The sequence below is a fragment of the Nerophis ophidion genome, linkage group LG17 (assembly GCF_033978795.1).
Source record: "Nerophis ophidion isolate RoL-2023_Sa linkage group LG17, RoL_Noph_v1.0, whole genome shotgun sequence".
NCBI classification, from domain to species: domain Eukaryota; kingdom Metazoa; phylum Chordata; class Actinopteri; order Syngnathiformes; family Syngnathidae; genus Nerophis; species Nerophis ophidion.
Genome location: NC_084627.1, coordinates 9290482 through 9344484, shown reverse-complemented (window position 1 = coordinate 9344484; position 54003 = coordinate 9290482). Strand labels below are relative to the sequence as shown.

At 41.0% G+C, this 54003-nt stretch overlaps 4 protein-coding genes across 4 annotated transcripts; 1 reads left to right on the top strand and 3 right to left on the bottom strand.

Annotated features, from left to right (window-relative positions):
* Positions 1-6208: 6208 nt before the first annotated feature.
* On the bottom strand, positions 6209-13161 carry zcchc9 (zinc finger, CCHC domain containing 9). The gene is made up of 6 exons (XM_061876097.1): positions 13036-13161; positions 10814-11183; positions 10600-10750; positions 10429-10521; positions 10287-10355; positions 6209-6415 (listed from the first exon to the last, which is right to left on the bottom strand). The coding sequence occupies exons 2-6, from the start codon at positions 11156-11158 to the stop codon at positions 6303-6305; spliced, it is 771 nt and encodes a 256-aa protein (XP_061732081.1). The 5' UTR covers positions 11159-11183; positions 13036-13161; the 3' UTR covers positions 6209-6302.
* A 1479-nt stretch (positions 13162-14640) lies between these two features.
* Positions 14641-31182, top strand: ddx56 (DEAD (Asp-Glu-Ala-Asp) box helicase 56). The gene is made up of 14 exons (XM_061876096.1): positions 14641-14779; positions 18184-18345; positions 18419-18573; positions 18793-18963; positions 21474-21564; positions 21648-21889; positions 23790-23963; positions 26611-26724; positions 26792-26886; positions 26964-27037; positions 30466-30555; positions 30633-30738; positions 30808-30905; positions 31036-31182. Exons 1-14 carry the CDS (start codon positions 14723-14725, stop codon positions 31087-31089), a joined length of 1683 nt encoding a protein of 560 aa, XP_061732080.1. The 5' UTR covers positions 14641-14722; the 3' UTR covers positions 31090-31182.
* aebp1a (AE binding protein 1a) lies at positions 31135-40478 on the bottom strand. Its single transcript, XM_061876095.1, has 20 exons — positions 39711-40478; positions 36499-36714; positions 36348-36422; positions 36076-36120; positions 35925-35984; positions 35783-35851; positions 35481-35558; positions 35277-35386; positions 35074-35213; positions 34756-34840; positions 34523-34667; positions 34365-34444; positions 34057-34180; positions 33741-33937; positions 33486-33659; positions 33285-33410; positions 32972-33215; positions 32737-32876; positions 32278-32377; positions 31135-32203 (listed from the first exon to the last, which is right to left on the bottom strand). The coding sequence occupies exons 1-20, from the start codon at positions 39925-39927 to the stop codon at positions 31626-31628; spliced, it is 3003 nt and encodes a 1000-aa protein (XP_061732079.1). The 5' UTR covers positions 39928-40478; the 3' UTR covers positions 31135-31625.
* Positions 40479-46447: 5969 nt separating this feature from the next.
* pnx (posterior neuron-specific homeobox) lies at positions 46448-52828 on the bottom strand. The gene is made up of 2 exons (XM_061877268.1): positions 52723-52828; positions 46448-46908 (listed from the first exon to the last, which is right to left on the bottom strand). The coding sequence occupies exons 1-2, from the start codon at positions 52826-52828 to the stop codon at positions 46532-46534; spliced, it is 483 nt and encodes a 160-aa protein (XP_061733252.1). The 3' UTR covers positions 46448-46531.
* Positions 52829-54003: the final 1175 nt, after the last annotated feature.

The following is a 54003-nucleotide window of genomic DNA, read 5'->3' as shown; positions in this document are numbered from 1 at the left end:
GTTAAAATCCAATCTGCACTTTGTTAGAATATATAACAAATTGGACCAAGCTATATTTCTAACAAAGACAAATCATTATTTCTTCTAGATTTTCCAGAACAAAAATGTTAAAAGAAATTAAAAATACTTTCAAATAAGATTTAAATTTGATTCTACAGATTTTTTAGATTTGCCAGAACAAAAAATAAAAAAAATTCAAAAGACTTTGAGATAAGATTTAAATTTGATCCTACAGATTTTGTAGATTTGCCAGAATATTTTTTTGAATTTTAATCATAATAAGTTTGAAGAAATATTTCACAAATATTCTTCGTCGAAAAAAACAGAATCTAAAACGAAGAATTTAATTTAAATTAATTTATTATTCTTTACAATAAAAAAAAAATTACTTGAACATTGATTTAAATTGTCAGGAAAGAAGAGGAAGGAATTTAAAAGCTAAAAAGGTATATGTGTTTAAAAATCCTAAAATCATTTTTAGGGTTGTATTTTTCCTCTAAAATTGTATTTCTGAAAGTTATAAGAAGCAAAATAAAAAAATAAATTAATTTATTCAAACAAGTGAAGACCGAGTCTTTAAAATATTTTCTTGGATTTTCAAATTCTATTTGAGTTTTGTCTCTCTTAGAATTAAAAATGTCGAGCAAAGCGAGACCAGCTTGCTAGTAAATAAATACAATTTAAAAAATAGCGGCAGCTCACTGGTAAGTGCTGCTATTTGAGCTATTTTTAGAACAGGCCAGCGGGCGACTCATCTGGTGACCCCTGCTCTATATTCATCCCTCCATCCGTGTGCGGCTAAATAAGGTGATGTGAATATTTTGGACAGCTCAGCAAAATATTGTGTGCGAAAGTGTCAAGCCTTGTTTGTGTGTATTTTACCAGTTAAAGGTTTTAAATCTGCCTGTTTAGTAATTTTCACAGTCATTTTTTCTAATGTCACAGTATTTTACTGTGGATGAAATGATTGACCATGGATTGATTAACGTGGACCCCGACTTAAACAAGTTGAAAAACGTATTCGGGTGTTTACCATTTAGTGGTCAATTTTACGGAATATGTACTGTACTGTGCAATCTACTAATAAAAGTATCAATCAATCAATCAATCAATCAATCAATCAATCAATCCAGTGTCGTTAATTGCAATTGGCTGAGCAACAATTAACGGTCCGTTCCCTGTACGATCAGTGCCAGAGCTTGGTCCGCATTGCCGGCAGTAAGTCGAACACATTTCCAGTGAGGGTTGGACTCCGCCAAGGCTGTCCTTTGTCACCGATTCTGTTCATAACTTTTATGGACAGAATTTCTAGGCGCAGTCAAGGCGTTGAGGGGTTCCGGTTTGGTAACCGCAGGATTAGGTCTCTGCTTTTTGCAGATGATGTGGTCCTGATGGCTTCATCTGACCGGGATCTTCAGCTCTCGCTGGATCGTTTCGCAGCCGAGTGTGAAGCGACCGGAATGAGAATCAGCACCTCCAAGTCCGAGTCCATGGTTCTCGCCCGGAAAAGGGTGGAGTGCCATCTCCGGGTTGGGGAGGAGACCCTGCCCCAAGTGGAGGAGTTCAAGTACCTAGGAGTCTTGTTCACGAGTGAGGGAAGAGTGGATCGTGAGATCGACAGGCGGATCGGTGCGGCGTCTTCAGTAATGCGGACGTTGTACCGGTCCGTTGTGGTGAAGAAGGAGCTGAGCCGGAAGGTAAAGCTCTCAATTTACCGGTCGATCTACGTTCCCATCCTCACCTATGGTCATGAGCTTTGGGTCATGACCGAAAGGATAAGATCACGGGTACAAGCGGCCCAAATGAGTTTCCTCCGCCGTGTGGCGGGTCTCTCCCTTAGAGATAGGGTGAGAAGCTCTGCCATCCGGGAGGAACTCAAAGTAAAGCCGCTGCTCCTTCACATCGAGAGGAGCCAGATGAGGTGGTTCGGGCATCTGGTCAGGATGCCACCCGAACGCCTCCCTAGGGAGGTGTTTAGGGCACGTCCAACCGGTAGGAGGCCACGGGGAAGACCCAGGACACGTTGGGAAGACTATGTCTCCCGGCTGGCCTGGGAACGCCTCGGGATCCCCCGGGAAGAGCTAGACGAAGTGGCTGGGGAGAGGGAAGTCTGGGTTTCCCTGCTTAGGCTGTTGCCCCCGCGACCCGACCTCGGATAAGCGGAAGATGATGGATGGATGGATGGACAATTAACACATTGGCCAAGGCGGGGAAATACAACTCTGGCACCCCCTGCTGGATGTACACGAGCACTGCCACATGACAGAGCACTTTCGCAGGCTTAATGTAAAAATATTGGATTGTGGATTAGTGCACTGGGATGAGGTGGCGACTTGTCCAGGGTGTACCCCGCCTTCCGTCCGATTGTAGCTGAGATAGGCCCCCCGCAACCCCAAAAAGGGAATAAGCGGTAGAAAATGGATGGATGGATGGATTAGTGCAGTGGTCCCCAACCTTTTTGTATCCGCGGACCGGTCAATGCTTACTGATTTGTCCCGCGGCCCGGGGGTGGGGGGGGTTATGTCCTTTTTTTTAATTTTTCTTTTTTTTTTCTTTGTCATGAAAAAGGGACGTTTTTGTCATGAAAAAGGGAGTTTTTTGTGTTTGGTGCACTATTTGTAAGTGTATATTGTGTGTTTTTATGTTGATTTAATAAAAAACAAAACAAAAAAAATTATTCTGCGGCCTGGTACCAATCCGGTGGTTGGGGGAGCACTGGATTAGTGGCTTTGAGGCATACTTGCCAACCCTCCCGGATTTTCCGGAAAACTAACTCCCGAAATTCAGCGCCGCTCCCGAAAACCTCCCGGGACAAATTTTCTCCCGAAATTCAGGCGGAGCTGGAGGCCACGCCCGCTCCAGCTCCATGCAGACCTGAGTGAGGAGTATTATGTAACTTGGTGTGACAACAATCTATATGTCAGCATGCTAACGTTTAAGTTCATTCTGTACATTTTAAACCAGAAAATAATCATGCATTTAATTTCTTGGTGCCATGTTGGAAGTATGCAACCTGTTCTTATTTGAGAATGCTTCTATTTTTTGCTATTTAGGTATGTTTTAACCTAATCATCATGGGTTTTGTTACCTGGCGACGTCTTAGAAGTATACAAAGAGTTCCCGTGTTAGCGTGATAATCAGAATCAGAAACTGCATGATAAAATAAGAGTTAATTAAAACCTCTAAAGCATGGGTGTCAAACTCTGGCCTGTAATTTATTTTGGCCCTTGAGACAATATTAAATTAACATTAGAGCTGGCGGTGCATTCACTGCTAATTCTAATACTTGCCAACCCTCACGATTTTCCTAAGAGACTCCCGAATTTCAGTGCCCCCCCCCCCCCCGAAAATCTACCGGGGCAACCATTCTCTTGAATTTCTCCGGATTTCCACTCGGACAACAATATCGGCAGCGTGCCTTAAAGGTACTGCTTTTAGCGTCCTCTACAACCTGTCGTCATGTCCGCTTTTCCGCCATACAATCAGCGTGCCGGCCCAGTCACGTGATATATGCGGATTCTACACACACACAAGTGAATGCAAGGCATACTTGGTCAACAGCCATACAGGTCACACTGAGGATGGCCGTATAAACAACTTTAACACTGCTACAAATATGCACCACACTGTGAACCCACACCAACCAAGAATAACAAACACATTTCGGGAGAACATCCGCACTGTAACACAACATCAACACAACAGAACAAATACTCAGAATCCCTTGCAGCACTAACTCTTTCGGGATGCTACAATATACACCCAACAAAACTGGATTTTGCATGTCACTATAAAGTTATATAAGCCTTGCTTGTTCAATATTCAATGCAAAACTTGTTTGGGTCCCTATTAAAAGGTTAAGTGGTTCAACTTTGGCCCGCGGCTTTGTTCAGTTTAGAACTTTGGCCCGCTCTGTATTTGAGTTTGACACCCCTGCTCTAAAGGCTTAGTAACCACCTTTTAGCTGTCTGGCCTGTTAATCTGGGTTTATGTTTGATCATGTTATGTTTTGTTTTTGGACTCGTTTCCCCGTTTTTGCACTTCCTGGTTTTGTTTGTTTCCATTTTTATTCATTTTCCTCCTGGTCTCCAAGTCACGCCCCTTTCCTCAGCCTCACACCTGTTAGCAATCATCATCACAGTCATTATTTATACCATTCTGTTTCTGTCCTCGGCCTGGGAACGTTGTGCTTGCCAACTGGCTACTTACCTCAAGACCACACACCTACCTTTCCTTGCCAAGCTGATGATTGATCGGACCACGCCACGTAAGATCTTATTTATATTTATGCCTATGTGCAAGTTTTTTGGTTTGTTTTGTACCCTTGATAGTATCTCTTGTTTATTTGGGGCGGCATGGCGTAGTGGGTAGAGCGGCCGTGCCAGAAACCTGAGGGTTGCAGGATCGCTTCCCACCTATTGACATCCAAATCGCTGCCGTTGTGTCCTTGGGCAGGACACTTCACCCTTTGCCCCCGGTGCCGTTCACACTGGTGAATAAATGATTGGTGGTGGTCGGAGGGGCCGTAGGCGCAAACTGGCAACCACGCTTCCGTCAGTCTACCCCAGGGCAGCTGTGGCTACAGATGTAGCTTACCACCACTAAGTGTGAATGAATAATGGGTTCCCACTTCTCTGTGAGCGCTTTGAGTATCTAACAATAGAAAAGCGCGATATAAATCTAATCCATTATTATTATTATTTGTATATAGTCATGCCATTGTGCTGTTTTGTTTGGAGTTTAGTATAGGTTATTATCCGCCACTGAGTGCGCCCTTTGTTTTCCCTTTTTGTATTATAGTGCATAAATAAATTAATCATGTACTCACATTCTCGCCTGGCTCATCCCAAATTCCCTCTGCATCGAAGAAGCAAAACAAATCCCAGTCAAAGTCCTGACATTAGCACTTATTTCCAAAATTGTGTACACTACTGAATCGGGGTCTTATGGCCACTTATGTGGACATTTATACTGCCATCTGGTGGTGTCAGAAGAGTACAACATACAATGAAATTTGGAAGAAAAAAGTGTAAATATAAGAATTAGCTTCACGGTGGCAGAGGGGTTAGTGCGTCTGCCTCACAATACGAAGGTCCTGAGTAGTCCTGGGTTCAATCCAGGCTCGGGATCTTTCTGTGTGGAGTTTGCATGTTCTCCCCGTGAATGCGTGGGTTCCCTCCGGGTACTCCGGCTTCCTCCCACTTCCAAAGACATGCACCTGGGGATAGGTTGATTGGCAACACTAAATTGGCCCTAGTGTGTGAATGTGAGTGTGAATGTTATCTGTCTATCTGTGTTGGCCCTGCGATGAGGTGGCGACTTGTCCAGGGTGTACCCTGCCTTCCGCCCGATTGTAGCTGAGATAGGTGCCAGCGCCCCCCGCAACCCCGAAAGGGAATAAGCGGTAGAAAATGGATGGATGGATAAGAATTAGCATGTCACTAAACATGAAGTACACGTTTGTGTACTTATGGACTAAGTACATCACATCAAAAGATGATTCTTAGTTTTTATTCTAATTACGGTTCCAATAAGCCCAAATAGCAAAGATAAATAAAGAAAAGTGTGTAAAAACACATCTTGGGCCTTAAGAGGTTTAAAAGCAATGTTGGCTTAAAAGAGTAAATATACTTCCAAGATGGCAAAATCCTTGATTGTTAGGTTAAAACTCAAAAATTGTGTAAGAGTGTGGCGTGAAGCTGGAGGCTATTTTGTGTAAGGCGGCACCAGTTTGACTTAGACCCGACCAGAACCACATGAAGTTTTTAGGTGGGGTGGACCGGCAGAAGCTTTGCGGTCTTCCAGAACACAAAGTGGTATTGTTCTTGTAATTATTAACGAGAGCCAGCATGAGCGGGGCGCTTGGGAACAGCTGCACTATATTAGGAGTTCTGTTCTCTGGTGTCAACGTGTCAGCGGGCTCCAGGAGGGCTTGTGCAACATCGCTGCTCACACGCCGAGATCTGGGAAACGGAAATTTTGGACCGGGCCGCCGACAAATGACGCTTGTGCGTCACGGGTCAAGCTCCTCCTCTTCCTGCCAGCAAGACTGTGAACGCTCCTCTGCTTCCTCCTCACTGACACGCTGAAGATAATCCAAGAAAAAGATGGCGGTGATGTTGCTTGGGTGTCACGTTACAGCTCCCCGCCACATTTAAACAACTTCATTGTTACACACCTGATAAAAACTGCAAATCAACGTCAGAAATCTTTGTAGTAAATTGCAGGAGCCATGTTTTATTGGAAGATGTAGTCCAAAGGACTGAGGTCAGTGGAAGAGTCAATAGTGCAGGTCTGTGTGGTCAGAAGACGACCACTTTGGTCTGCTTGGGTTTGCTTTTCTTCAGCGGGACATGAACGTCCTCGTGGTCTGCACTCATGTTGTTGGACAACCAACCCAATGTCAGGGAGTGGCCTGGAGAAGAACACATCTCATTTCTGCACACTCATTGCATATCAAACATAGATGGACTGCACTCAACCACTATAAAACATAGATGTACTACACTCAACCACTATAAAACATAGATGTACTACACTCAACCACTATAAAACATAGAAGTACTACACTCAGGCACCATAAAACAGAGAAGTGCTACACTCAACCACTATAAAACACAGATGGACTACACTCAGCCACTTTAAAACATAGGTGTACTACACCCAACCACTATAAAACACAGATGGACTACACTTAACCACTATAAAACATAGAAGTACTACATTCAGCCACTATAAAACATAGATATACTACACTCAACCACTATAAAACATAGATGTACTACACTCAACCACTATAAAACATTGAAGTACTACACTCAGGCACCATAAAACAGAGAAGTGCTACACTCAACCACTATAAAACACAGATGGACTACACTCAGGCACCTTAAAACATAGGTGTACTGCACCCAACCACTATAAAACACAGATGGACTACACTTAACCACTATAAAACCTAGAAGTACTACACTCAGCCACTATAAAATATAGATATACTACACTCAGCCACTATAAAACACAGATGACTACACTCAGCCACAATAAAACATAGGTGTACTACACTCAACCACTATAAAACATAGATGTACTACACTCAACCAGTATAAAACATAGAAGTATTACACTCAGCCACTATAAAACATAGATGTACTACACTCAGCCACAATAAAACAGATATACTTCTCTCAACCGCATTAAAACATAGATGTACTACACTCAACCACTATAAAACATAGAAGTACTACACTCAACCACTATAAAAAATAGAGTACTACACTCAACCACTATAAAACAGAGAAGTATTACACTCAGCCACTATAAAACATAGATGTACTACACTCAGCCACTATAAAACATAGATGTACTACACTCAGCCACTATAAAACATAGATGTACTACACTCAGCCGCTATAAAACATAGACATACTACACTCAACCACAAGGCAAAATATGGAGATATATATGGTGTATCGTGATATGGCCCAAAAATATCGAGATACTAAAAAAAAGCCATATCGCCCAACCCTAGAGTGAATGTTTATAACTAAATACATTTATAAATTATGTTTTCTTTGCATTATTTTTTTTAATGAATTAAGTAATGCTTATGACGACATTTTTGCCAAAACACAATATAGAATGTTAAAGGCCTACTGAAAGCCACTACTATGCAGTCTGATAGTTTATATATCAATGATGAAATATTAACATTGCAACACATGACAATACAGCCGCTTTAGTTTACTAAATTGCAATTTTAAATTTCCCGCGAAGTGTCCTGTTGAAAACGTCGCAGAATGATGACGCATGTTTGTGACGCTATTGGTTGGAGGGGACATAGCACCACTTACGGCTAAAAGTCGTCTCTCTTCATCGCATAATTCCACAGTATTCTGGACATCTGTGTTGCTGAATCTTTTGCAATTTGTTCAAATAATAATGGAGAAGTCACAGTAGAAAGATGGAGGTGGGAAGCTTTTAGCCTTTAGCCACACAAACACACAGTGATTCCTTGTTTAAAATTCCCGGAGGTGAAGCTTTACTATGGATCAGAGCGGTCAAGCGAACATGGATCACGACTACATGTCAACCGGCAGTTTTCGGTGAGAAAATTGTGGAAATAAGTCGCCTCTTACCGGAGATCAGCGAAGCCAGCGTCCTCCTGCAGCTGCATGACTTCTCTCAGAGCCTCTGGCATTAAAACACCCGTGGCCACACCCCTCCGACTTTAAGGTACTCTTTAACTCACTTTTTTTTTCCCTAGGCCTTCACTCTAAATTTCCTCATCCATGAATCTTTCGTCCTCGCTCAAATTATGGGGAAATTGTCGCTTTCTCTGTCCGAATAGCTTTTGCTGCTGGAGGCTCAAATTATAAACAATGTTCAGATGTGAGGAGCCCTACAACCAGTGACATCGCGCGCACATCGTCTGTTACTTCCGGTACAAAATACTAAAACACTAACAACACAATAAGCAGATAAGGGATTTCCCAGAATTATCCCAGTAAATGTGTCTAAAAACATCTGAATCGCATGCCCTCGCCTTTTTTCCCCCCCCCCAGGCCTTCACTCTAAATTTCCTCATCCATGAATCTTTCATCCTCGCTTAAATTATGGGGAAATTGTCGCTTTCTCTGTCCGAATAGCTCCTGCTGCTGGAGGCTCACATTATAAACAATGTGAGGATGTGAGGAGCCCTACAACCAGTGACGTCGCGCGCACATCGTCTGCTACTTCCGGTACAAAATACTAAAACACTAACAACACAATAAGCAGATAAGGGATTTCCCAGAATTATCTTAGTAAATGTGTCTAAAAACATCAGAATCACATGCCCTCGCCTTTTTTTTCCCCCCCTAGGCCTTCACTCTAAATTTCCTCAGCCATGAATATTTCATCCTCGCTAAAATTATGGGGAAATTGTCGCTTTCTCTGTCCGAATAGCTCTTGCTGCTGGAGGCTCGAATTATAAACAATGTTCAGATGTGAGGAGCCCTACAACCAGTGACGTCGCGCGCACATCGTCTGTTACTTCCGGTACAAAATACTAAAACGCTAACAACACAATAAGCAGATAAGGGATTTCCCAGAATTATCCTAGTAAATGTGTCTAAAAAAATCTGAATCGCATGCCCTCGCCTTTTTTTTTTTCCCTAGGCCTTCACTCTAAATTTCCTCATCTATGAATCTTTCATCAAATTATGGGGAAATTGTCGCTTTCTCTGTCCGAATAGCTCTTGCTGCTGGAGGCTCACATTATAAACAATGTGAGGAGCCCTACAACCAGTGAGGTCGCGCGCACAACGTCTGCTACTTCCGGTACAAAATACTAAAACACTAACAACACAATAAGCAGATAAGGGATTTCCCAGAATTATCTTAGTAAATGTGTCTAAAAACATCTGAATCGCATGCCCTCGCCTTCCCCCCCCCCCCCCCCCTAGGCCTTCACTCTAAATTTCCTCATCCATGAATCTTTCATCCTCGCTCAAATTATGGGGAAATTGTCGCTTTCTCTGTCCGAATAGATCTTGCTGCTGGAGGCTCACATTATAAACAATGTGAGGATGTGAAGAGCCCTACAACCAGTGACGTCGCGCGCACATCGTCTGCTACTTCCGGTACAAAATACTAAAACACTAACAACACAATAAGCAGATAAGGGGTTTCCCAGAATTATCTTAGTAAATGTGTCTAAAAACATCTGAATCGCATGCCCTCGCCCCCCCGTAGGCCTTCACTCTAAATTTCCTCATCCGTGAATATTTCATCCTCGCTCAAATTAATGGGGAAATTGTCACTTTCTCTTTCCAAATAGCTCTTGCTGCTGGAGGCTCACATTATAAACAATATTCAAATGTGAGGAGCCCTACAACCCGTGACGTCACGCGCACATCGTCTGCTACTTCCGGTACAGGCAAGGCTTTTTTATTAGCGACCAAAAGTGGCAAACTTTATCGTCGATGTTTTCTACTAAATCCTTTCAGCAAAAATATGGCAATATCGCGAAATGATCAAGTATGACACATAGAATGGACCTGCTATCCCCGTTTAAATAAAAAAATCCCATTTCAGTATTCCTTTAAAAATAAGAGGATAATGCATACATTTATCAATTGTTTTCAAAACGGTTACCCCAAAACTTTACTGTGGGACCCCATTTTTATGACGTGAACCCCATTTTGAAAAGTCCTAGCGCAAACACTGACTATATCGTCGACAATGTCGAGTAATTGTTTCTGTGGTGCTGCTAGAATGACGAAGGTGGAGTGGACTCGACTCACTTGAGGCCTGATGTTCTGGACAGTCCTTCTGGAAATGTTCCACTGAGCCACACACTCGACAACTTCCTCCTGGGAATAAACCAAAGGGTCAAAGCCAAGAAGAGTCCGTGCAGACGAGGGCAGCGTCTTCTAGCTGGACTACCTTGAGGGTAGAGTCCCCTGGGGTTGTCGGGGCAGGAACGTGACAAATGTCCCGTCTGACCGCAGATGAAGCACTTGGCGTACGGGTAGTCGCCTGACAAAAACAACCAACGTTAAAGACGTTTTCTGATATTTACAACAAAAAAAAATGAAATGAACAGCGTCTTCTCACCGACAGCCGGGTCCACTTTAGCTCTGCACCGCTGGATCTCGTGCTCGGTGGAGCCGCAGCGGTAGCAGATTCCTCGACCCATTTCCTGGTCCCGCTCGGCCTCGGGACAGTCAGCCAGGCCGTGACCTGGCTTCCTGCAGTTGAAGCACAGCTGCAAATACACAAAAGCTTAACAAACTTCGCCAATAACACAAATAAATGTTTGATAAGTCACCATTTTGTTCTTCTTGTCGTTCTGCCTCTTCAACCTCCTGTCTTCCCTCCTCCGGTCTTTCTTCAACGCCACCTCCACCTCCTCCCTCAGCTCCTGTCCGTCTCCTTCGGGCAGCTGCTGTCCGCTCTGGTGCAAATAATCCAGGAAACCGTTTACGTCCTCGTTGGTGTAGTCCTTCTTCTTTTTGTTTGGCTTTTTCACTGCGGAGGCGCCGGGCTGAGTTCCTCTGACATGGCTCCTCTGAGGTTCTCCCTTGGAACCTTCTTTTGCCTTCAGCTGACCCCACGGAGTCGCCTCTGCGGGCTTGTTCTTGTGGATGTTGTTGGCTCTTGCCCACCTCGTCATGGCTGATCCTCCTCACAAGGTGTATCTAATGAAGAGGATGAAGCAATAGATAGATAGATGGATAGAATAGAATAGAATAGAAAAGTTCTTTATTGATCCATGGGGGAAATTCAGCACTACAGTTCGCTCACAATAGACAATAAACACTTAGGTATTTTTTACATGTGAATAATATAAATGCCGTCAATTATACAGCATTATTCACATGTGAATAATATAAATACAGTCTATTTTACAGCATTAATTCACATGTGAATAATATAAATACAGCTTATTATACAGCATTATTCACATGTGAATAACGTAAATACAGGATATTATACAGCATTATTCATATGTGAATAATATAAATACAGTCTTTATACAGCCTTAATTCACATGTCGATAATATAAATACAGTCTATTATACACCATTATTCACATGTGAATAACGTAAATACAGTCTATTAAACAGCATTATTCATATGTGAATAATATAAATACAGTCTATTATACAGCATTAATTCACATGTCAATAGTATAAATAGTCTATTATACAGCATTATTCACATGTGAATAATATAAATACAGTATTATATAGCATTTTTCACATGTGAATAATGTAAATATAGTTTATTATACAGCATTATTCACATGTGAATAATATAAATACAGTCTATTATACAGCATTATTTACATGTGAATAACGTAAATACAGTCTATTATACAGCATTATTCACATGTGAATAATATAAATACAGTCTATTATACAGCATTATTCACATGTGAATAATGTAAATACAGTCTATTATACAGCATTATTCACATGTGAATAATATAAATACAGTCTATTATACAGCATTATTCACATGTGAATAATATAAATACAGTCTATTATACAGCATTATTCACATGTGAATAATATAAATACAGTCTATTATACAGCATTATTCACATGTGAATAATATAAATACAGTTTATTATACAGCATTATTCACATGTGAATAATATAAATACAGTCTATTATACAGCATTATTCACATGTGAATAATATAAATACAGTCTATTATACAGCATTATTCACATGTGAATAATATAAATACAGTCTATTATACAGCATTATTCACATGTGAATAATATAAATACAGTCTATTATACAGCATTATTCACATGTGAATAATATAAATACAGTCTATTATACAGCATTTTTCTCATGTGAATAATATCAATACAGTCTATTATACAGCATTATTCACATGTGAATAATATAAATACAGTCTATTATACAGCATTATTCACATGTGAATAATATAAATACAGAGTATTATACAGCATTATTCACATGTGAATAATATAAATACAGTCTATTATACAGCATTATTCACATGTGAATAATATAAATACAGTCTATTATACAGCATTATTCACATGTGAATAATATAAATACAGTCTATTATACAGCATTATTCACATGTGAATAATATCAATACAGTGTATTATACAACATTATTCACATGTGAATAATATCAATACATTTGCATTACATGCACAGTCCAAAAGAACATATGCATTCTACAGTCTGATGGCTGTACATCCAGCTATAATAATAGTACGGAAGCAGGTGGAAATGAAGTATTTGGACAAATCAATAACAGTAAACTACATCATTAAAACTTTAAGAAAGAGATTTAGGTCAAATGTTGACATATTCCCAAGAACTGCCTACTATCAAAGTCAACTCAGGTCCCAGCTTAGCCTTAGCACGCTGCTAAGTGCGTAAGTCATTGTTTTGGAGACAAATGTAGACTAAATGCCTCGCTGACAATGAATATTAAATATTAAATGTTAGATTTTTGTGGTTTCAAAGTCTCGATTAAGCGAGAAAAATACAAAATTACCTGGTGAAGTTAATTCTCCATGTGTTTGTTTTCCCGGAAGTGGCGTTTCTTCTTCTCTGCTGGGAGTGCAGTCTAACACGGGGATAAGGTTCACTAGCGCCACCCTGTGCTTTCAAATGAAGCGGCGATGTTGTATTTCTATTCATATTTGTCGAGTTCATCTTCTTATTAATGACGCTTGTTCGTTTCTGATGTACGAGTCAGTCTTTTGAAAGGCATAGAATGCAGGGGGAAAGTCAGCATTTCTCTTGTTTCCCCTAAAGCAGGTGTGTCCAAAGTGTGGCCCAGGGGCCATTTGTGGCCCCCAGCTAATTTGTTAATGGCCCCCGGCTCTATAAAAAAATACTATGATACACATTTAAAACATAAAAGAGTGGAATAAAAGAGTAAACAGTGACATGTAACAAGAAAAGGTTGCAATGTTGACACTAATCAATCAATCAATCAATCAATGTTTACTTATATAGCCCTAAATCACTAGTGTCTCAAAGGGCTGCACAAACCACTACGACATCCTCGGTAGGCCCACATAAGGGCAAGGAAAACTCACACCCAGTGGGACGTCGGTGACAATGATGACTATGAGAACCTTGGAGAGGAGGAAAGCAATGGATGTCGAGCGGGTCTAACATGATACTGAGAAAGTTCAATCCATATTGGATCCAACACAGTCGCGAGAGTCCAGTCCAAAGCGGATCCGACACAGCAGCGAGAGTCCCGTTCACAGCAGAGCGAGCAGGAAACCATCCCAAGTGGAGGTGGATCAGCAGCGCAGAGATGTCCCCAGCAGATACACAGGCAAGCAGTACATGGCCACCGGATCGGACCGGACCCCCTCCACAAGGGAGAGTGGGACATAGGAGAAAAAGAAAAGAAACGGCAGATCAACTGGTCTAAAAAGGGAGTCTATTCAAAGGCTAAAGTATACAAATGAGTTTTAAGGTGAGACTTAAATGCTTCATTGAATGAAAAGTATTGGGTAATTACAGTAGTAAGTAAAGTGTTTTTACATTATTTTTACATTATTTACAATCATTGAATGAAAAGTATTGTAGTCCGGTAATTACAGTGCTAAGTAAAGTGATCTTGTGCGTGCGGTTTTGTGCAATTGTAGCGTTAAAGCGTTAAAAGTAAAAAAATATATAAATAAATGGCTTATTTTCAACACTTATTCTTTTTTTATTGTTATGAATGATTAACCTATTTAGGGTTCCAATTACTTCACGTCAAATATTCCACTTTGAAATGTTTTGGGGGGAAATGTTGCATAGTTTGTGTGTTTGCCATATAAATAAGGGTTTTGACAAAAAAACATAAACATAAAAAAATTAAATTAAAAAAATGTTATAACGACGGATAAGTGGATCTCGAGATTCAAGCGTTAATTTAAAAAAAAATACCAATTTATGACTTATTTCGAACATTTTTATGACTGAGACCCTTCCGGAGACCGGGGACCAAACTTGAGGAAAGCCATAAATGTAAAAAAACAACAACTATTGTATTGCTTTTAAAAAAAGAAAAAATATCCAAATGGCCCCCGCATACTTTGATTTTTCAGTCTGTGGCCCTCAGTGGAAAAAGTTTGGACACCCTTGCCCTAAAGTGTGTGAAACACAGAGACACGTAAATGCGTCATGACGTATAATCTGTGCGACGCACGTGTACGTGAAACGGAAAAGAAGCAATGGCGGCGGACAGGCTGCAGTTTCACGAAATGGGTCTTGACGACCGTGTTTTAAAGGTAAAAAAAAGCCTTTGTTGTTGTTCCAAATGTTAAATAATATTAAATTGCTACTTTGAAGCGAAAAACGAAGAGCTGAAGGGAAGAAAAGCGACGTGTCTTCACTGACATTTCTGTAATGTAAACAGTAGTAACTTTAAAATGTTCTCTTCAAAACATAACAATACGTGTCAATAAAGTACTGGAACTTGTCTTACTAAATGTATTAATAATTTTTTGGGGGGGAGAAAACATATATGTGCTCCATGTTGACGCAAATTGTCTCAACTTAAATATTGTCTAATTGTGCTAAAATATATTTTCAAACATTCCAGCCGTTTTTTTTAATAGTAAATACTAATATTAATGATTTCAAAGCAAGTTATCCATCAAAATCTTGCTATGTAAAAGTAGCGATGGATTTCATGGTAAAATTGTGAAATTTACTGTGGTTTTTACTGGAGATGTCCGATAATGGATTTTTTTTGCGGATATTCCGATATTGTCCAACTCCTAATTACCGATATCAACCAATAACAATATATACAATCGTGTAATCAACACATTATTATGCTTAATTTTGTTGTGATGGATGGATGCATTAAACCAGCGGTGCTCTCACTTTTTCTGCAGGTGAGCTACTTTTCAATTGACCAAGTCGAGGAGATCTACCTCATTCCTATTTATAATTTATATTTATTTATTTATGAAAGAGACATTTTTGTTAACAAGTTAATGGTGTTTAATGATAATACAAGCATGTTTAACAGATATAGATTCCTTTCTTTCATGAAGACAAGAATATAAGTTGGTGTATTACCTGATTCTGATGACTTGCATTGATTGGAATCAGACAGTGGTGCTCATAACGTCCGCATTTTCAAATGGAGGAGAAAAAAAGTCCTCCTTTCTGTCCAATTCCACATGAAAGTGGTTGGATTTGGCATCTCATTTGTCCAACTTGCATAATCGTTTTTAAACACTTTGTTATGGAAGTAGCATATGTGTGTGGCCCTTTAATGTCTGGCAGCAGGTGAGTGTGTGGGCGAGAGAGGAGAGGGAGCGGTCGCTGAGAGCGGGGGAGAAATACATTGGCATCAAACTCCGTAGCTTGCTAGCTTGTGCACGCTAGCTTTCTGAGACTCTTATTTTGTTAGCACAGGCAGGATGAAGCAGGTCTTTTATGGTGAAGACAGGATCTGTGCAGTCGGTCTGTAGAGTTTGACAGCAGGTACGGCCCAGGAGTCTGTTGAAATAAAAAAGTGTTTCTCTCGTCAAGTCAGTGATTTTTTTCTTAATAATGAGGCCGCCAGCGTCATCTCACAAGACCCTCGGGTGCCAAGAATATCAAACAACTGACGAAAGGGAAGTCCTGGTGAAGATTGATGATTTCTAATTTTTTTGTCTATTTTTTTAATGCCTGGCTTGCGATCGACTGACACACCCTCCGAGATGGACCGGTAGCTCACAATCGAAGTAATGCCCACCCTTGCATTAAACTATGTCACAAGGTTTTCCAAAATAAATCAACTCAAGTTATGGAAAAAAATGCCAACATGGCACTGCCATATTTATTATTGAAGTCACAAAGTGCATTCTTTTTTTTAACATGCTTCAAAACAGCAACATGGAATTTGGGACATGCTCTCCCTGAGAGAGCCTGAGGAGGTTGAGGTTCGCAGGTTCGCGGGGGGTGTATATTGTAGTATCCCGGAAGAGCTAGTGCTTTGTGTTTATGTTCTGTTACGGTGCGGAGGTTCTCCCGAAATGTGTTTGTCATTCTGGTTTGTTGTGGGTTCACTGTGTGGCGCATATTTGTAACAGTCTTAAAGTTGTTTATACGGCCACCCTCAGTGTGACCTGTATGGCTGTTGACCAAGTATGCCTTGCATTCACTTGTGTGTGTGAAAAGCCGGAAATATTATGTGATTGGGCCGGCACGCAAAGGCAGTGCCTTTAATGTTTATTGGCGCTCTGTACTTGTCCATACAACCGTGTACAACTCCGTACAGCGGCGTTTAAAAATGTTTTACTTTTTGACGCCAATGCCGTTAATTTCCGTTATTACATTTTAAAGCATTTATCGCCCGATAATATCCGATATTATTGGACATCTCTAGTTTTTACAGCATTTTTCAATCCATCTATTTTCTACCGCTTGTCCCTTTTGGGGTTGCGAGGTGTGCTGGAGCCTATCTCAGCTGCATTCGGGCGGAAGGCGGGTCCACAAGTCGCCACCTCATCGCAGGCAATTTTCTCTAAATTTAAAAAAAAAACAGTACTTTTTTTTTTTTTACCGGTGTAAACAGTGGTGTCGTTTTGGCATTTTCAGTAATACACTGAAAATTCTACAATTGTTGATTTGCGGTAAAAACAAACTGCAGCTCAGTTGCCAACATTTTACTGTAAAAACAGTAAAAAAACAAATGTCAATTTTACAGTAAAATTCTTGCAACTGAGCTGCCTTTTTTAAAACAAAAACACAGCGGTACTGTTTTTCCCATTTACATTTATTTACAATTAATTAAATTTGATTTATTTGTATATTTTTTATAAATATTTAATAAATATTTTAAATTTTAATATAAATATTTTATAAATATTCATACATTTAACTTGTCCAGGGTGTACTCCGCCTTCCGCCCAATTGTAGCTGAGCTAGGCACCAGCGCCCCCCGCGACCCTATAGGGAATAAGCGGTAGAAAATGGATGGATGGATGGAATTAAATTTACATTTGATATGCACTACATTGTGAGGTGGAATTTTGGCAACTGAGTTGCCTTTTTTTTTTAACCATACATTTAATTAAATTTACATTTAATATGCACTACATTTTGAGGTGAAATTTTGGCAACTGAGCTGCCTTTTTTTTAACCATAAAAACAGCAGCACTGTTTTCCCATTTACATTTAATATACATTTAATTAAATTGTATTTATTATTTTTTTATAAATATTTTAATATTTAATATAAATATTTTACAAATATTTAATTACATTTACATTTAATATACACTACAGTTTGAGTTGAAATTTTGGCAACTGAGCTGCCTTTTTTTAACCATAAAAACAGCGGTACTGTTTTTCCATTTACATTTAATATACAATTAATTCAATTTGATTTATTTGTAATTTTTTATAAATATTTAATAAATATTGTAATATTTAATATAAATATTTATAAATTTAATTAAATTTACATTTAATACACACTACATTTTGAGTGTGTATATATATATAAAATTATAATTATAATAATAATTATTATTATTATTACCATATTTTTTTTACATTTTAGTTTGAAAAAAACTGCTAATAAAATGCATAGCAAATCATGTAATAACTGTTAGAAGCGTCCCTTTGGGGCCCAAACATAACTGCGATGTGGCCCTCAGTGAAAACGATTTTGACACCTCTGATCTAGGCGGTGGCTGATCTCGGTTGGGCCCTGCCCACCTTGATCCAGGAGAAAGCCATCCCTCTGGCTCTGGAGGGCAAAGACATTCTGTCCCGGGCAAGGACCGGCTCGGGAAAGACGGCTGCTTATTCAATACCTGTCATCCAGCGCATCCTGGCCTCCAAACAGGTGCCACTCTGCAATCAGCTGCAGGATCCAAATAGAACTGTAGTGACTTTTTCCCTTCTCTTCTTGTCTTCAGACTGTCCGCGCGCAGGAAGTGAGAGCTCTGGTTCTGATTCCCACCAAAGAACTCGGCAACCAGGTCCAGACCATGATGAGACAGTTGACTGCGTATTGTTCCAGGGACGTCCGCGTGGCAGACATCTCTGGCAGGGCAGACGTATCCGCGCAAAGGTCCGTTTAATATTTGTAACATGGAACTGGACAAGGAAACATTTGGTTCAGTTATGGCTGCGTCATAATCATGAAATATATCACTAAAATCTTGGACCGAACCGGGAATTTTGTGTTATGTACAACTAGTTTCGCACCAGTACAATTACAAGTCTTTAGGGATCATAGCTCTTACACTATTAATATGCTACTTCCTGAATGTGCTTTCCGTCTGGATAGACCCATGTTGATGGAAAAGCCCGACGTGGTTGTGGGGACGCCGTCGCGGGTGTTGGCCCACATCACTGCACAAAACCTGGTCTTGCACTCGTCGCTGGAGATGCTGGTGGTGGACGAGGCCGACTTGCTCTTCTCCTTTGGCTTTGAGGCCGATCTGAAGAACCTGCTGTGGTGAGAGAAGATGGATGGATGGATGGATGGATCTATCTTTATTGTCATTGCACAAGTACAACAAAACTTTTTTAGCACAAACCCGTTCAAGATTAGACAAACAAACAGTGTACAGGGTTACAGAACAGGAACGCTGATGGGTCGCCACAAGGCGCCCCGTAAAAGATGGGGAAAAAGGTAAAACGCTGGGGAAGGATGAGTAAAAAAATACAATCTAGACTAGGCTCCTAAGGGGGCCCAGTCTGGAGTGGGTAAAAACCTCCATAGCAAAGCACATATAGAGGTGCTGGTCACATCATTAGAATATCATGAAAAAGTTGATTTATTTCATTAATTCCATTTAGAAAGCCAAACTTGTAGAATGTATACATTAATTCCAAACAGACTGATACATTTCAAGTGTTTTTTTTGCCACAAAGGAGATGATTATAGCTGACAACCAATGAAAACCCTAAATTCAACATCTCAGAAAATTAGAATATGGTGAAAAGGTCAGATATTGAAGACACCTGGTGCCACACTCTAATTAGCTAACTAACTCAAAACACCTGGAAAAGCCTTTAAATGGTCTCTCGTTTTGATTCTGTATGACACACAATCATGGGGAAGACTGCTGACTTGACAACTGTCCAAAAGATGACCATTGATACTTTAAAGAAGGAGGGCAAGACACAAAAGGTCATTGCCAAAGAGGTTGGATGTTCCCAGAGCTCTGTGTCCAAGCACATTAATAGAGAGGCAAAGGGAAGACAAAGATGTGGTAGAAAAAAAGTGTACAAGCAAGAGGGATAACCGCGCCCTGGAGAGGATTGTCAAACAAAACCGATTCAAAAATGTGGGGGAGATCCACAAAGAGTGGACTGCAAGATATGGGCTTCAGCTGTCGCATTCCTTGTGTAAAGCCACTCTTGAATAAGAAACAACGTCAAAAGCGTCTCGCCTGGGCTCAAGACAAAAAGGACTGGATTGCTGCTGAGTGGTCCAAAGTTATGTTTTCAGATGAAAGTAAATTTTGTATCTCCTTTGGAAATCAAGGTCCCAGAGTCTGGAGGACGACAGGAGAGGCACAGAATCCACATTGCCTGAAGTCCAGTGTCAAATTTCCACAATGGGTAATGGTCTGGGGTGCCATGTCATCTGCTGGTGTTGGTCCACTGTGTTTCCTGAGGTCTAGGGTCAATGCAGCAGTCTACCAGGAAGTTTTAGAACACTTTATGCTGCCTGCCGCGGACCAATTTTATGGAGGTGAAGATTTCATTTTCCAACATGACTTGGCACCTGCACACAGGGCCAAATCTACCAGTACCTGGTTTAAGGACCATAGTATCCCTGTTCTTGATTGGCCTGCAAACTCACCTGACCTTAACCCCATAGAAAAGCTATGTGGTATTGTGAATGCGGAAGATGCGAGATGCCAGACCCAACAATGCTGAAGAGCTGACGGCCACTATTAAAGCAACCTGGGCTCTCATAACACCTGAGGGTGCAACAGACTGCTGGACTCCATGCCACGCCGTATTGCTGCAGCAATTCAGGCAAAAGGAGCTGCAACTAAGTATTGATTGCCGTACATGCTGAAACTTTCCATGTTCATACTTTTCAGTTGGCCCACATTTCTAAAAAATATTTTTTGGTACTAGTCATAACTAATATTCCAATTTTCTGAGATACTGAATTTGGGATTTTTAGTAATTGTCAGTACTAATCATCAAAATGTAAAGAAATAAACATTTCAAATATATCACTATGTGTGTAATGAATTGATATAATATGTAAGTTTCACGTTCTGAATATAATTACTGAAATAAATCAACTTTTTCATGATATTCTAATAATATGAACAGCACCTGTACATATAACAACGTACATCTCGAGATATCGAGCAACAGAGGGAAGGGAGTGCGGGGTCATGGTGGCAGGCCGCAGTTCTCAGGCGCTGACCATCCTTTCATCACTCCTATGGAATTTGCGTGGAGGGCGTTGGGTTGGTGGGGGGTGTATGTGTGGGATATATTTTTTGGATGCATGTTTGTGTGTAAGCCTGCAGTGTGTCTCTGTTCCGCGCCCTTAATCTTGTGCAGTCGCTAGTCCAAAGTCAACAACAACAGGTGTGTGTCCATGAGAGACAAGAAGGGAGTTTGTTTGCACTGTCCTTCGGGAGAGTCTCGAAGCCAGGGAAACGATCCCAGTTAGAATGTTTTGTATGCGAGTGAAAATAAAATCTGCTTTTCACTCTAAATTGTCCACGACTGGTCCTCTAAAATCCTGCTGGGCAGACAGTCCGATGTGATCCAAAATCACAAGAGGGTCGACAGTTCTTCCCGCATCCTCCAATCATTTGTGGCAGACCCACAACAGTCACTGTTTCATTTTTATAGTCATGCTTATGTTCCTAGTGGTTCTCGAGTCACACTTTGCCATCGCTCCTCTCGGTTGGAGGTGAACGTGATAATAATAATAATAATGGATGCACTCATACAGACACAAGTTATGTTTGACTCTTGTTGCAGCCACTTGCCAAAGATCTACCAGTCCTTCCTCATGTCAGCAACCTTCAGTGAGGATGTTCAAGCCCTAAAGGAACTCCTGCTGCATAATCCAGTAAATCCTCTCTCAATCATGACTTCTGCACTGTGCTGCCGCCTCCTCTGTTCTGATCGTGTGGTGAACGTCGCCCCCTGCAGGTGACTCTGAAGCTGCAAGGCTCTCAGCTGCCAGATGCCAGCCAGCTGCAGCAGTACACCGTCAAGTGTGAGGAGGAGGACAAGTTCCTGCTCATCTACACGCTACTCAAGCTCCGGCTGGTTCAGGGAAAGACACTGATATTTGTGAGCGATGTGGAACGATGCTACCGCGTTAAGCTCTTCTTGGAACAGTTCGGTATTCCGGCCTGCGTGCTCAACTCCGAGTTGCCCATTCAGTCCAGGTAGGACGCGCGTGTGTGTGTGTGTGTGTGTGCGTGCGTGCGTGCGTGCGTGCGTGCGTGCGTGCGTGCGTGCGTGCGTGCGTGTCTATATATCGATAGAGATATATATTTATATACAAAGAGATATATATATACATATATCTATATAGATCTCTCTCTCTATATATATATATATACATATATTAGGGGTGTAACGGTACACAAAAATTTCGGTTTAATACATATCTCGGTTTAGAGGTCACAGTTCGATTCATTTTCGGTACAGTAAGAAAACAACAAAATATAAATTTTTGGGTTATTTATTTACCAAATTTGTAAACAATGGCTTTATCCTATTAACATTGGGAACACTATAATAATAATTCTTTATCCTATTAACATTGGGAACACTATAATAATTCTGCCCACGTTAATCCACATTAAACTGCCTCAAGTTGTTGCTTTGATTAATTAAAATGACAAAACCTTTCTTCTACATATAAAAAGTGCAACATTAAACAGTTTCAAGTCAACTCATCATGCTTAGTTTATTACAGCATTTGGGAAGCCTGTAGTTCAGTGGTCCCCAACCACCGGGCCGTGGCCCGATTGGTAACGGGCCGCAGAAGAATTTTTTATTCATTTTTATAAAAAAAAAAAAATATATATATATATATATATTTATTTATATTTTATTAAATCAACATCCATCCATTTCCTACCGCTCATTCCCTTTTGGGGTCGCGGGGGGCGCTGGCGCCTATCTCAGCTACAATCGGGCGGAAGGCAGGGTACACCCTGGACAAGTCGCCACCTCATCGCAGGGCCAACACAGATAGACAGACAACATTCACACTCACATTCACACACTAGGGCCAATTTAGTGTTGCCAATCAACCTATCCCCAGGTGCATGTCTTTGGAAGTGGGAGGAAGCCGGAGTACCCGGAGGGAACCCATGCATTCACGGGGAGAACATGCAAACTCCACACAGAAAGATCCCGAGCCTGGATTTGAACCCAGGACTGCAGGAACTTCGTATTGTGAGGCAGACGCACTAACCCCTCTGCCACCGTGAAATCAACATAAAAAACACAATATACACTTACAATTAGTGCACCAACCACAAAAACCTCCCTTTTTCATGACAAAAACGTCACTTTTTCATGGAAAAAAAAAAAAAAAGCATTCCCCCCGCCAACGGGGACAAATTATTAAGCGTCGACCGGTCCGCGGATCCAAAAAGGTTGGGGACCACTGCTGTAGTTGACTTTTATTATACACACACACACACACACACTCACACACACACACACAGCAAAATAAGCTAACGTAACGCTAAAACCTAATTAGCCTTCACCTCAACCCAGAACTATGAGCGAGCTGAGCTGCAGTTTAGGTTTCTAGAAGGTCAACGGGCTCATACTGATGTTTGTTGTGACTGGGAAGTATTTTTTATAATTTGGGGAGTGTACGATATCAGCTGCTCACCTGCTAAACACATATCTGCTCATCTCGACGCCGGAGCGCTGACTCCTTGCGCTGTGAATACACCCTGCTGATTGACTGTTACATCGCTCTGAATACGCCCTGCTGATTGGCTTTGTATGTAACCAATCAGATGGTTGTGTGGGCGGGACAATGCTGGGTGCTCACTGCTCAGACAGAGGCAGCTGCAGAGCAGCTTGTTAAGACTTTAGTTTACAAACTCGTTCGATACACCCTCGTACCGAACCGAAACAGTTCAATACAAATACACGTACCATTACACCCCTAATATATATATATATATATATATATATAGTGTGTGTGTATCGACCCCCCTCAGTTCCTCCACGGACCGCCTGTTGAAGTCGTCTCCTCTGGAGCACACACGGCGACATAGAGAAGCATGCAGATGTAAAGTGTTGTGTGTGTTGCAGGTGTCACATCATCTCACAGTACAATCAAGGCTTCTACGACTACATCATCGCCACAGATGAGCGTAGCCTGGCCGAGCCTGCTTGCACGTCGCAGCCTGCTGGTACGTCGCAGCCTGCTGGTACATCGCAGCCTGCAGCCAAAGGCAAAAAGAAGAAGAAGAAGAAGGGGGGAAAGTAAGTTCCATTTTGATGACAAATGATGACAAATCTTGCGTCAGGTTTAAAGGTTTTTTGGAATTAACCATTAGTATTTGTTGTGTAAATAGCAACTGCCTGAAGCCTTGCCTGCCTTTTTGAATCTAAATAATTGTACATAATTACATTTAACTTGGTTTGAATTATACGTCGTTTATAAGAAGGTTTCAATTCACATGTTAGCGATTTTCACGGTCCAAAATATAATATTTCCCCGCTCGGATTTCAGTGATGGGCAAGCTAGTAAGCAGTAAGCTAAGCTACAAGTTACTCTCGATTAAATGTAGCTAAGCTACAGGGGAGGCTATCCCCAGAGAATTGTAGCAAGCTAGACTACAAGCTACATGGCAAAAGTAGCTTACACTTTTTACTATTAACTATCTGTCATTTATCTGGGTACACCATACAACTACTTCTAGGGGTCACCACACCCCACTGTATTTAGTTTGCCTTTTCTCTGGCCTACCCCTAAAAATCTACCGGTATTTATTTTCTCTACCTACAGCAAAGAAAACCGCATCTTTCTATATCTTGACAAAATAAAAAACAACGACTTGTGTGTTGTTTGGGAACAGTTGGTAATGTTTATGTGCAGTAAAACTTCACCATTCCATGTTAATGTATGTTCCTAAATTTGTGTTCGACGTCTTCGATGAAGAGAGCAGTTATGATTTTGGTTTACAGAGTAAACAACTAAAAACTAAGGTTTGGAACATTGTTTTCTCTAAATGCATGAATGTGTGTAAATATGGCCAAAGACACGCATTATTGTGGGTTTCCTGCACGTCATCTTTTTGAGTGGTCAGCTTGAAGCGTCCCTCTATCTCCGACTACCTGGTCGTCATGTGACATGAGTGCGTGACTGTTATGGTTTTGCTTCCTGGTTTCGATGACCCCTCTGATCCTGTCAATTATTTCCACCCTAACCTTAGCCAATTGTGACCCATCACACAAACACCAACCAATCATTATGGATGTTCTCCTTATGTATGGATGGTCATTGTGTTTTCTCCATATACCGTATTTTTCGGATTATAAATCGCTCCAGAGTAAAAGTCGCACCGGCCGAAAATGCATAATAAAGAAGGAAAAAGACATATATACGTCGCACTAAAGTATAAGTCGCATTTTTTTGGAGGAAATTTATTTGATAAAATCCAACACTAAGAATAGAAATTTGAAAGGCAATTTAAAATAAAGAAGAGTGAACAACAGGCTGAATAAGTGTACGTTATATGAGGCATAAATAACCAACTGCTATGTTAACCTAACATATTATGGTAAGAGTCATTCAAATAACTAACATATAGAACATGCTATACCTTTACCAAACAATCTCTCACTCCTAATCCATAAATCCAATGAAATCTTCTTCCTCGATGTCGCTTCTAAACAACTCTGCCAACTCCAAAAGGTATGCGCCGCTTCCTTTTGTCGTTTTCTGCTGCATATTTCACTACGTCCATCTTGTAATCTGCAGTACATGATTTCCTTTTCGGTGCTCTTTTTATTCAGCCCTTCTCAGTTTTTATAAGTTAGCGCCAACGTTAAAACAATCCATTTTAATAGCTACGGCAGTAGCATATAGCAGTTAGCATCCCATGACCCATAATGCACTTCTGCCATGACCCTCCCCCGCCAAATTCTTATTGGTTGACGTGTGTGTGACGATTGCTGACATTTTCTTCGTCTCTTCCGCGAATGAGATAATTAATATTATTTGATATTTTACGGTAATGTGTTAATAATTTCACACATAAGTCGCTCCGGCCAAACTATGAAAAAAAACTGCGTTTTATAATCCGAAAAATACGGTATATATATTTTTGGCCTGGATTTGCAGTCCATTTTCTCTCTTTGTAACTTGTAGCTTTGATGTGAGCCACCTCGCTACATGGTTCATAAAGTAGCTAAACTACAGTAATGCTACTCGTTAAAAAAGTAGCTAAGCTACCGGAAAATGTAGTTAAGCTACGTAGCTTAGCTACATGTAGCTTGTTACTGCACATCACTGTCAGATTTTAGGTTTCTGTTTGAGTTAAAAGTCCAATGTGTTTATCCATTATGTCAAAATGGAAGAAGTAGGTGTACAGTAGAGCTGCAGCTATCAATTATTTTGGTAATCTATCGATTAGTTTGTTTCATTAATCAAGTAGTCGAAAGAAACACATTTTATAGCCTGCATGTTTATTTTTGTGAAAATATTTGAAACTATTTTTCCGATAGCGTACCCTTCATTTTTTTTTTCTAATAAATGTACATCATCAACATTGAAAGTGCACTTTTATCATAAATGCATTAATAAAAAAAAAATAAATAAAAATTGAAATCTCAGCCAAATCTGAATATTTGAATACATGCAGTTTGGATTTACTGAACAAGTAATCGTAGCAATGGAATACAAATGGAAGCTTCGTTAATCGGATGAATCAATTTAATTAAATAGTCGTTGCAGCCCAAGTGTGCAGTTACCCATGTGAGGTTGAACTGACAAAAAGGCATCAACCAAAGCGAGAAACAGTTTTCAAGGTGAAATACGCAGAAGCGACAAGTCCTACCCTGTCACCGGAGGTTTAATGACCCTCCAGATGTTTGCACTCTAACTCTTGACCTGTGCTCTTCAAAGCAATAAAGATAAGGAATATGGAGTCTCCAGAGGCGTCGACTTCCAGGATGTGGCTAACGTCATCAACTTTGATTTCCCTGTGACCATCGAGTCTTACATCCATCGAGTCGGAAGGTAAAAAGGTTCAGTAACCTGTGATGAAGGCTTGAGGATGGAAAGTTGATGATGGATTTTCTGGCAGGACGGCGAGAGCAGATAACCCGGGGACCGCCTTGTCCTTCATCTGTCACTCTGAGCTGGCTTTGCTGAAGGACGTGGAGGAGGTTCTGACAGGAGGTAACGACATGCGCTTCTCTACTGGTTGGGTACCAAACATTTAAAAGCGTCAATGAACATGTTGAAACTGTCTGCAGATAGCGCGGAATCCGCCCTGCAGCCGTACGAGTTCAAGATGGAAGTCATCGAGGGCTTTAGATACAGATGCAGGGTAAGTCCAGCAGGATGGATGCATGCTTCGTCTTAGGCCAGGGGTCGCAAACTCACTCTGCACTGCAAAAAGTCAGTGTTCAAAAACAAGGAAAAAAAAAAAATTTGGGGTATTTTACTTGAACTAAGATCACGAAATGATTTTCCGCCGCCGTGTGGCAGGGCTCTCCCTTAGAGATAGGGTGAGAAGCTCTGTCATCCGGGAGGAACTCAAAGTAAAGCCGCTGCTCCTCCACATCGAGAGGAACCAGATGAGATGGTTCGGGCATCTGGTCAGGATGCCACCCTAACGCCTCCCTAGGGAGGTGTTTAGGGCACGTCCAACCGGTAGGAGGCCACGGGGAAGACCCAGGACACGTTGGGAAGACTATGTCTCCCGTCTGGCCTGGGAACGCCTCGGTATCCCCCGGGAAGAGCTAGACGAAGTGGCTGGGGAGAGGGAAGTCTGGGCTTCCCTGCTTAGGCTGCTGCCCCCGCAACCCCACCTCGGATAAGCGGAAGAAGATGGATGGATGGATACTTGAACTAAGCAAAATTATCTGCCAATTGAAAAATAAAATTTGGCTTGTCAAGACTTTCCAAAACAAGTACAATTAAATAACTTCAATGAACCTAAAAATACCTTAAAAACAATTATATTCTCAGTAATACAAGTCCACTTTTCTAGGTAGAAAAAAAGAGACCTTTTTGCTTAATATGTTGAAAAATATTGTAAAATTAAGTAAATGCTAGTGCCATTATCTTGACTTAATGATATGCACTCGGCATTACATGTTTTGAAACCAGTTAAATTATACTAAAAACTGGTCTAGTGTTCTTAAAGGGGAACATTATCACAATTTCAAAAGGGTTAAAAACACTAAAAATCAGTTCCCAGTGGCTTGTTGTATTTTTTGAAGTTTTTTTCAAAATTTTACCGGTCTCGGAATATCCCTAAATAAAGCTTTAAAGTGCCTTATTTTCGCTCTCTGCGAAGACACTGGCCATTTCCCTGTGACGTCACACAGTGCTGCCAATGTAAACAAACAATGGGAATACCACAGCAACATATAGTGACATTAGCTTGGATTCAAACTCGGATTTCAGCGACTTAAGCGATTCAACAGATTACGCATGTATTGAAACAGATGGTTGGAGTATGAAAGTATTGAAGAAGAAACTGAAGCTTTTGAGCGAATTCATAGTCATAGCATGGCCGAGTAGCTGCGTTAGCATCACCGGTAAAATGTGCGGACCAAACGATCAGGATTTTCGCATCTTTTGACACTGGAGCAACTTAAATCCGTCGATTGGTAAGTGTTTTTTTCGCATTAAATGTGGGTGGAAGGAAACGTAATATAGTTGCAAATGCATCTGCAGGTTATCCATACATCTCTGTGCCATGTCTGTCTTAGCATCGCCGGTCAAATGTGGAGACACTCTGGTACATTCAATGGGGGTCTGGCGGCAGACACTTTGGCATCTTCGGGCCAGTGGTGCAACTTGAATCCCTCCCTGTTAGTGTTGTTACACCCTCCGACAACACACCGACGAGGCATGATGTCTCCAAGGTTCCAAAAAATCGTCGAAAAAACGGAAAATAACAGAACTGAGACCCGGTGTTTGTAATGTGTTGAAAATGAAAATGGCGGGTGTGTTATCTCGGCGACGTCACATTCTGACGTCATCTCTAGCGCGATAAACAGAAAGGCGTTTAATTCGCCAAAATTCACCCATTTAGAGTTCGGAAATCGGTTAAAAAAATAGATCGTCTTTTTTCTGCACCATCAAGGTATATATTGACGCTTACATAGGTCTGCTGATAATGTTCCCCTTTAATGGAAAGGCAACAAGGCAACCGCTTGTTACTCTCGGGGGTCTTCTAGGCACTCAGGCAAATCATGTTGTCTAAAAATGCAGTTTCTCATCCATAACATGACATCATCGCACTAAGTGCGTGCTCTTTCAGTCAATTATACACAAATATACACAGCTCGGCCCCAGCCCAACATTTTATTAATTGTAATTTTGAAGAATTTATCTGAATGTGCATGAACTATTTATGTTAAAAATTGTTAGAAATGACATGTTAAATGTTTCAATATTAACTGTCCGTTTACTGTACTGTGCCAACTGTACTACTGTAGTATGTGAAGATACTGTCTAAACCTCACAAAATGCCACAAATTCAGTCCAGCATTTTGAATATAATGCTCCGAAAGTCTTCAGTAATTTCCGTAGATTGACGTCACTGGGGTAACACTTCTGGACTCTGACATGTTATCAGAACAGTCATACTTGGAATACCGTATTTCCTTGAATTGCCGCCGGGGCGCTAATTATTTTACAACCTCTTCTCACGCCGGCACTTAACAAAGGCATGTGATAAATTTAGGCCTGCGCTTATAAATTTGAGTGTGATGTAAGGATACCATCATGAAAAGCACATTTAATAAAAAAAACTTTATTATGGTCTTACCTTTACTTATAAATGAAGTCCATGTGCAGCTCTTTCTGATCAAAAGCATCAATAACTTGTTTATAGAAGTCTTCCTTATCTTTCTTCAGTTTTAGAAGTCTCTCTGTCTCGATTGAGATCTTCCTTTATTACCTCCTGCTTTGATTGAAAGTCCAGTGTAGAAAACTGTTTTATTTTAGATATGTAATCCTCCATGTTAAAACTGCAAGCGAGAGGAAAAAATAAACGATCGCTGCTCACTCTTGCTGCTTGTTGTCACTTCTTCTGCAGCCGAGTAGTCGCTAGAAGGATTACTACCGCCCTTATATTTGACACACGCAGCGACGGTATATTAATAAAACATAGCTGCTTACTGTTCTTTTTAGCATATTCAATAGCTTGGACCTTATATCCTACTGAATAGCTCCTAATCTTCTTCCCTTTGTGTAAATTCAAATGATTGAAATCATCCTCCTCCATTTTGAAAATGATGACAGGTGAAGTGTCACTCGTGACGTGACGAGTTTGACCCGGTGGAAATTCTAGGCATATGCTAATCATTTTGCAAAACGAGTTTGACCCGGCGGAAGTTCTAGACATGCGCTAATAAAAATAATATTTTGCGAAACAAGTTTGACCCGGCGTTAATCCTCAGCCGGCGGTAATGCTAAGCATGCGCTAATTATTTGGCGAAACGAGTTTGACCCGGCAGTAATTCTAGGCAAGCGCATACTATATGCCCGGCGGCAATTCAAGGAAATACGGTATATCGTGATATTCGAGTGAGGCGTAGCTATTATGTGACTGAGTCGGCACACAAAGGCTGTGGCTTTAAGGTTTATTTTACTTTTTGAAACCGATACCGATAAATTTGAAACCGATAGTGATAATTTCCGATATTACATTTTAAAGCATATATCGGCCGATAATATCGGCAGTCCAATATTATCAGACACGTCTAATCATTATTTTGGGATTGTTTCCTGATGTAGGATGCGATGCGTTCAGTGACCAAGCAGGCGGTTAAAGAAGCCAGACTAAAAGAGATCAAAAGGCAGCTGCTCAACTCAGAGAAGCTGAAGGTGAGTGACGGATGCTGAACATCAAGACAAGTAAAACAGTAGGTGGGTTCTGATTGGCCGCTTTTGCTGTCTGTCAGACATACTTTGAGGACAACCCGAGAGACCTGCAGCTCCTCAGACATGACAAAGCTCTCCACCCTGCTGTAATCAAGCCTCACCTGAAAAACATACCCGATTACCTCAGTGAGTGCATGTTAGCTTGTTAGCATGGTAATCTTCATGACTGAAGTCCTTTACTTTGACCTGATCTAGTTCCCGAAGCTATGAGGGGCTTCGTCGGTTCCTGGTCGGACAGGAGGAAGAGGAAGGACAGGTACACACCACACGGCGTCAACAAGAGCAATTTCAAGGTAAGCCGCACTCTAACTCTTTGTCACCCTCCCAGAAAGTAAGGAGCAAGGGAAGCCTTTTTATTTTTTAACTAGACAAAGGAAGCTTGAAAGTAACTTGAAGCTGAACCCTCTTTTGTTTTGTTTGTAGAAAAACAAAGGCAACAACCCTCTGAAGACTTTCCGCAGCAAAAAAAGGAATTGATCATAAAAGTGAAGACCTTTTAGATAACACCCAAAACAGGGGAAATAAACTTGCCATGTTTATTTCCATTCATAATAAACATCTTAAATTTAAGACATTTCAGCCACAGTAGGTCATTTTTTTATTCAAATGTATTTCTTCTCGAGGTGTTTATTGAATTTCAAAGCCTTTTTTTAACCTAGTTCAACACAGAGAAAATCGAGAATAAATTCAACTTTCACTGCTTCCTTCTTCTGGAAACATCTTTTTGGTGAGTACACTTAATGTATCGGCAACTGTATATTGTACTATGAAATTTACATTCAGTTTTATTGTCCCCTTTGGATTATAATTGTGCTTCAGGTTAACAGCATAAACGATAATACTTGATAAGAACTCATATATCTTGAAGTATCAGTGCTACAGTGTGATGGTATCTTAAATCCAGAAGGTCTTAGTAGTGCTGGATTGAAAACATGGATAGTTGTCCAAGCAGTTTTAATCTAAACCATACTGTAAAATGGTTTAGATTGATTGATTGGGTGCGCCTGTCATTTTCAATCAATGGTGATTTGAAACGGATAGTCCTCGGTGTGCACATCGTCAAATATGATGCTGTCAAATGGGTTTTCAGTGGACCAGTTGTCCACAGGAAACCAGGGGTCGTACCAGGAAGTTGTAGTCTCAGTCTTTTGTGTTGTCGTAGTAGAAGTAGTAGTAGTAGTTGGGGTTGGGGTCGTGGTGGTAGCAGGCGTGATGCCGAGGCTGGCTCGTTGCCTCTGCAGACGCAACCGACGCAGACGCAGGATTCGCAGCCGCCTGAGTCGCTCCGCTTTCTGGCCGGCGGCGTGCTCTTCTTCCGGGCTGACGGTGCTATCCACCCCTGCTGTGCTGCTCGCTGCCGTGGCCTTCACCTCGCTCGTTTTGGTGACTACTCGGATGGGCCGGTTACCGTTAAGCGCCAGGATCTCCTTGATGCGGTCCCAGTTGGATTTGGCCAAGGTGAAGCTGCAGGATGTGGCCCCGGAGTCATAGCCCACCATACACAGTCTGGTCTGAGAGGTGTAGCCGTCCGCTTTTGCCGTCACACGGTATTCTCCGGGATTCAGCAGACGCCAGTAGTCGCCACCCGCAGCTGTAATGAGAGGCGAAGTCAATCTTTTTTCCTCAGATTGAACCGTGAGAGTTTTTCTCATGGCAGAAAGGTACCTGTTATGACATCGTGACGTATCCCCTCCACTGATATACTGGCGTTGACCAGAGGATTTCCCTCCACATCTTTAACCATACCTTTTATCCCACGATTGACCTGGACAAGTAGACATAAATCAAAACCTGAATGTCACTAAGCAATAATCGTAGTTGTCTTATTCACCGGGAAATACATTTTGGAAAACATGTCTGGAACAAAATGGAATACTTCTTTGTCTGAGTCGTGTTATTGTGGAAGTTGGTCAATTAGATTTGACATACTTGTGCTAGCAAAAGAAAAAGACACCCTTCCCTCCAATCCAGTCAAGTTAAGTGTGGTTCCTTTAAGCGTCCTCAATCTGAAACTATCAAAACTGATGATTTTAAGCCATCAGTCTAGTCCATTGATGTTCAGTAGCTTGTATGCAAGTGTTTTTTGTTCTTTTGGCACCCTGATGGTGGCGCTGTGGTCGTCACCTGCTCGATAAATGTCAACAGAGCTTCACGGTTGTTTTCCCACTCCAGGGAAAGTTCGCTCTCGTGTGGGAACTTGTCACATCCCAGGAAGACGGAGAGCTCAAAACAGTTGGTGTGAAGGTAGCTGAAGTCGTTCATACCTGCAGAGGCGAGTTTGAAGGCGGTGATGTCACACTCAGGATGACTTAAACTGGCAAGGAACTCTTTTGCTAATCTGAATGGGAGCAACACTTACTGCCAACTACGGGCTTCCAGCTGGCCCCGTTGACGATGCCCTGGCTCCGAGTGATGTCATCCCCGTGACAGGAGCCTCGGTGTGTCTCGGTCATGCTCAGGTGACTGTGAGCATACGACATGGCCAGCCAGCGGAACATCACGTCATCAGGTGTCTCCCTCAGTGCACCCTCATTCTGACGCTGGAGGCGGGTCCACGCCTCGTCGGTCATCTCACTGTTGGTCCAGCGCCTACTGTCAGTCAGCTTGGAAACAACGAGGCTGTCACAAGTTTGGCAGACTACCAAGGTCTCTTTGGATGTCTCTTTCCTTACAGAAATCTGTGGGCGCTGCATGTCGAAAGGGAAAGTGACCAGCTTTTCCCCACCTTGCAGATTAGCTCCTAGCACGAAGGGATTGCGCTCCATCCAGGAAATGATGGCTTTTGTCTCCACGGCGAGCTGAACGAGAGAGCGCAGTTTTTCTTTGAACTTCTAATTGGTGTGGAAAAACTGCCTCTACCGAATCGCACTCACAGATCCGTTGAAGAAGTTCTCAGGCATGGGAATGTGATGGTTGGGTACAATGCGAGGAACCCAGCCTCGGTCCTCCGCCCCCCACAAGATGCTGTTGAGGTCTGGAAAGTTCTGGAAGATGTCGTAACCTTCCTCAGTCCAGTGGCCCAGAGCCCAATTCCCCATCTCGGATCCCTAGAGAAAAGGAAGGACGCTGGCATTAGGTCTGCAACATGACGCTAAAAGAGTAAAAATGCTTATACGTCGCCATCATACCGCCTCAAACGCCATCTCATAAGCATCAGGGTTAAGAGATGGCACCAGGTGAATCCTCACTCCGTCCACCAGGCGGCGCACTCGAGGGTTTTCATCCTTGTACTCCTTGCACAGGAACTGCATTAGCAGGAGGAGGAGCTCACGGCCCAGCGCTTCATTACCATGGAGACCTGCTGTGTAACGGAATTCTGGTTCTCCTAGAAAACAAAAGCCCATCCGCCAGTTTGTTAGCTTGTCCTGCAACGATACTCCTTGAAGAAAATGTTCAATATCATTGAGCTCCCGATAAAAATCCAACATGTCAATGTGATGTTACCCATTTCATGCTCGCCAGGATTGTCAGAGATCTCCATAGCATACATCTTCAGACCCTTAAAACTTTTACCAATGTTGTAAATTCTGGTGATGTTGGGACACTCCTCATTTATCACTTTCATCATCTGGAAGACAGAAGTATTTCACTTGGCTTCGTTATTCATAAAGAGCTTGGCAAACAACAATCTAAATTTACTTAGACATTTGTGGTAAACTGTCAATTTTTGTCATGTTTTTATTGGTCAAAATAAGTTAAGATGAGAACCTTGTTTGTTAGACTGCTAATATTTGTTTAAATGAGAGGCCGACCTGTCTCATGTCCTTGTAGTTGTGATGTCTGAAGTCGAGCTCGTCCGAAGACTTCACTTCGTTCTCGCTGTGATGGCTGCCTGGAAGGACACAAAGTCATGCATGGCTGCTCAGAAGATTGTAGATACTCATTGAGAGTCGGGGTTTGTCATACTGACTGGGAAGTTGACAGGCCAGAACCTCAGCCCGGAGGCACAAGCTGCCGTTCCAGCTCTGAGGTAGGATGCGGAAGTATCGTGCTACCACAGGCCAAGAAAACCGGTTCATGACCGGGGTGTCCTTGTCTACGTTCCCGTAAAACAACTGTATGGAAATAGTCAACCAGACTAAACATGGTGTCCTTTTCTCTGAGGGCACGTTGTCATTAAGTTCTAGTTGACGTTCCACTCACCCACTCAGCGTAGCCATCGTGAAGAACGGTCCAATCACGACTGTCGTTGCTGAAGGCCACAAAGTAAGATGACACAAAGTCCTCGCTGCAAGTAGAAATGTACGCAAGATCATTTTTATTCGCAGGGTTGATGCGGACATTGTCCCACAGCAGTTGCCATTCCCAAAAAATTAGTACTAGTAGGGACCATCCAAGGCTTTATTATAGGAAATCCCGGCTAGTCAATAGCATTTTTATTTCTTGGCCAGTACTTGGCATTCTTTGGCGACTCCCCAACATTCTCTAGCTTGTCTTAATATATGCACGTTGTTAACTTACAGCTGCTCAGAGTTTCTTCCCTGTGTGATGACACCCGTGAACTCCACCTCCCGTCGTGCATCCACCTCAAACCAGCTGTTGGTCTCTTCAGACTCTGCGCACCACGCCCCCCCGAAAGTATCTTCATCATCGGCCGAACCCTGAACACGGCTGAGCTTTAGTCCAGGTGGTGTAGCGGTCCAAAAAGGATTAAGATGTGGTACCTGCATGTTGAGTCGGCCCCTTTGAGCCGAGAAGCCATGATGAGACTGAGAGGAGGCCAGCAGTTGGTCGTCGTCCACGCGGTGAGACTCCAAACCCAGAGGGGGGCATTCTAGAGGTGCCACAAATTAGTCTTGTTGCCTTGGACATGATACACTACTACACTTCATGCATAAAGACGGTCTTCACGATTTTTGTTGTCTTACTTTTGGGTTCCGGCGGCGGGGAAAGCTGTCTGAGTCGCTCCTCTTCCTCCTCCTCCCACTTCTTCCTCAGACGTTCGGCTTTAGTGTGTAACGACAAAACAATGTGTCAAGATGCGAGCCAGCACAAACGACTTCCATGTGTGCTGTGCTACATCATCTCCACACCAAAGGTAGAAAAATGTTTCCTCTCTGGGATCCTACCTTATTTAAAAGGACATCCTTTTGTCATAAACTCATGACAAAGAACACTCATTCAAGTCTTTCTGAGTATCTGCTTTCAACCTACAATTTAAATTCCTGACCTTTCTCAGCTCTTTCTGCCTTTTCCTTGCGAGCAATCTCCTCCTCCTCCTCCGCTTTCTTCTTGGTCACTGACAACAAACGAGTACAGGCTCACATCTGGAATGGTCTCCAACGTTCTCATGATGGGTACATCCAACGTACGGTCGTCGTAGTCGTACTCCTCGTACCACGGTATCACAAAGGGCATGCTGGTGGTCTCCTCTGCAGGACAAAGCAAAAAGTAAATCATTCTCTCAAGGACAGTAGGCCAAAAAGTGTCTTGTTAATGTACACGAAAACATTAATAACATACCTGGAATGTACATGATAACCTCAGGAGTTGTCAGCTGCTTTTTATCTAAAGAAAATTCCAACATAATTACCAACACAGACTCCATGGCCATGTAAATATCTTCTTTCACAGCAGAAGACATACAAGTGCTTACAAAGGGATCCACCACTAGGGGGCCTGATTACATACGATGTTTCTTTCTTTTAAGGATGACACAGACCCACAAAGATGCTGATGCTGCATCACTGGTCCAAACATAATGGTTGGTTCTGTAAAGATTCTACTCCACTGACCTGGGACAACCCTAACCAAGTCTGGCTCTTCAGGCTCCTCCCACTTTGGCTGCACTGGAGTCACATGGCTGGTTGCTGTGGAGACCCAAGGACAAGGACAGTGTATTGTTGGAGGCGGAACATTCACCTCAGTAGTCATGTTGAAACGTACTTGTAAGCCAGCTCGGTTCTGTCAGCGGCTTCAACTCAGGCTGCACTGTAGGGTCCGCTTTAGGTTTTTTGGTGGCTTTGGGTGCCTTGGGCTTCTTGGTGGCTTTGGGTTGTTTGGGCTTCTTGGTAGGCTTTGGAGCTTTGGGCTTTTTGGTGGGCTTTGGGGCTTTCTGCTTCTTTGCCTTGGCCTCTTTCTCCGCCGCCTTCCTGGCTTTGGCTGTACAGGGTTGGAAAGCAGAACCAAGAAGCAATCCATGAATCATAGCCTTTATGGACTTTTAAAACGTCTCCGGCGTGCCTCGCCATCGTAAAACCAGACTGAACACTTTGGTTCCAAGGGGCTGAGGTGAGACTCAAGAACTTACTAATCCACTTAGAGACCGCAAGGACTGGATCCAGTGGCAACTCAGCAGAATTACAATAACATAAAAAAAAGCCACTGAGAACATGGCTCTGAATGATTGCAATTCACAGAAATAAACCACATAGAACATGACTCAGCACTATTACAATTTGCAGAAATAAACCACATAGATCGTGACTCAGCATGATTACAATTACAGAAAATTAAACTACATATAACATGATTCTGCATGATTACAATCCACAGTAATAAACCACAAAAAGATCATGACTCTGCATGATTACCATTCCCAGAAGAAACCACATAGACCATGACTGCATGATTAAAATACACAGAAATAAACCACATAGAGCATAACTCTGCATGATTACAATCCACAGAAATAGACCACGTAGAGCAGGGGTCGGGAACCTTTCTGGCTGAGAGAGCCAAGAAAGCCAAATATTTCAAAATGAATTTCCGTGAGAGCCATATCCTATTTTTTAACACTAAATAAAACTAAATGCGTGCATTTTTAAGTAAGACCAACATTTTTAGAGTATAATAAGTCTCTTATTCTTTTTAATAACATTGTTATTCTGAAGCTAACCAGTAATAAATCAAATGTCATGTCTGTTGTTGATCATGTTTTTGTTTGGCCATGTGCTGTTTGTGTTTTGGACTCTTTAAGTTCCTGTTTTTTTCCACTCCCTTGTCTGGTTTCCTTGGTTACTCATTGTGTCCACCAGTCTCTGGTGGACAAAATGCCCGCTCACCTGCTTCCCGAGCACTAATCAGAGGCAGTATTTAAGCTTGTCTTTGCCAGTCAGTCGCCCTGGCGTCAATGTGATCTTTTCTTGCTCTGTGATGACTTGTTTCATGCCATGCCATGGTTTTGAGCTTCATGCCATGCCAAGTAAGTTTTGTTTGATTTGTGTTCGCAGTCTGTCTATGCGTTAGCTTTCTTCCTTAGCCCAAGTTGTGCCTCCGCTGTGAGCGATTTTTGTTTATATCTTTTTTTAGTTTAAATTAAGTCATGTTTTTACCTAAATGCCATGTTCCGAGTAGTCCGTCTGCCTTCCTGGGAGAACGACCCCGCAGCAAACCCCCCCCCCCCCCCCCCCTTATCATGACATAAAATACTTCTTACCATTAATGCGACTTCTTGAACAGGTGCGGTAGAAAACGGATGGATGGATTTAAATGCATGAGAATGTTTTATATTTTGAACGTTATTTTTAGCACTGTGAATTCCAGCGGAATTATTCATAATTATCCTGTTAAGCAATGTCAGCTAAGATTTATCTGAGAGCCAGATGCAGTCATCAAAAGAGCCACATCTGGCTCTAGAGCCATAGGTTCCCTACCCCTGACGTAGAGCATGACTCTGCATGATTACAATTCACAGAAATAAACCACATAGAACATGACTCTGCTTGATTAGAATCCACAGTAATAAACCACAAAAAGAACATGACTCCATGATTAAAATTCACAGAAATAGACCACATTGAACATGACTTTGCATGATTACAATCCACAGAAATAGACCACATAGAGCATGACTCTGCATGATTACAATCCACATAAATAAACCACATAGAACATGACTCTGCTTGATTAGAATCCACAGTAATAAACCACAAAAAGAACATGACTCTGCATGATTAAAATTCACAGAAATAAACCACATAGAACATGACTCTGCATGATTACAATCCACAGAAATAAACCACATAGAACATGACTCTGCATGATTACAATCCACAAAAATAAACCACATAGAACATGACTCTGCATGATTACAATCCACAGAAATAAACCACAAAAAGAACATGACTCTGCGTGATTAAAATTCACAGAAATAAACCACATAGAACATGACTCTGCATGATTACAATCCACAGAAATAAACCACATAGAACATGACTCTGCATGATTACAATCCACAGAAATAAACCACATAGAACATGACTCTGCATGATTAGAATCCACAGAAATAAACCACAAAAAGAACATGACTCTGCGTGATTAAAATTCACAGAAATAAACCACATAGAACATGACTCTGCATGATTACAATTCAAAGAAATAAACCACATAGAACATGACTCTGCATGATTACAATCCACAGAAATAAACCACAAAAAGAACATGACTCTGCGTGATTAAAATCCCCAGAAATAAACCACATAGAACATGACTCTGCATGATTACAATCCCCAGAAATAAACCACATAGAACATGACTCTGCATGATTAGAATCCACAGAAATAAACCACATAGAACATGACTCTGCATGATTACAATCCACAGAAATAAACCACATAGAACATGACTGCATGATTAGAATCCACAGAAATAAACCACATAGAACATGACTCTGCATGATTAGAATCCACAGAAATAAACCACATAGAACATGACTCTGCATGATTACAATCCACAGAAATAAACCACATAGAACATGACTCTGCATGATTACAATTCACAGAAATAAACCACAAAAAGAACATGACTCTGCATGATTAGAATCCACAGAAATAAACCACATTGAACATGACTCTGCATGATTACAATCCCCAGAAATAAACCACTTAGAACATGAGCGTGCTGAGATGATACACCCTCATGAGCGTAAACAAACATGGCTGACGTGACAGCGTGCTTCCTGCAATGGAAAGTTTGCAACTCATGCGTCTCCACGCTTGTGGAAAACTCTTGTGGGACAACTTTCTTTCCGCAGACGCATCTCTTCTGTCGAGACATCTCACTCTGCATGTTTTTCTGGCAATGAAACGAAGGACCGCACCGTGACGGTGACCAGCGACTGTGCTGATGCATGCAAGACAACACATGCACCCTCTCACCTGCCGCCACTTCCTCTGGCGTTTTCTTCTTCTTTGGTTTGGGGTTCTCCACGTCTACCGGCCGGCTGGGCTCGTCTGACCTTTCACCTTCCTCCCCCGATCTGACTTTCCTCGCCCGGAGCTCGCCCGTGCCTGGCCGCCTCTCCTCCACGTCCTGGCGGCCGCAGACGACAACGGCGCACAGGGCGAGGAGTGCCCAGACCAGCAGAACTTTCATGGTGAAGTAGTAGAACCTTCTGCACAGTTTTCAGCCCTTAGTGAGCTCCTTGAGGACCATCTGAGCCGCAGATGTCCGACACACTGCCAGGAGCTGAGAGGGAACAAAAAGGTGAGGGAGAACTTCTCAGATGTGAGGGGAGAGAAAACCACAACTGCTTTATTGCTTTAGAGCCTGCGAGCTTCCTCCGCCTCCTTCTCCTCCTGTCTCATCTCTCCCTCATGGCCCTTCACCCCCTTTTCCCCTCACCCTTCCAAGAGCCGAGTGGGAGGAGCTTCTGCCACTGAGGCATTCCTAGAGGGGATGGAGCAAAGGAAGCGGACCAGACCACATCAGAACTTTAACGACAGCAAGAACTTCATCTTTAGAATACATCCAAGTACAAAGAGAAAAAGAGTCCAAGTGGACCAGGAAAACCGCGGAGTAGGTTTCCTGACGCTGGAGCTGAAGACTGAACTCGATGGACTCACTTAAGGACATCAATTACTCTGTCTCCCTTTTAAGACTCACAGTAAACATGCTAGATGGGACAGAGTGAGACATGACAACATGAGGAGCCTCTGACTCGCATTAGTTGTTACCGATGCTCCGCCCCATCCCGACAGGCTCCGCCTCCATCGCGTGACCTATTGATGCTTTTATGTAATGTCATCTCTCGTTCTCCTTCTTTTCATCAACACTGTGGTCAGTTGTTTACTTTGGCGTCCCATCTGTTTCTAATTCCTTATCAGGCCAAAGAAAGCCAGACCAGCACAAATATTCACAGAATAAACCTGCGTTCTGGAACATTCTCCCTGCTCACTTACTGCAACTTCTCATGTGTTTTCATCTCGGTGATTCATCTTTGAACAACAAGAGACGGCGATAAGTGTAGAAAGCGGCGTGTAAATGCTGACGCTCAGCGGAAAAATGAGGCATTTTATTCAGGAGGGTTTTGGAAAAGCTGAGAAATGTGAACGTAGGAATAAGCGAACTTGACTTTGTTACGGAAAATATGGAATTAACAGGAATGTGAAAAGTTTGGGGTTGTGCAAAGTTGTATGTTTTTATGTTGGAAGGGTTTGAATCCATCCATCCATCCATCCATTCTACCGCTTTAACAAAATCATGTTAGACCCGATTCAGCTCTCGCTGGATCGGTTCGCAGCCGAGTGTGAAGCGACCGGAATGAGAATCAGCACCTCCAAGTCCGAGTCCATGGTTCTCGCCCGGAAAAGGGTGGAGTGCCATCTCCGGGTTGGGGAGGAGACCCTGCCCCAAGTGGAGGAGTTCAAGTACCTAGGAGTCTTGTTCACGAGTGAGGGAAGAGTGGATCGTGAGATCGACAGGCGGATCAGTGCGGCGTCTTCAGTAATGCGGACGTTGTACCGATCCGTTGTGGTGAAGAAGGAGCTGAGCCGGAAGGCAAAGCTCTCAATTTACCGGTCGATCTACGTTCCCATCCTCACCTATGGTCATGAGCTTTGGGTCATGACCGAAAGGATAAGATCACGGGTACAAGCGGCCGAAATGAGTTTCCTCCGCCGGGTGGCGGGTCTCTCCCTTAGAGATAGGGTGAGAAGCTCTGCCATCCGGGAGGAACTCAAAGTAAAGCCGCTGCTCCTCCACATGGAGAGGAGCCAGATGAGGTGGTTCGGGCATCTGGTCAGGATGCCACCCGAACGCCTCCCTAGGGAGGTGTTTAGGGCACGTCCAACCGGTAGGAGGCCACGGGGAAGACCCAGGACACGTTGGGAAGACTATGTCTCCCGACTGGCCTGGGAACGCCTCGGGATCCCCCGGGAAGAGCTGGACGAAGTGGCTGGGGAGAGGGAAGTCTGGGTTTCCCTGCTTAGGCTGTTGCCCCCGCGACCCGACCTCGGATAAGCGGAAGATGATGGATGGATGTTAGACCCGCTCGACATCCATTGCTTTCGGTCCCCTGGAGGGTTGCCCACATACCCGGTCCTCTCATAGGTTCCTCATAGTCATCATTGTCACTGCCACCGACGTCCCATTGGGTGTGAGTTTTTCCTTGTCCTTATGTGGGCTCTACCGAGGATGTCATTGTGGTTTGTGCAGCCCTTTGAGACACTTGCGATTTAGGGCTATATAAATAAACATTGATTGATTGACTGAAAATGTGGAACTACGCCATCATCGGCGGTCTCTTGAAGCGAGTATGACAAACCTGGTAGGGGGTGTGGTGGGCGTGGCCTGCGGACCTACAGCGAAGCTGGGTGTGGCAGAGCCGGCTTCGAGATTAGCGACAGGTGTGTAGATGACACAGCTGGGAGTGTTTGTCTAATCACCTGCCGCTCTGTTAAAGGCAGCAGTCGGGAAGGAGAAGCACAAGGTGAGCGAGACTACTCTGAAGGGAAACCATTCATGTGCTTGATCGAGGAAAGACAATTGCTGAAAAGCACGTAAGGACTTTGCACGATCCATTGAAAAATAAACATTATTACTAACCCAGAAAAGGAGTGGTGATGTCGGTGACTGACGGCCCAAAGAACCCGGAAGGAAGCGACTTCCACAGGGGGGTATCCCTTTATGAAGGATGCCTCTGCGTGACTTTGACGGATCCAGGTCAGGGTCCAGTGGCATGGAGTCCGAGACGACTGGGGACCCTTTTCTGCTGCAGCCTTCTTCCTTCATCGCAGCCGTTGTGGTAGTTCTTACGTCTACCGTCCTCCGCCTGCTCAGCCGTTGAGGTCTTCACCCTCTCCCTGGCTAGGGGGCAGTCAGGTACTTGGCCTTTTCCATTGATTGATTGATTGATTGAAACTTTTATTAGTAGATTGCACAGTACAGTACATATTCCATACAATTGACCACTAAATGGTAACACCCCAAAAAGTTTTTCTACTTGTATAAGTTGGGGTCCATGTTAATCAATTCATGGGGTAACAGTAGCAAAGGGGGTAACCTCCGAGTGCCCCAAGACCCCCATAGAGGAGCCTCCATTGCCGGAGGCACTTTAACCTCATGCCCAGGACACGGAACTATGTACAAAACCCAAAAGCAGTGAAGTTGTCACGTTGTGTAAATGGTAAATAAAAAGAGAATACAATGATATGCAAATCCTTTTCAACTTTTATTCAATTGAATAGACTGCGAAGACAGGAGATTTCATGTTCAAACCGATAAACTTTGTAATTTTTTGCAAATATTAGCTGATTTGGAATTTGATGCCTGCGGCATGTTTCAAAAAAGCTGGCACAAGTGGCAAAAAAGGAATGCCCATCAAACACTTATTTGGAACATCCCACAGGTGAACAGGCTTAATGGGAACCGGATTGGGTATAAAAGCAGCTTTCATGAAATGCTCAGTCATTCACAAACACAGATGGGGTGAGGGTCACCACTTTGTCAACAAATGCCTGAGCAAATTGTCCAACAGTTTAAGAACAACATTTCTCAATTTTCTCAATGTTGTTAAAGCTGAAAAGTACATACAGGTTTTAGTGCAACATATTTTGCCATCCAAGCAACGTCTTTTTCATGGACGCTCCTGCTTATTTCAGCAAGACAATGCCAAGCCACGTGTTACAACAGCGTAGTAAGAGAGTGCAGGTACTAGACTGGCCTGCCTGTAGTCCAGACCTGTATTGCATTGAAAGTGTGTGGTGCAATATGAAGGCTGAAATATGAGGAGGTAGACTGTTGAACAACTTAAGCTGTACATCAAGCAAGAATGGGAAAGAATTCCACTTCAAAAATGTGTCGTCTCAGTTCCCAAACGTTTACTGAGTGTCGTTCAAAGGAAAGGCCATGTAACAGAGTGGTAAAAATGCCCCCTTGACAACTCTTTTGCAATGTGTAGCTGCTTTTAAATTCTAAGTTCATGATTGTTTGCAAAAAAAAAATGTAGTTTGTCAGTTCTAACGTTAAATATCTTGTCTTTGCAGTCTATTCAATTGAATATAAGTTGAGGTGTTTCTGGGTGTTGTTGATAAATGGCCTTCGCTTTGCATATTAGAGTTTTAACTTGCACTTAGAGATGTAGCGACCAACTGTAGTTACTGACAGTGGTTTTCTGAAGAGTTCCTGAGCCCAATGTGGTGATATCCTTTACACACTGATGTCACTTTTTGATGCAGTACCGCCTGAGGGACGGAAGGTCTGTAATATCATGGCTTACGTGCAGTGATTTCTCCAGATTCTCTGAACCTTTTGATGATAATACGGACCGTAGATGTTGAAATCCCCAAAATTCCTTGCAATAGCTGGTTGAGAAATGTTGTTCTTAAACTGTTGGACGATTTGCTCAGGCATTTGCTGACAAAGTGGTGACCCTCGCCCCATCCGTGTTTGTGAATGAATGAGCATTTAATGGAAGCTGCTTTTATACCCAATCATGGCACCCACCTGTTCCCAATTAGCCTGTTCACCTGGCGGATGTTCCAAATAAGTGTTTGATGAGCATTCCTCAACTTTCTCAGTCTTTTTTGCCACTTGTGCCAGCTTTTTTTTAAAACATGTCGTAGGCATCAAATTCCAAATGAGCTAATATTTGAAAAAAATATAAAAGTTTCTCAATTCGAACATTAAATATCTTCTTGTCTTTGCAGTCTATTCAATTGAATATAAGTTCAGGTGTTTCTGGGAGTTGTTGACAAATGGCTTTCGCTTTGCATAGAAGAGTTTTAACTTGTACTTACAGATGTAGCGACCAGCTGTCCACCTGTGGGATGTTCCATATAAGTGTTTGATGAGCATTCCTCAACTTTCTCCATATTTTTTGCGACTTGGGCCAGCTTTTATGAAACATGTTGCAGGCATCAAATTTCAAATGAGCTAATATTTGCAAAAAATAAAGTTTCTCAATTCGAACATTAAATATCTTGTCTTTGCAGTATATTCAATTGACTATAAGTTGAGGTATTTCTGGGTTTCTGGGTGTTGTTGACAAATGGCTTTCGCTTTGCATAGAAGAGTTTTAACTTGTACTTACAGATGTAGCGACCAACTGTCCACCTGTGGGATGTTCCATATAAGTGTTTGATGAGCATTCCTCAACTTTCTCAGTCTTTTTTGCCACTTATGCCAGCTTTTTTTTTAAACATGTTGCAGGCATCAAATTCCAAATGAGCTAATATTTGAAAAAAATATAGAAGTTTCTCAATTCGAACATTAAATATCTTGTCTTTGCAGTCTATTCAATTGAATATAAGTTGAGGTGTTTCTGGGTGTTGTTGACAAATGGCTTTCGCTTTGCATAGAAGAGTTTTAACTTGTACTTACAGATGTAGCGACCAGCTGTCCACCTGTGGGATGTTCCATATAAGTGTTTGATGAGCATTCCTCAACTTTCTCAGTCTTTTTTGCCACTTGTGCCAGCTTTTTTTTGCAACATGTCGCAGGCATCAAATTCCAAATGAGCTAATATTTGAAAAAAATATAGAAGTTTCTCAATTCGAACATTAAATATCTTGTCTTTGCAGTCTATTCAATTGAATATAAGTTGAGGTGTTTCTGGGTGTTGTTTACAAATGGCTTTTGCATTGCATAGAAGAGTTTTAACTTGTACTTACAGATGTAGCGACCAGCTGTCCACCTGTGGGATGTTCCATATAAGTGTTTGATGAGCATTCCTCAACTTTCTCAGTCTTTTTGCCACTTGTGCCAGCTTTTTTTGCAACATGTCGCAGGCATCACATTCCAAATGAGCTAATATTTGAAAAAAATATAGAAGTTTCTCAATTCGAACATTAAATATCTTGTCTTTGCAGTCTATTCAATTGAATATAAGTTGAGGTGTTTCTGGGTGTTGTTGACAAATGGCTTTCGCATTGCATAGAAGAGTTTTAACTTGTACTTACAGATGTAGCGACCAGCTGTCCACCTGTGGGATGTTCCATATAAGTGTTTGACGAGCATTCCTCAACTTTCTCCATATTTTTTGCGACTTGTGCCAGCTTTTATGAAACATGTTGCAGGCATCAAATTTCAAATGAGCTAATATTTGCAAAAAGTAAAGTTTCTCAATTCGAACATTAAATATCTTGTCTTTGCAGTATATTCAATCGACTATAAGTTGAGGTATTTCTGGGTTTCTGGGTGTTGTTGACAAATGGTTTTCGCTTTGCATAGAAGAGTTTTAACTTGTACTTACAGATGTAGCGACCAACTGTCCACCTGTGGGATGTTCCATATAAGTGTTTGATGAGCATTCCTCGACTCTCTCAGTCTTTTTTGCCACTTGTGCCAGCTTTTATGAAACATGTGCAGGCATAACATTTCAAATGAGCTAACAGTTGCAAAAAATAACATTTTCCTGTGTGAACATTAAATATTCAGTGTTGTCTTTGCAGTCTATCCTATTGAATATGGGTTGAAAAGTATTTGCAAATCATTGTATTCTCTTTTTATTTACCTTTTACACAACGTGCCAACTTCACTGCTTTTGGTTTGTTTTTTTCATTGTGGCAAAAGGTTTGATGTTTTGCTATGAATGTGTCACAAATGTGGAAGGCCTTGTCTCATTAACATAATATATGAATGTACAATGAAGCAATGTCTGTCAAAAAGCATGTTTATTCAAAATAAGTTAATCCTATTCAAGTCATGATACGATCACAGGGTGAGGAGAGTCCATAGGTCACGTGACCGTCTGCTCGCATCAGCAATAAAACCGGTTTTGGGCGGGCGGCGGCGGCACAAAGAGGCGCAGCGGCGTGCAACAGAAGGGGGCGAAGGCGGGGGTCTGCCAGGCCCACGTGGCGTTCTCTTCCTCCCCTCCTGGCGGGCGCTCCTTCCTCCACTTAGTGCGGCGGTTCTGGAACCAGATCTTGACCTGGGTCTCGGACAGTTGCAAGGCGGCGGCCACGGCGTGGCGCTCCAGCACGGAGAGGTAGTGACAGCGCCGGAAGCTGAGCTCCAGCGCGTGCAGCTGCTCCAGCGTGTACGCCGTGCGCACGCGCCGGCCGCTCACCTTTGACCTCTGGTGCTCGGCCGCCGGATGTTGTTTCTCCCCGCTTTCCTCTCTCTGTACAGACGCTGCGTGAAGGAAGGGTAAAAAATATATATATTTATTTAAAAGAAGCATGGAGTTATTTCAAAATAAAAGCTCAGTACTGAAGTATCCCATTTCAGACTTAATCCATTTTGCTGGGACCGATTTCTGAAGTATTAAAGCAGATCTGGGCAAATATTTTGACTCGGGGGCCACAAAAATGTGTCTGGGGGCATACTTGCCAACCTTGAGACCTCCGATTTCAGGAGGTGGGGGGCGTGGTTAAGAGTCAAGTATTTCATATATCCATCCGTCCATCCATTTACTACCGCTTATGCCCTTTGGAGTCGCGGGGGGGCGCTGGTGCCTATCTCAGCTACAATCAGGCGGAAGGCAGGGTATGTATATACACATATATATATATATATATATATATATTACAGATGCGCGGATAGGCAATTATATCATCAGCAACCGCATCACCAAAGTCGTCATCCACCCGCCGTCCACCCGAACCAGCATTTAATCAGAACCGTACCCGCCCGCTGAAACATATCAGAGGTCGGCCGCCTTTACCACTCACAGAGCTATTTTAATCAGTTTCACAGAGTAATGAAGCCAATAGAAGCCGCGCGGATACCCAATACCCTTCGTCTTGATGACAAGAATATGGGCGTGATGTGAAGCCATTGCCTTCGACATCTTCAACAACATGTACGACCCGGGGTGTATAAAATAGTCAGTAATTGTCACAGATACAAAGGATTCTGGGTATTTGTTGTGTTGTGTTACGGTGCAGATGTTCTCCTGAAATGTGTTTGTCATTCTTGTTTGGTGTGGGTTCACAGTGTTGTTAAAGTTGTTTATACGGCCACCCTCAGTGTGACCTGTATGGCTGTCGACCAAGTATGCGTTGCATTCACTCGTGTTAAAAAACGTAGATATTATGTGACCGGGCCGGCACGCAAAGGCAGTGCCTTTAAGGTTTATTGGCGCTCTGTACTTCTCCCTACTTCCGTGTACACAGCGATGTTTTAAAAAGTCATAAATTTAACTTTTTGAAACCGATACCGATAATTTCAGATATTACATTTTAAAGCATTTATCAGCCAATATCGGCAGCCCGATACTATCGGACATCTCTAGTCACAATGTCCTATAGAGCATTGGTCCCCAACCACCAGGCCGCCGAATATTTTTTTATATATTTATTTTATTATTTTTTTTTTTTATTAAATCAACATAAAAAACACAAGAATCACTGAATATTAACATACGAACATTTTACTCCTCAGACCAGCTCCTCCATAGTTGTGTATATTTCACAATCAAGCAAAACGCAACTAAAATGTAACAAACCGTAAAATATTAATATAAAGTGTAAAAAATAAATAATACAATATGATATTGTATCAATTGTATTTAAACATTTGTTGTAAAAATTGTTATTCCGCTCTGTTCCTGACAGTCCCAGAAAGTGTGATTTTGCAATATTAAATATGAACCATAAAACACTGAATATTAACAACATACGAACATTTTACTTCTCAGACCAGCTCCTCCATAGTTGTGTATATTTCACAATCAAGCAAAACGCAACAAAAATGTAACAAACTGTAAAATATGAATATGAAATGTAAAAAAAAAAACTACAATATGATATTGTATCAATTTTATTTAGATGTTTGTTGTAAAAAAAATTTATTCCGCGTCTGTTCCTGACAGTTCCAGAAAGTGCAATTTACAATATTAAATATGAACGGTAAAACACTGAATATTAACAACATACGAACATTTTACTCCTCAGACCAGCTCCTCCATAGTTGTGTATATTTCACAATCAAGCAAAACGCTACTAAAATGTAACAAACCGTAAAATATGAATATAAAGTGTAAAAAAAAAACCTACAATATGATATTGTATCTATTGTATTTAGATATTTGTTGTAAAAAAATTCCGCTCTGCCTGACAGTCCCAGAAAGTGTGATTTTACAATATTAAATATGAACCATAAAACACTGAATATTAACAACATACAAACATTTTACTTCTCAGACCAGCTCCTAGATAGTTGTGTATATTTCACAATCAAGCAAAACGCAACAAAAATGTAACAAACTGTAAAATATGAATATAAAGTGTAAAAAAAAAAACTACAATATGATATTGTATCTATTGTATTTAGATATTTGTTGTAAAAAAATTCCGCTCTGCCTGACAGGCCCAGAAAGTGTGATTTTACAATATTAAATATGAACCATAAAACACTGAATATTAACATACAAACATTTTACTTCTCAGACCAGCTCCTAGATAGTTGTGTATATTTCACAATCAAGCAAAACGCAACAAAAATGTAACAAACTGTAAAATATGAATATAAAGTGTAAAAAAAAAAACTACAATATGATATTGTATCTATTGTATTTAGATATTTGTTGTAAAAAAATTCCGCTCTGCCTGACAGGCCCAGAAAGTGTGATTTTACAATATTAAATATGAACCATAAAACACTGAATATTAACATACAAACATTTTACTTCTCAGACCAGCTCCTAGATAGTTGTGTATATTTCACAATCAAGCAAAACGCAACAAAAATGTAACAAACTGTAAAATATGAATATGAAATGTAAAAAAAAAAACTACAATATGATATTGTATCAATTTTATTTAGATGTTTGTCGTAAAAATTTTTTATTCCGCTCTGTTCCTGACAGTTCCAGAAAGTGGGATTTACAATATTAAATATGAACAATAAAACACTGAATATTAACAACATACGAACATTTTACTCCTCAGACCAGCTCCTCCATAGTTGTGTATATTTCACAATCAAGCAAAACGCTAGTAAAATGTAGCAAACCGTAAAATATGAATATAAAGTGTAAAAAAAAAAGAACTACATTATGATATTGTATCTATTGTATTTAGACATTTGTTGTAAAAATGTTTAACCCGCTCTGTTCCTGGCAGGCCAAGAAAGTGTGATTTTGCAATATTAAATATGAACAATAAAACACTGAATATTAACAACATACGAACATTTTACTTCTCAGACCAGCTCCTCCATAGTTGTGTATATTTCACAATCAAGCAAAACGCAACAAAAATGTAACAAACTGTAAAATATGAATATGAAATGTAAAAAAAAAAACTACAATATGATATTATATCAATTTTATTTAGATGTTTGTTGTAAAAAAAATGTATTCCGTGTCTGTTCCTGACAGTTCCAGAAAGTGCGATTTACAATATTAAATATGAACGATAAAACACTGAATATTAACAACATACGAACATTTTACTCCTCAGACCAGCTCCTCCATAGTTGTGTATATTTCACAATCAAGCAAAACGCAAAAAAAACATAACAAACCGTAAAATATGAATATAAAGTTAAAAAATAAAACTACAATATGATATTGTATCAATTGTATTTAGACATTTGTTGTAAAAATTGTTATTCCGCTCTTTTCCTGACAGGCCCAGAAAGTGTGATTTTGCAATATTAAATATGAACAATAAAACACTGAATATTAACAACATATGAATATTTTACTTCTCAGACCAGCTCCTCCATAGTTGTGTATATTTCACAATCAAGAAAAACACAACAAAAATGTGATAAACCATAAAATATGAATATAAAGTGTAATAAACACACTTTTATGCAGAAATTGTGGCCGTATTTTGCCCAGGTCTTTGTTAATGTAACATATTTACGACGTGAATAGTTTCTGACGTTAAGCTAGCCCAGGGGTGTCCAAAGTGCGGCCCGCAGGTCGCTTTTAAAAATACTATGGAAAAAAATTAAAACATAAAAAGTGGTATAAAAGAGCAAATGTAAAATTTAACAGGTAAATTTTGCAATGTTTATTCTAATAAAACAAAGCTGCCATGCAGGCTGTTTCTTTATTTAAAAAAATAATAAAGTAAATCAAAATCAATGTCATTATGAATTATTGACCTATTCAAGACTCCAATTATGTCACATTAAATATTCCACTTTGAGATATTTTTAGGGCAAATGTTGCATATTTAGTGTTTGCCATATTAAAATATATAATTTATTTTTTAACACTTTAATGAGTAGGACCCTTTTGGATCAGTGTGTTTTGTTTTTAAGTGTCATTGCGCAAAAAAATAATAGTGAATTAAAATCAATGGTGTTATGAGTTGTTGACCTCCAATTATTATATAATCTCAAACATTCTACTTAAAAATTTTATTGGATGAAAATATTGCATATTTTGTGTTTTTTTTCCCATTAAAAAACATGGTTTTCTTTGACAAAAAGAGCATACAACTTTAATTTTTAAAAATGTCATATTGACAGATAGACCCAATATTGATCTAGAGCAGGGGTCACCAACATTTTTGGAACCAAGAGCTCTTTCTTGGCTACTGATTAATGCCAAGGGCTACCAGTTTGATACACACTTAAATAAATTGCCAGAAATAGCCAATTTGCTCAATTTACCTTCCATAAATAAATCTATGTATATTAAAAAATGGGTATTTCTGTCTGTCATTCCATTGTACATTTTTTTTTCCTTTTTCAGAAGCTTTTTTGTAGAGAATAAATGATGAAAAAAACACTTAATTGAGTGGTTTAAAAGAGGAGAAAACACGAAAAAAGTTAAAATTAAATTTTGAAACATAGCTTATCTTCAATTTCGACTCTTTAAAATTCAAAATTCAACCGGAAAAAATAAAGAGAAAAACTAGCTAATTTGAATTTTTTGGAAAAAATTTAAAAAATAATTTATGGAACATCATTAGTAATTTTTCCTTATTAGGATTAATTTTACAATTTTGGTGACATGTTTTAAATAGGTTAAAATCATATCTGCATTTTGTTAGAATATATAACAAATTGGACCAAGCTATATTTCTAACAAAGACAAATCATTATTTCTTCGAGATTTTCCAGAACAAACATTTTAAAAGAAATTTAAAAAACTTTGAAATAAGATTTAAGTGTGATTCTAAAGATTTTCTAGATTTGCCAGAATATTTTTTTTGAATTTTAATCATAATAAGTTTGAAGAATTATTTCACAGATATTCTTCGTCGAAAAAACAGAAGCTAAAATGAAGAATTAAATTAAAATGTATTTATTATTCTTTACAATAAAAAAATAAAAAATACTTGAACATTGATTTAAATTGTCAGGAAAGAAGAGGAAAGAATTTTAAAGGTATATGTGTTTAAAAATCCTAAAATCTTTTTTAAGGTTGTATTTTTTCTCTAAAATTTTCTTTCTGAAAGTTATAAGAAGCAAAGTAAAAAAAATAAATGAATTTATTCAAACAAGTGAAAACCAAGTCTTTAAAATATTTTCTTGGATTCTACTTGAGTTTTGTCTCTCTTAGAATTAAAAATGTCGAGCAAAGCGAGACCAGCTTGCTAGTAAATTAAAAAAAAAAAAAGATAGAGGCAGCTCACTGGTAAGTGCTGCTATTTGAGCTATTTTTAGAACAGGCCAGCGGGCGACTCATCTGGTCCTTACGGGCGACCACGTTGGTGACCCCTGCTCTAGAGATTTAAAACTTGAATAATAATACTGAATAATGACACATTTTTAATATTTCAATTTTACCAAAACCCTTTGGGATCAGGCCTGAGTGGAGGCCTAAATGTATATTTTTTATTCCTATATTGTATTGGTTTTTAAAATAAATGGCCCCCGCTTGCTTTGATTATTCAGTGTACGGCCCTCAGTGGAAAAAGTTTGGACACCCCTGAGCTCTCTGAAAGCGTCCCAGCATCAGAAACATCTAGTACAGTGTAACATTCATCTCAGGTGAGCGTTATTGTCTTAAAGAAGTGTCCAAAGTGGTCATTTTCTCACCTGTGGGGCGGTCCCTGGTGTTGCCTGTGAACTTGCCGGGGTCCAGGATGTCTTCCACAGAGAAGGCCGTCCTGTGTCCTTGAGGGACTTTGTGGAGTGACTGCATGATGTTGGTTAGCTGACCTGGACGCCATCCCGCTTAAATAGTCCACGCTCACGTTTGCATCCCATGAAAGCAGACAATGGAGCCACACGCCTGCGTGTAAATGAGTCCTCCCTGGGGGGGGGGCCCCGCTAAGTTATTTATTGGCGGGCATGTGGTTAAAATGTGCCCCCTTTCTTTGGCTGCATGTTGCTTTTTGTACTTCAGCTTGTCATTATTTGCCCGCCTGAGGTTTTAACGCCAGTCCGCAGCACAAAAGACGCTTGTGATGCTAACTGAGGGACTTGTGATGCTAATTGATGGACTCTTCAAAGGGAAAGTGTGCTCCACTTTTGTACTTTGGACTGAAAGAACAACTTTATGAGTCTTTAAACAATCCTAGCCTGCACAGATCTCACATTGTTAGATGCGAGATATTAAATGAGCACATTCATTTGCTCATAGACCGGGTGATGTGGTATCATCTTCGACCCAACTCTCTCCTTTGAACATGATCACAAAGATGAAAATTAAACAATGGATGTCCGCTAACTTTTTGCAACTTAACGCCAAGAAAACGGAAATGCTGATTATCGGTCCTGCTAGACACCGACCTCTATTTAATAATACAACTTTAACATTTGACAACCAGATAATTAAACAAGGTGACCCGTAAATTTGTGATTTGGGGCTATATAAATAAACATTGATTGATTGATTGATGTTGCAATATGCATTTCAACAACATTAAAATACAAAACCCAAAACTATTGTAGTTGTCAAGATGTGTAAATGGTAAATAAAAAGAGAATACAATGATTTGCAAATTCTTTTCAACCTATATTCAATTGAATAGACTGCAAAGATAGAATATTTAATATTCGAACTGGTAAAATTTGTTGCTTTTTTGCAAATATTAGCTGGGGAATTTGATGCCTGCAGCAAGTTTAAAAAAAGCTGGCACAAGTGGCAAAAAAGGCTGATAAAGTTGGTGAATGCTCATCAAACACTTATTCGGAACATCCCACATGTGAACAGGCTGATTGGGAACAGGTGGGTGCCATAATTTGGTAGAAAAGCAGCTTCCATTCATTCACAAACAAGGCGAGGGTTCAACACTTTGTGAGCAAATTGTCCAACATTTTTTAACCAGCTATTGTAAGGAATTTACGCTCCGTAATATCATCAAAAGGTTCAGA

Coding starts and splice junctions, on each gene's coding strand:
- zcchc9 (XM_061876097.1), bottom strand. CDS start 11,158: ATGACGAGGTGGGCAAGAGCCAACAACATCCACAAGAACAAGCCCGCA. Junction 10,522..10,599: donor TAAAGTGGACCCGGCTGTCG/GTGAGAAGACGC, acceptor TGTTTTTGTCAG/GCGACTACCCGTACGCCAAG. Junction 10,356..10,428: donor CAGGGGACTCTACCCTCAAG/GTAGTCCAGCTA, acceptor GTTTATTCCCAG/GAGGAAGTTGTCGAGTGTGT.
- ddx56 (XM_061876096.1), top strand. CDS start 14,723: ATGGCGGCGGACAGGCTGCAGTTTCACGAAATGGGTCTTGACGACCGT. Junction 21,565..21,647: donor AACTCCTGCTGCATAATCCA/GTAAATCCTCTC, acceptor CGCCCCCTGCAG/GTGACTCTGAAGCTGCAAGG. Junction 26,887..26,963: donor GGAGGAGGTTCTGACAGGAG/GTAACGACATGC, acceptor AACTGTCTGCAG/ATAGCGCGGAATCCGCCCTG.
- aebp1a (XM_061876095.1), bottom strand. CDS start 39,927: ATGAAAGTTCTGCTGGTCTGGGCACTCCTCGCCCTGTGCGCCGTTGTC. Junction 34,841..35,073: donor GGAAGAAACTCTGAGCAGCT/GTAAGTTAACAA, acceptor TTCTACTTGCAG/CGAGGACTTTGTGTCATCTT. Junction 33,411..33,485: donor AGAACTTCTTCAACGGATCT/GTGAGTGCGATT, acceptor TCTCTCGTTCAG/CTCGCCGTGGAGACAAAAGC.
- pnx (XM_061877268.1), bottom strand. CDS start 52,828: ATGCAGTCACTCCACAAAGTCCCTCAAGGACACAGGACGGCCTTCTCT. Junction 46,909..52,722: donor CACCAGGGACCGCCCCACAG/GTGAGAAAATGA, acceptor TCCTTCACGCAG/CGTCTGTACAGAGAGAGGAA.